The 70,447-nt window shown below is 46.7% G+C and overlaps 1 protein-coding gene and 1 long non-coding RNA gene across 9 annotated transcripts; one reads left to right on the top strand and one right to left on the bottom strand.

The window, feature by feature from the left end:
* Window positions 1-11,516: 11,516 nt before the first annotated feature.
* Window positions 11,517-35,890, bottom strand: LOC120230413. Of its 3 annotated transcripts, XR_005528008.1 has the most exons (5): window positions 35,840-35,890; window positions 31,400-31,495; window positions 30,561-30,650; window positions 14,875-15,054; window positions 11,517-11,651 (listed from the first exon to the last, which is right to left on the bottom strand). It is a non-coding gene; the product is annotated as an uncharacterized LOC120230413 (long non-coding RNA). The 3 variants fall into 3 exon arrangements; XR_005528007.1 differs by lacking the exon at window positions 11,517-11,651 and having other exon boundaries at window positions 14,488-15,054; XR_005528009.1 differs by lacking the exons at window positions 11,517-11,651; window positions 30,561-30,650; window positions 31,400-31,495 and having other exon boundaries at window positions 14,488-15,054; window positions 35,840-35,887.
* Window positions 20,376-59,092, top strand: ZNF217 (zinc finger protein 217). 6 transcript variants are annotated; one of them, XM_039229984.1, is made up of 8 exons: window positions 20,376-20,418; window positions 21,841-21,941; window positions 32,020-32,095; window positions 46,299-48,075; window positions 52,181-52,297; window positions 53,224-54,639; window positions 56,597-56,728; window positions 58,598-59,092. In XM_039229984.1, the coding sequence occupies exons 4-7, from the start codon at window positions 46,680-46,682 to the stop codon at window positions 56,704-56,706; spliced, it is 3,039 nt and encodes a 1,012-aa protein (XP_039085915.1). In that variant the 5' UTR covers window positions 20,376-20,418; window positions 21,841-21,941; window positions 32,020-32,095; window positions 46,299-46,679; the 3' UTR covers window positions 56,707-56,728; window positions 58,598-59,092. The 6 variants fall into 6 exon arrangements, with proteins under 6 accessions (XP_039085915.1, XP_039085917.1, XP_039085918.1 ...); XM_039229986.1 differs by lacking the exons at window positions 20,376-20,418; window positions 21,841-21,941 and adding an exon at window positions 24,300-24,325; XM_039229987.1 differs by lacking the exons at window positions 20,376-20,418; window positions 21,841-21,941; window positions 32,020-32,095 and adding an exon at window positions 34,928-35,117.
* The last annotated feature ends 11,355 nt before the right edge of the window (window positions 59,093-70,447 follow it).

Below are 70,447 nucleotides of genomic sequence, written 5' to 3' on the forward strand. Positions count from 1 at the left end.
AAAACAAAAGAAGAAGAATTCCACTAGATAAATCCCAGCAATTCTATCACTTTCCTGGTTCAACCCCTCATCACGTCTTACGTGGATCACTGGAGTGCTGTCTCAGCTGCATTCATGGGTTCTATTCTATCCCATCCTTTTTCAGTCTGCTCTCAAAATAGCAAAATCTGTTAAAAGCAGCCAGACCACATCGCCTCTCACCACACAACTGCCGTGGCTCCCGTCTCGCTCAGTCTTGTACAAGATTTTATTCCCTTTAAAATCTTTTATTCCAACAAGTTGGAAATGGAAAAACCATTCTTAGGCGGTGGGCTGGATTTGAGCTCTCGGCCCCTCGTGTGTGTCAACCCCTGCTTTAGGGAGAACTTTCCCGGCCATCAGCCAGGACGTCACATGTGCTACATGCATCCACACCTGCACACACACATCCACACCCGCACACACATCCACACCCTCACACACACACATATCCACACGGGCACACACACATCTGCACACGCATCCACACCCGCGCACACACATCCACACCCACCCACACACCCGCACATGCATCCACACCCGCCCACCCACGCATCCACACCCGCGCACACACACACATCCACACCCGCGCACACACATCCACACACTCCCCATTTTTCCTATCCCTTGTTACTAGTGTGTCGTGATCTGACTTTCTCTAGATTTAACTTACTGTCTGTATTTTTATCTCCCCTCCCGAACCCAAGTGTAGGCCCCAGGAGGACAGGCACTTCTGTCTGGTTTGGGTGCACAAACGTGTCCCGACGCTCCGCATGTGCCCGCATAGCCAGGACGCCCCACCCGAAGCTGCTGCGCGAGGGGAGGGTGCGGGGGGCGCCGGGGCGTCGAGTCTCAAATGCGGTCCCCGAGGTACCTTTTCGGAGCTCACGCTCTGTGCGGGCATCAGGCGTTATGCTCCGTACGCACCGGGTGTAGACGACTTTTGAGCCGCGAGCAGGCGTTGGCAGGGGACCCGACACCTTGGTGGACGAGGAGGCCTTGTGGTTGGGCGGGGATGCGGTTCGGATCCCGGACCCGGGTCGGCCTCAGAATAACCCGACGGGATGTTCCAGGAACGAAGTCATCACCAGCATCCCTCGAGAGTCAGGCAATTGGAGAGAGTAAATCCAGACCCCACCACATACTGACTACATGACCTTGGACAAGTTGCTTGATTTTTCTGAGTGTTTACTATAAAACGGTGATCACAGTGACCTCACAGAATTGTCACGAGGATTCCTTGAGCCAATGGAAGTGAAGGCTCCGCACAACGCTTGGCACATTGTTTTTGCATAAATAGCAGGTATTGCTTACTTTTCGTTAGGAAGACATGCACCCTGTGGAATAAATAATGAACTAGAGATCAGCAAAAATAAGGCAAAAAATAAGGTCGTTCTGGTTCCCCAAAATAAATACTGATAATGCCCAGGTGTACAGCCTTCCAGATTTTGATCTCTGTGCGCTCTTTTTCAACACGCTGCCCACAGTCGGGTTGCCTGTCGCCTTAAACCACCCCAGGGAATCCACCCTGAATTGGATCAAGATGGCAAGTCTCACTGCTGCCTTGTGGGGGACACAGAAAACAGAGAAGCGTCTTCATGGACATGACGACTTCCCATCGTGGGAGACCCAGCGTGGGTCAGGGGGCCAGAGAGAGAGGGAGACACGGAATCCCAAGCAGGCTCCAGGCTCCAGCTGCCAGCACAGCGGGGCTAGAACCCAGGAACCGGGGATCGTGACCTGAGCCAAAGCTGGATGCTTAAGTGGCTGAGCCGCCCAGGCGCCCCTCCATCAGTAGAGTTGAAAACCTGTGGCTGTCTTCATGACAGGCGCCCTCCGTTTCTTCAACAAATAAACCGCAAGGGGAAGAGGGCTCCCTAGAGCCACGCTGTCCCAGGGCTCGCGCAGTTCCGTGTGGTGGGTGCTCTTCCACAGCATAGGTGGCTGCCGAACACTTCAAATGTGGCTTGTGTGGCTGACTGAATTCTTTATTTAATGAAAATCAGTTTATCTGAATAGCCACGTGTGGCCGGTGCTGAACCGCACAGGTGGACCCTAAAGGTGCTTAGAGGCATGTCTGTCATCCAGCCACACAGTGAAGACCTTGTTGGTTTGTGACACAAGTGAACTTAAAAAAAAAAAAAAAAAAAGCTTGGAGACAATGAGGGAAATTTATTTTATTATTTTATTTTATTTTATTTTAGTGAGGGAAATTTAAACACTGGCAAAAAAAAAAAAATTGTCCATCATTGGGGTACTTGGGTGGCTCAGTCAGTTAAGCGTCCGACTTCGGCTCAGGTCATGATCTCACGGTTTGTGGGTTCGAGACCCTCGTCGGGCTCTGTGCTGACAGCTCGGAGCCTGGAGCCTGTTTCAGATTCTGTCTCCCTGTGTCTCTGACCCTCCCCTGCTCACACTGTCTCTCTCTCTCTTTCTCTCTCAGAAAAAAAAAATTGTCCATCATATTAAACACTTTCTGATGAGGCACCTGGGTGGCTCGGTCAGTTAGGTGACGAACTCTTTGATTTTGGCTCATGTCGTGATCTCACGGTCTATGAGATTGAGCCCCTTGTCAGACTCTGTGCTGACAGCATGGAGCTGCTTGGGATTCTCTCTCTCTCTCAAAATAAATAAACTTAAAAACAACAACAACTTCTTGCTAATTTTGTAAGGTGTGGTAATGATATTGTGATGATGCTTTTTTTTTAAAAAAAAATTCTTGTCTTTTAAGGATCCTAAAATATCAATAGATGAAATGATATGCTATCTAGAATTTGCATCAAAATCACATAGTCAAGGGCGTAGGGTATAGAGGACCCAGGAGGTTCATGAGCTGATAGCGTGAAGCTGTACAATGGGTGGATGGAGATTCATGACACACTTCTCTCTATTGTGCTTGAAATTGTCCAGATACAAGAAACATTTTGTAAAAATTATGCAATCATCTGGCTTTTCGCATGTCTTTCAGACATGCATCATTGCATCATTAGTGAACACGGACATTTATAAATGGAAAGCCATCAATCCTAAAAGTATTATTAGAGTTTGAAGGGGAAGATAAAACAGTGCTTTTATAAAAACCACAGGCAGGCCCAGTGTTACCTGCTTCCTTTGAAAGGGCTGGGACCATTCCCAGTGTCTGGAGTATTCATGCATCAAACTCAGTTGCCAGGACAGAGACCACAGTGGCCCCAATATCTGTCTCCCCTTCTCTGTCAGCAATAAAATCCCAACTTTTAGCTGGCACATGGCCACCCAGATAAAAGCGTTTCCTGAGCTTCCTTTGCTCTTGCGGGGGAAGGGGGTAGCTATGTGACTATATTCTAACCAATGGTCTATAAGGGGGAGTGGTATAGATGACTTCCTGGAATTGTCTCTAAAGAAACATGTTTCTTTTTCTGACCTCCCTGCATTCTTTCTGCTTTACTGGAATGTGGTCTGATGGCCGGTGCTTGAGCAGCAAGAGTGGGTCATGAGGCCGAAGCCACATGAAAGGTGAGCTAAGCAGTAAAATAGAAAGGGACCAGTTGTAACATGATGGAGTGCCACACAGCCTTAGACAGACTCAGATCAGTCTTTCGTGAGGGAGAAATAAACTCTTACCTTATGTTTTCCTGTTATTTACAACTGATTCTGATCCTGATTAATATCCTTGCTAAATTTTTATTTTTATCAGTTCCCTAATAGTTATTGATTATTTACTCCATGGGTTGTGCCATGCTAACTGCTTTGAGAGAAGCGAGGTGAAAGTCATAGAATCAGCACATAAAGGATTTTTAGATTTACTGAAAGATACACAAATATAAGTTAATTAAGATGTGATTAAATAATAAAACTAACTAGCATGTATTGAGTACTTATTATGTACTTAGTATATACATGTATTATGTACTTAGTGTGCCAGTGTTCTAAGCACTTTACACATATTAACTAAGATAGTCCTTACAGAGAGATTAAAGGTTATTTACAGGTGAATGTGAGTAAATAGAAGCAGCACAGAGAGGTTAAGTAACTTGCCCAAGGTCACACAGCTTACAAGCTATGAAGACAAAACAGATGGGGCGCCTGGGTGGCTCAGTCAGTTAAGTGTCCGACTTCAGCTCAGGTCATGATCTCACTGTTCGTGGGTTCAAGCCCCGTGTCGGACTCTGTGCTGACAGCTAGCTCAGAGCCTGGAGCTTGTTTCAGATTCTGTGTTTCCCTCTGTCTCTGACCTTCCCCTGCTCATACCGTCTCTCTCTCTCTCTCTCTCTCTCTCTCTCAGAAATAAAGAAAAACAGTAAAAAGTTTTTTTTTAAAAGAACGGAGAGATGATATTGATTAGGAAAGTTTCAGGAGAGAAAAAGCTAGGGTGGGCTGTCACACCCTATAAAAAAGACAAGGTCTTGATTCTTTCAACAATATTTATTGAATGTTTGTTGTGGGTCAGGCACCATTCAGGCTGAGAAATGAACAAGCATGGATCCTAAATTTCAGTGGATATTAAAAATGCTCCTCCCTACCTCAGGACCTTTGCACATTCTGTTCCCACTCCTTAGAAATCTCTTCTTTTTCTAACCTCCCCTGCTCCTTCCTCCCTATACTGCCTGTAGCATAGCTGGTTTCTCTTCTCCCTGAAGATATCAGCTCTACTATCCCTTCTTCCTGGAAGCCTTCTCCACCCTCCAGCACCTCCAGGATCAGATCCCTTAGCGCACAGCGCCAGGGCTAAACCATAACTATTGTGGACTCACAGTATTATTTAGCCTTTGTGACTCTCTTCCTCCAAAAAAAGATATTAAAAATTATATTTTGCTATGGCGTTGGTATAAAGATGAATATAATCTTGGCCAGATATTTATTATATATTCATTATTGTTATATTCATTTTTCTTCTGCCATTGGGAGAAATTAAAATACAAACATTTTTGTGGGCCCAGGTACTGACCCTTATTCCTCATGGAGAAGCGGGCCGCCGCTGTGCTGTGTAATTTTTCTGATCACTTATTCCAACTGTAGTTAAACACTTCCTGCAGGGTGCGGCTCAGTACTTCAGTATCTGACTCCCCTGGGGGAGCACTCAGAATGCGAGGGACCTCTCGTCTCCCAGGGAGGGCTTGGCCAATATGCAGTTTTAATCGAGCTGTTAGTAATCCTAATGATTACAAATGGTTGAGCTGCACTAGAATTAGCTGTTTAATGTCTGTTTACCCGGCTAAAGCTTTGCCTCTGGCTAGGGCAATTTTGTGTGTGTGCAATTTTGCATTTCGGCCCGGACACGGAGTCTGGGATACTGTAGGTGCTCAATAAATTTTCAATGAATAAGAAAAGAAAAGGAAGGTGCCGGGCCATATTTTGCAAGACTTCCATTTTGTCATGCTGTAAGAAAGTAACTATATTTTTAAGTACCTGTGAGTCTTTTTTTTATGTTTAGTTATTTGTTTTCACTATTATTTTTGAGAGAGAGAGAGAGAGCACACCCTTGCAAACAGAAAGAGAGGGGAGACAGAGGATCTGCAGCAGGCTCTGTGCTGACAGGAGTAAGCTCCATGTGGGGCTTGACCTCAGGAACCCTCAAGGTCATGACCTGAGCGGAAGCCAGTTGCTTAGGTGACTGAGCTGCCCAGGCTCCCCATGGACTGTCTTTTTTTTTTTTTTTTTTTAACATTTATTTATTTTTGAAAGACAAGAGGCAGAGGATGAGCAGGGGAGGGGCAGAGAGAGACGGAGACACAGAATCTGAAGCAAGTTCCAGGCTCTGAGCTGTCAGCCTAGAGCCTGATGCGGGGCTTAAACTTACAAACCGGGAGATCATGACCTGAGCCGAAGTCGGACTCTCAACCGACTGAGCCACCCAGGCGCCCCAGGACTGTGAGTCTTAAAGGAATCAACATACCCCTTTCCCCTAAAATACTGCCCAGTAGACTGGGTCTGCAATAGAAATATGTTGTTGACTGGCTGTCCATGAGTATACGATTTTCATATATTGCACATTATCACAATTTTACTCGGATTACAGATTAATTGGTTCGTAAATATTTGTATTTATTTGAATCCAAGATCTGTAATGCCAAAGACATAAAAAGTCCATGGATTTTACACAGATGACTTGTCTGGCTGTATCAGCTTGCTGTATTTTCCTTTGGTTAAGGTTTGGGCGAAGAGCAAACATTCTGTACGCGGCGGTGGGGGGCGGGGGGGCGGGTTGGAGGGGTTGGGGGGAGGCCACTTCGCTGTGAAGGGACCCGCACAGCATTCTGCATTCACGGTCTCTGGCTTATCGGCCTAAATCTATTTTCCTCGATACGAATGAAAAAGTTCACTGAATTCTTTCATTCGGTGAAATCATTTCCACTTTTTCTTGTGGGATTTGCACTGAGTTTACTTTAAGATGAGGGCCTTCAGGTCTTTTCAAAAAACACAGAATGGAAAGCTTAATTAAATTATACTTGTCACAGCATCTGCATGTGCCCCTTGGTGTTTAGCAACTTGATAATAAAGAAAATAATAAATAAATAAAGTCTTAATGACCTGTATAAGTTCTGCGTACTTCCCTTATGTTCCAGAAAGAGCTTTTCTTTCTCTTATTAAAACTGCCCTGTAGGGATGCGTGGGTGGCTTAGTTGGTTAAGTGTCCGACGTTGGCTCAGATCATGATCTCGCATTCATGAGTTTGAGCCCCATATCAGGCTCTGTGCTGACAGCTCAGAGCCTGGAGCCTGCTTCGGATTCTGTGTCTCCCTCTCTCTGTGTCCCTCCTCTGCTCACACTCTGTCTGTCTGTCTGTCTCTCTCTCTCTCAAAAATAAACATTAAAAAATTTGTTTTTAAACGGCACTGTAATATGTATAGAGTGTGTGCTGCATTTAAAAATTGTGTGTGTGTGTGTGTGTGTGTGTGTGTGTGTGTGTTTAAAAACTGAGTCCTTTATTTTCTCACTTTCTCTTTAGAGAAAGGAAGAGATAGCCATGAGAACAGAACTGATATTAGGAATTTGATCCAAGAAAAGAAGTTTCCAGGGAAAGTCGTACAGTCCCTGTAAGCACAATTTGACTTTCATTGTGGATGGTTATTCAGTACAGAATGAGGGCACTGAAAGAGTCTGAAGTATCCAGGAAAAATGATATTTTTTCGACTTGTGGTTTAGTTTATTGATATCCAAACCTGCTTCATAAAAGATGACATATTTGCCACATTCCATGTTTAAAGATTAAAAAGTATTTCGGGGGCGCCTGGCTGGCTCCGTTGGTGAAGTGTTTGACTCTTGATCTTGGATCATGAGTTCCAGCCCCACATTGGGCAAACTGGGTGTAGAGATTACTTAAAAATAAAATCTAAAAAAAAAATAAAATAAAATAAAAATACTTCTTGTATATTTAAAAATGTCCCTTGAATATTTAAAGATTTAAAAATATTTAAATTTTTAGTTTGCTTATTTTTTAAATTTAAAAATAAATATTTAAAAGTGTACAAGAAAAGGGTACCTGGGTGGTTCAGTTGGTTAAGCTCCCGACTTCCGCTCAGGTCATAATTTCGTGGTTCGTGGGTTCGAGCCCCGCGACGGGCTCTGTGCTGACAGCTCGGAGCCTGGAATCTGCTTCGGATTCTGTGTCTCCCTCTGTCTCTGCCCCTCCCGGGCTCGTGCTCTGTCTCTCTCTTTCTTAAAAATAAGCATTAAAAAAATAAAATTAATTAATTAATATGTATAAGACAGATTCATATATACATGTAAATATATTTTAAAATACCCAAAAGATGAAACAAGACTTATTTGTGGATGTCTGCATAACTAGAAAATATAATTAGGCAAAATAGATATTCTTGCAAGCATTATGGGCGGATCTAGTCTGTTGTTTGCTTGGTTGTGTATTTTTTCCCTTTTTTGTTCATTCCTAGTTTGCTTATTTTTTTTTAATGTTTATCTATTTTCAAGAGAGAGAGAAGGATAAAGTGCGAGTGGGGGAGGGTCAGAGAGAGAGGGAGACACAGAATCCAAAGCGGCTCCAGGTTCAGAGCTGTCAGCACAGAGCCCGACGCAGGGCTCGAACCCATGAACAGTGAGATCATGAGCTGAGCCGAAGTCAGACGCTTAACCGACGGAGCCTCCCCGGCGCCCCTGCTTACTGATTGCTGTTTTTTAAGATGGTAACAGTCCTTGTGCATAAAATCCTCCAAGTTTTAATGCCTTGTGACTTAAGTTTTACTGGTATTGGGAACGAATTGAAATGAGCCGGCCTGATGGTCGTCTGAAGGTACGCAGGCTGCGTTAATGCCTGGAGGCAGCAGAGACTAATGGGTCAGAGCTTGGCGCTTAGCTGTGTGGTCTTGGGTAGGTTGGTCAACATTTCTGTGCTTCAGGTTCTTCCTCTGTAAAATGGCATCTGCCCCTACCGACGAAGGCAGGGTTCAATGGGCTAAAGCATTCAGAAAGCCTACAAAAGGGGCGCCTGGGAGGCTCAGTCGGTTAAACAGCCGCCTCATGGTTTCAGGTCATGGTCATGGTCTTACGGTTTCGTGAGTTCAAGCCCCGTGTCGGGCTCTGTGCTGCCAGCACAGAGCTTGCTTGGGCTTCTCTGTCTCCCTCTCTCTGTGCCCTTCCTCCGCTCCCACTGTCTCTGCCTCCCTCAAAATAAATAGAAACACTTAAAACTCTTTCAATTAAAAAAAGAAAAAAGCAGACGGCGGTGCCCAGGTCATGGTGAACAGCATGTAAAAAGCGGTGCCAGCACGGTCACGGCCACGAGAGCCGGTGACAGGTCCCTCTCACCCAGTGGCTCTTGCTCAGCAAAGAAGAGAGGGGTGGTCCCTGCCCACTGGGGGAAAGTCATTGCTAAACGCACACGGTTTCCTTTTGCGGATTTTGCAAATGGAATCTCTTCTGCTTCGGAAAAGTGCCAGAAAGTGCTGCCTTCTCCCAGCCTCCCGCGACTCACGGGAGGAGGGACTTTTAGAGCCAAAGGGACTTTTAGCTGAGTAATAAAGCAATATCCCTCGTGAACACCACCTTCGGCCCTCCTCTCCGCGATCGTAAAGCTGTAACAGAATGTTCAAGGTCTCCTAGGTATTTTACAAAAATCACTTGAGAAAGCCTGCCCTGAATCATCAATTTTTAACCAGTGCTTACTGGGCATATTGTGAATAGGTGAGACCTATGTCAGCGCCCAATGGTTTGTCACGAAAGTCTCAAGTATCTTGTCTCCTGGTGGTGGTGACAACCACCCACTGTGTGAACTACACTGCGTGAGTGACACAAAAACAATAAGATAGCTTTTCGGGGCACCCGGGTAGCTCAGTCGGTTAAGTGTCCGACTTTGGCTCAGGTCATGATCTCACGGTTCGTGGGTTCAAGCCCCGCGTCGGGCTCTGTGCTGCCAGCTCAGAGCCTGGAGCTGCTCCTGATTCTGTGTCTCCCTCTCTCTCTGCCGCTCCCCTTCTCACGCTCTCTCTCTCTCTCTCTCTCAGAAATAAACAAAAGATTAAAAAAAGTAAGATCGCTTTTAAAAATGTGTTGGCTCCTAAATGTCCAGAAAAAAAATATCTTTGTAAAAAAAAAACAAACCATGTGAAAAAAAAACACACACACACACACACAAACGCACACACAGGAAATTTTAAATCACTGGTGATTGTTAGTAACATTTTAGTGGAGGAGAGTTTTTTTAAAAAAGTCCCTTGTATGTGGTGCAGAATCTGGGATTTTCTTTCTTAGGTGTTGGGATAAAATTAATACCATAATAAATTCAAGGAGAAAAAGAGGAAGTCATTCTACACTGACTCCAGAGCCTAGACCACTTCCTTTTCAAATAGGTACATCCCCTGTTGTGAAAAAGGGCCCAAAGCTTCAAGGAGGGGGTAGAAATAAGATTTGAATATTGCTCGGGAATCCTAGGAGTTGAGAAGCACAGGCTTCGTGTAAAAGCAACAGACGCAGAGGCTCAGAGAACCTGGACTCACAGAAGGGAAAGTTCAGACAGACCCTGGTTACAGGGGAGGGGGGTGGAGGGGAAGGAGGAGTGCTGCCATCAGGAGTCCTGGACCCAAGTCGGGGCTCTGCGGTTGCCTGAGTCTGTGACCTTAGAAAGGTCATGCTCTCTCTGGGCCGCGGTTTCCTAATCTGTAAAATGGGCAAGGGTGCTCCCCCCTTACCCCCTTGCAGAGTCGTGTGAAGATAATGTATCTGCAAAATCCTTTGAAAAGTACAAGGCAAACATAGGGTGCTGTGTGAAGGAGGCACAATGCCAGGCGCTTCCTGTGTTGTTTGGACCAAACCACTGCTTCCTTGTCCACATTATTTATTTACACGGACTTATAGGTGTTTGTAAAGATGAAAAAGGGAGCTTTCCCCTGTGCCTGCTCAGAAAGTTTGGCAGTATCATTGTTAAAGCTCTGTTATCTAAAGTTATGTTTTTATTTACTTATTTTTTAAATGTTTATTAAAAAAATTTTTTTATGTTTTATTTATTTCAGAGAGAGACAGCATGAGCAGGGGAGGGTCAGAGAGAGAGGGAGACACAGAATCTGAAGCAGGATCCAGGCTCTGAGCTGTCAGCACAGAGCCCGACGTGGGGCTCGAACCCACGAACTGTGAGATCATGACCTGAGCCGAAGTCGGCTGCCCAATTGACTGAGCCACCCAGGCTCCCCTTTAAGGTTTATTTGGAGAGCGAGAGAGAGAGAGAGAGAGAGAGAGAGAGAGAGAATCCCAAGTAGGATCCATGGTATCAGTGCAGAGCCCAACGTGGGGCTTGAACTCATGAACCATGACATCATGACCTGAGCCAAAACCAAGAGTCAGATGCTCAACCGACTGACCCCCCCCCCCCCCCCCCCGGTGCTCCTAAAGTCATGCTTTTAAAAATAAGTCTCCAGTATAAATGCCACTTGCGGGGCACCTGGGTGGCTCAGTTGGTTGAGCGTCTGACTCTAAATTTCTACTCAGGTCATAATCCCAGGGTCGGGAGGTCGAGTCCTGTAACAGGCTCTGCGCTGAGGATGGATCCTGCTTGGGATTCTCTCCCTGCCCCTCTTCCCTGCTTGTGCTCTCTCTCTCAAGAAATAAAAATGAAATAAATAAAATAAAATAAAATAAAATAGATAAAAATAAAATAAAATAATAAAGTGCCCGGAAACCCTCTTCCACAGAAGAGAGAGAGGAGGGATCAGAACCACGTCACTTGCACTTTATTCCTGACCCACACTTGACTGTCTTTGGACTCTACTTAGTGGCCTCCATGGAAACACTGTCAATAGGCGGATGGAGAAGTTGGTATGTCCTCACCAAACGCACACTCATCTGTATCCCGGCTCTGGCTGCACCGTGCAGGGCTCTGGCCCTGCGTTCGCTGTGCCTCCTTGGAACACGGGCCTGCCTATCTGGGCCCACGCCCATTTGTTGTTCCACACGAAACTTGGCGGCAGGCCAGGGTATGGCCAAATAACGATGGTGCCAGAACTGGCTAATCACGGGCTCCCTGGCGGGGGGGCGGGGAAGGAGGCCCCTCCACTCTGGACCCCGGGGAAGGCTAGCAGGCACTTTCTGGTGAGACAGGAACCCTCAGCGGCATCACAAGTCTTTGTCAAATCACTCCATTCTTCGCGAACTTGGCCTGCTCCCTGGATTCAGGCCACACTTACTGGTTGGCTTTTCTGAGCCTGCTTTTTGGCACAGGTAGGAAAGGAGGAGAGAGAGAGAAAAAAATGGTGTAAGCAAGTTTCGAAATCTTAGATCATTTCATGAATGACTCAGTGTTTCCTTTTGGAAAAGTGCAATAATTGGCTTTCATTAGTAACTTAGCTTTGAAAAAAGGTTCTAAATATCGAGAAAGGCTTTTTGTGCGACCTGAACACAGCCACCTTCCAATCTTCTTCTTTTTTTTTTTTTTATAGCTTCCAGGAGGATTTCATTCACTTGATAATGTGTGCTTGTTGAAAAATAAACTGTCACATACTTCCTCCTTCAGGCTTCCTGTTCTCTCTGAGAAAAGCAGTGGGGTTGTCTTTCTCTTTCTCTCTCTCTCTCCTTTTTTTTTTCCATTTAAAAAAATCTTTCAAAATATAATACGTCAGATCAGCAGGTTATGCACCTTAAACTTACACAATGTAACGTATCCATTATATCTCAATGGAGCTGGAAAAAAATAGTTAAAGTACCTCTTCTTTGAGAGGCTATAGTCACATAGGCTGCCATTTCTCTCCCCACAGAATGAGAGGTTCTCATTCATACAGAATAATGTGTTAGGGTATGAAGCATATAGCTAAATAGATCTCAAATATTATCTTTAATGTATTTGAGCACATTTCACTCTTTAAGTTGAACAAACAAAAACAAGACAGAAACGCTCTCTTTCCGTGTCTCTCTACACACAAACAGTCCTGAGGTTTTTAAGACAGAAGGCATCCATTCTTCCAGAGTTAGTGCTGTTGAATCCAGCTTCTGAGCCGTACACCCAGAAGATGTTCTCAAATGACTCATTACTGGAATAAATGTTTCTAATGTTAAAGGTATGCAAATAGCGAATAATGGGTGCAGGCAGGCTCTGCAATAAGAGAAATAAGGCTGAGAACCAGAAAGGTGGTGGTCGCAGTGAACTCTATTTGCATCCGGGCTTATCTTGTTTTTAAAGCAGGAGGGGGGCGGGGGAAGGGAAGAGGAGGAAGAGAAAAATCCCGACTTTCACCGCAGTTCAAAACACAACTTCATCACAAGGCACCAGGACAGTTCAAGCCAAAAGTGCTTAGTGTGAAAGAATCCCAAACCCATTAAAAACGATTTCTAGAACGTGGAAGGCGAACACGGGACTCGCCTCAGGTCATTCTTGGGCAATCAGACTTTTTGTCACTTGAGTCTGGTGTGTTGGCTGGTTGGGCTCTTCACGACCTGGGTCCCTGGCTGGTTCTCCAAGCCAGATAAACACAGTCTGATTAGAATAAGACAAAAAAAAAAAAAGAGAGAGAGAGAGAGAGAGAGATGCCTGCAGTAGAGTCTCAGGCTATGTATCAAATTACAAATCTTGCAATGTTTACTATAAGCCAGAAGAACCTGTGGTCCGTTTGGAAGAGAAGCTCAAATATGGTATGTGTGTGTGTGTGTGTGTGTGTGTGTGTGTGTGTGTGTGTTACATCTCTGTAAATACCTACTATCCACGGTGTGCTCTGGGAGAAGCTGTGCTCCCATGGAATTGCTCACCCATGTAAGGTGGAACTATTTCAAGGAAATGGGATGAGCAAAGTCCATACTGACTCAGGAGGAAATGCGTCTAAGTAAATACTTCAGAAAATGTCTCCATCAGCCCCCAACGGCGGGGTGGGGAGGAGTGGGGGGAGCACATCCGCAGGCAGGTGCCCGGAAGGAGCCTCAGGCGGCCCTCACCTGCATCTCACTCTGGGCTGCAGCAAATCGGACCCTGGTTCCTCCTCCAGGAGCCCATTCACCATCTTCGAGGGCGGGCGTGGCCCAAGAAGCCTGAAACAGGCTGGAAACAGACAAAGTACAAATGCCATGGAGATTCCTTTCATAAATCACCCTTCTCTATTTTATGTGGTGACGTAATCTGCTTTGGAAGGCACCGTGGAGGCTTCTCTGACGGTTTGCTCATGGTCCAAACGGAGCAGTGTTCTGTTTTTAGTGCAGTTTGATTCCAAAAAGTGGAAAGTGAGACAAGGAGGTGAGGAGCCTTGGGAGACAGAGGTGGGATCTTTCTACTTTAATGAGCTTGATCAGACTGCAAGTCAGACATCTGTACTTAAAGAATGTACGTCTGTATTTTTAAAAGAGGTTAATACCCTCCTCTGATACCAAATTCAGGAAGCACAAAGGGTACACAGAGAAACCCATCCTGCCTGGTTCTCTAGCCTCCCTGGGCCCTCCCTCCAAGTCACCAAGACCAGAGCTAAGATTTTTTTTTTTTTTTAAGGAGACAATTACCCTCTCAATTTGCTTTTCCTTTACAACGTGAATACCCCCTTTTGTTGTCTTTATTCCCAGACAATTTGCTCTGAAATATCTTAAGGTAAAGTGGGGGGGGTGGGGGAGGGAAGAGTTTCCTGGTATGAAAGTCTTTACCTGTTAGGGTTTGAATTCAACTGTGAGCGAAACCTTTTTTTTTTTTTTTTTTTTTAATCTGTTTCACTTTTCAGAGAGATTCTGCACCATCCTGCCTGGCCAGGAGGAGTTGTGTGCGGAAGGCGGGTGGGTGAGCAGGATGGGGGTCTGTACAGCATTCGTATTTTGTAGACTTCAAAAGAGAAAGAAAACAAGACGTGATTGGAGAATCTGACGTTATTTTTAACACGTGAGAAAAAACCATTACTGTGAACCATCAGATGAAGAAAAGCAGGATACTACCAAATAGTATGCCATTTAAAAAAAAAATGGCACATTTTTAAAAAATGATGCACTTAAAAAAAAGGTGCAAGGAAAATAAAGGAAGGAATGAATGAATGAATAAAAATAACAAGGTGCAGGGACACACATCAACACAGGATATGTGGCTGTTTCTGAGCGTTTGGTGTTAGCATTAGGGGTATTTCCTACAGTTTTCAAATTTTCTACAATAAACAGATATTTTTAAGGACTTGTCTACTGCATAGTAGAGTATATACCCTGTAATCTTTCCTAAGAGATATTGTAAACTTTGAAAGGGATCGTATTTAAAATAAGGCAGGTGCATAGACCTAAGGATCTTCTTCTAGCTCATTGTGGAGGTATCTTGAAGAACTCTGATTCATCTCCTGTGGCTTCTACTATATTCTGTTTACATGTGTTCAACCCACATTTATATAGAGTTTAATCATAGACCTCTTTTTAGTGTCTTTCCCCACAGTTTGGAAGATGGTACAGGATGTTCAGTGTCAGGTCAATAAATAGAAATTTGAATACCAGGGAGGTGATCAGTTTTTCTTAAAGGGCCGGTCTTGACCCCTCAATAAACTTAAACGTGAACGATTGACATTCCATCCAATAGTCCATAAAGACCTCTGGCAGTTGCTTCTTGGCTTGATCGTCTTGATAATTCATTTATACTTGTCATGTTATTTTTCAGCTGTATGCCTCTGTGTGCTGAAAGTAAAAAGGACAAAAAGAAATTTGAGGGGAAAAAAACTCCCATTTTAATTGCTTTCAAATGTTCCAATAGGCTCAAACCCATATAGTCTTGCTCAAGAATGTCCTTGCCAGATTATTATACACTTGTTTGCCAACTCTCTAGCTTTCTCTTATTTTCCCAATCTTAAGAACTATAGAAGATATAGATTGTTTTGCTAGCTGGTTGGAAAATGTAAATATTTTCAAAAGACTTAAACATTCGAATGTCACAGGAAAGCTTAAAAAAGAAATCATGGGGCGCCGGGGTGGCTCAGTTGGCTGAACGTCCAACTTCGGCTCTGGTCATGATCTCACAGTTGGGGAGTTCAAGCCTCGCATCGGACTCTGTGCTGACAGTTCAGAGCCAGGAGCCTGCTTCTGATTCTGTGTCTCCCTCTCTCTCTGGCCCTCCCCTGCTCACGCTGCCTCTCTCTCTCTCTGTCTCTCTCTCTCAGAAATATATAAAACATTAAAAAATAAATCAGATATCTGCTCTTAAGAAGCACGAAAAGTTCAAGAATCAGAGAATAACGAAACAAGCTTGAGCCCCCAAGAAGAAAGAGGTGGATTTTTTCTCCACATTCATGTCTAAATAACCATTCTGTTATCTTCAACCGTAGTTCCTACTGACAACATCCCGACCAACAGCCAGTCTCTATGACTAAGGAAATATTCCAACTAATGATCCACTGATAGGCCAAGAAATATCAAGAAGGCCAGCAGGGCTTGAAGGTCCTATCTAACAGACCGTGGCCCCAGCAGTGGCCCCAGCTAGATGATGAGGTCGCAGTGGCTGTACCCAAACCATTACACGTTTTCTAAGATTATTGTCAGTCCATTGAGCAGCTCCAGGTGGGCGCCATTTATCTGGATTCTATGTAAACAGAATACAATAGAATATACTGTCGATGGTGCGTGCCTTGTAGTCAAAGTAGAAACTTTAAATGATTACAGGTTAAAATTCCAGTGTTTCTCTGATATATTTAGAATGTTTTGTACCATACTTGGAAACTAAGAAAGCCATAAAAATCTTTGATAGTTTGGAAAAATGAGGAGGGGATAGAGATTATTTTCTAAGGCATGGAAATGGAAGTAGACAAAATTTTTTAGAGTGAATTCACATCATTTTTTTTTCATGAGCAAAATTCTCACTTCCATATGAATACTGTCTCCCAAATATGAATAAAAATAATTTTTATTTCAATCTCAACTTCTTTGAAAGTGAAAGAAGACTCAGCTTCTTGGGTTCAGGGTCATGTTTTACGAGGTACTGTTTGTATCAGCTTTGTTTTCTTTTTTCTTTTGTTAGAGATTTCGTTTTTAAGTGATCTCTACACCCAATATGGGGCTCAGACTCACAACCCTGAGATCAAGAGTTTCCTGTCTTTCCAACTGAGCCAGCCAGGTGCCCCTAGAAAATTTATTTTCAAGAAAAAAAATGTATGTCACATCTTTAGGTCTCCAAAAAGACAATACCACAGTCACGGGGCACTTTTTATGTCCCTTACAATGTCCTGTGATATAAGCAGGGAGTGGGGAAACTGAGTCAGGGATAAAGTCAAACCCAGCTCTCACATGACCCAAGAACACCAAAAGGCCAAAGTCGATTTAATTTGGCTCTGGATTCAACTTGACATAATTGTTATTTAAAGTGCATTAATTTTAAACTGTATTTCTCATCATAATTATCATGTAGTATTACAAGGAATTCATTACTCTCTGGGATCAGAAGGGAAGGCTTTCGTTCCTGAGAGATCTAATCAGGGATCGGTCTGCTCCACAAAACAGCATCAGATGTTCTCAAATGCCAGAAGATGCCTTTAGAAGAACTTTAGTGGAACTTCTTTGCTCCCTCTTAGATACCTGAGGGATCTCCACTGAGGCAAACATTTCCTCTCTCCTGGGGTATAAGACTATGGGCTTTTCTTATCTATTCTCTTACAGGTAAGGTACTTAATTAGAAAGCAAATATAAATCTATCAACCTGGTGGTCAAAGAGGAGAAGAATTCTTTGAAAAGACATAGGTTAAGAAAGAGAAGACTGGGGGCACCTGGGTGGCTCAGTTGGTTAAGCGTCCGACTTTGGCTCAGGTCATGATCTCACAGTTCGTGGGTTCGAGCCCCGCGCCGGGCTCTGTGCTGACTGCCAGCTCAGAGCCTGGAGCCTGTTTCAGTCTGTGACTCCCTCTCTCTCTGACCCTCCCCTGCTCACGCTGTCTCTCTCTCTCTCTCTCTCCTAGAAATAAATAAAACATTTTTAAATTTTTTTTAAAAAGGAAAAGACTGAAAGGGAAAAATGGAAAACTGCATCATAGAACAGCCTTTTAGGATCCCTCAAAGGGCAAAAATAATGTTTTCCAAATAGTATTTTTTTCCTCCCAAATAGTATTTTTTTTTTTTAAAGTATCTGTCAGATCTGTCAGTCACCTGCTTAGGGTTATTGTACATTTCTTCAAAACCTCTGAAGTTCAAAGTACATAATTGTTACAATAGTTAAATCCAATGTTTACAAGGAGAATGTTTCCTGAGAATTTTGACATTTCAATTAAGGTTGCAACCATGCTGCCTTTTCAAAGATGATAAATGTATCACATTGGAAAACCGTGTAATCTTGTTTGGAAATCTTCCTCATGCTCTTGTGTCCTGTATGGTTGTGCAGGAGAAGTTTAATACAAATCAGAAACTTAATTTAAGTAATTAGTACTAAAAAAGAAACTTTTGGTCCAGTACTTTGAATCTTTTGGCTCTTAATAACCAAGAGAACTGTATTTTCAAGCGGGTGAAGTGTTCATGCATTTTTATTTTTTAATGTTTTATTTACTTTTGAGAGAGAGAGAGACAGAGTGAGCAGGGGAGGGTCAGAGAGAGAGGGAGTCACAGAATCTGAAGCAGGCTCCAGGCTCTGAGCTGTCAGCACAGAGCCCGATGCGGGGCTCGAACCCACGAACCGTGAGATCACGACCTGAGCTGAAGTTGGATGCTTAACCAACTGAGCCACCCAGGCGCCCCGAAGTGTTCATGCATTCTGTTCCCAACTGGGATCTCAGCATCTTCAGCATGTCCATGAAGTCTGGAGACAAAGAAGGACGTGCATAATGCTACCAGGGACCCTTGCAATCTGCCAAAATTAGGATCCAAGAGATGAAGAGTGTGAGGAATAAAGTAGAATAAAGCAGAGCAAAAGAAATGGCTAAGATAAATTAGAGAATGCTGTTTCCAGACTTCATGGCACTCCTCTGTGAGAACCCGTGGGGTATATTGAGCCCGTGAGTAGCTGGATGAAATGGGAAACTCCAGTGCAGGAAGTACTACTTTTCTGATGCTGCTAATTAAGGAATGTGGAACCTTCCTTCTAAGTCAGCTTGGCGGTATGTGGAACTCTGTGCTGCTTGATGCTTACATGATTATTGCATGAAACTTTGGAAGTAAAACCGGCGTCTCTTGCCACTTAACATTGAAGAGGCAAGAAGTGATGTGTGTGTGTGTGTGTGTGTGTTATGTGTGTGTATTTAAATGGTTCCTAATCTTTAAAATGGTCTCTGGCAGCTGGGCTTTTTATCAGTCAATCATATTTCAGCACAGTCTTAGATGAAAGGGTGTTATCCCAGAGAGAGAATTTGGGCCGTTTATGAGCTCGGTTAAGGTACACAGGCATACCACAGCCTTCTGGGGACTCACTACTATTACACAGCAATAACAACATCTCTGTGGGAGTGCCAGCTCATCCTATTTTTACAGAAAAGTCATTTCAGAAAAATAGGAGGTAAGGAAAAAAGGTCATACATAGCCTGTTATGGAAAAACAACCCCCTGAAATTGTTTTAAAGACTTTTTTTTTAATGTTTATATATTTATTTTGAGAGAGAGGCAGAATGCGAGTGGGGGAGGGGCAGAGAGAGACACACAGAATCAGAAGCCGACTCCAGGCTCTGAGCCGTCGGCACAGAGCCTGATGCAGGGCTCGAACCCATGAACCATGAGATCATGACCCGAGCTGAAGTCAGACGCTTAACTGAATGAGCTCCCCCACTTAAACATTTTTAATAAAAATTTTGTGGTGTATGTAAAGGTAGAGAGAATAGTAAAATGATACCCCTCACCCAGCTTTGCAGGTTTAAGTTAACTACATTGCTTCAATTCTCCTGTTTTAAAAATTTGTTTAGGGGCGCCTGGGTGGCTCAGTCGGTTAAGCGTCCGACTTTCGCTTAGGTCACGATCTCACAGTTCATGGGTTCGAGCCCCGCGTCGGGCTCTGTGCCGACTGCCAGCTCAGAGCCTGGATCCTGTTTCAGATTCTGTGTCTCCTTCTCTCTCTGACCCTCTCCTGATCACGCTGTCTCTCTCTCTCTCTCTCTGTCCTAGAAATAAATAAAACATTAAAAAAAATGTTTAAAAAAAATTTGTTTAAGTATTACACGTTCTAACATGTCGTTCTCTTCCTGTGTTTCATATATGCCTCTAAGGATATATACACAATTTTTTTTCAAATAACCCATTATGTCTTTATCACAGTTAGTGAATTAACGTTAAGTTCCTGGTATCACATAATACCCAGTCCATACTAAAGTGTCCCTGATAAGAAAACCAATTTAAACCATTTTACATATACCTGTATCTTCCTCTTTTGCTTACTAATAAGATTCCTATTTTATTAAAAATGTGATTTTGCATCTTGATTTTCCCACTCACTATTAGAACTTTTCCCAGTGGCATATTTTCACAGCTTTTCAATGTCGAAATGGCTGTTGGCAAGAGCCGGGGATAACTTGGAAGATGAACCGTTTCTTTATTTGTGTGTTTCCCCACACGCATGGAGGGACTATGTGTGTATTTTTCTTCCCCTTATAGTAAACCTTGTGGCCATGAACATCTTTGGTCGCAACTCCCCTTTCCTCTATTAGGGCTGTTTCCTTAGGACTGATTCCAGGAGTGTTCTTGCCGAACCCGAATGTATGAACATTTGTAAGGCCCTTGACTTGTCTCACGGAGTTGTTTACAAAAAGACTGTACCAATTTACACTTCCACTTACAAAGGCTGAGAGCGCCTCTATTAAAATGCTTCAAGACCGTGCCTTTCTGAGCGCTTATAAATCACTGGCTAAGGCGGGCTTCTGCTTGTCATACGGTCATCGCAAAATAAATAAATACACATCTTCTATAGCTCTAACAACACGGCATGCGCAGACTGCCAAACAACCACAGACTAACTCTGATTACACGAGGAAACTGGGGCTACTTGTTGAAAATGTGGTAATGAGATAGTTTCCACCCAGACGGGAAGCCTCGTTCTGGCGGGGGAGGGGCGCCTGCATTGCTTCTGCTGTCTACCCACCCCAGGAAGGTAGGAATGATCCGGTCAGCATGCTCGTTTCTTCTACTTTACCTTTATTTACTTGTTTATTGATTTTAAAAGCTGGGCATCTTACTTGTTTCTATGCGGCCGAGCGGATGCTGCAGAAATACTGTTGAGAACGAGCAGACTTCGGACGGCATATGCGCTTCCTCTCCAGGCAGCCTCACAGCACTTGGGGAACCGAGGATTAGGGGCAGAGCCATTTTATCGTCCAAATTCTACTTTGTTTCCTTGGGGACACGTTGTCCTTATTTGTGGACTTCAAATAAAAACTGCTTCAGAAACAGCTCGTTTCTGTTCAGAGCACTCTTATTTTCTTTAAAGAAGAGAGCATGGCAGTTACAAATCCTTGTAGAAAATTCATTTATATGGGTTTGGAGAAATTTATGGGATAGATTTTTTTTTTTGGAGAAAGAAATGATCTCATTACTGTGTGTTTATGGCCGGGGGGGGGGGGGGGGGGGGGGGGGGGGGGGGAGGAACAAGAAGGAACTTGATAAGAAAATACTTAGCAAAGCTGGTTCTTAAAAGCCCAGAATCTGAATCATTACATTCTTGTTTTGTTTGTTTTTTGGGAAAAAGTTCAGGAAAGAGGTTTTATTATCCTCCTTTGCTTTCTTGCTGTTTTTGTCGCACTCAGTGACTCCGAAGTAGTTCCTCAAAGCGAGTGGGAACAGAATATAATCTCTTAAAATATTTATAAGAGGACCAGCGGGCTTGGTATTTGTAAAAATATGTCAACAAAATGTGCTAACCACATTTTTTTTTTTTTTAAAGTTGTCAAAGAAGCCAAAGGGATTCGTTAAGCGGAAGGGCTGTTTTAGAACAGGGAGACACTTGGAGGCAATAATGACTAAGGTCGTTTAGGCTGATGTTTACTGAGCTGATGGCCGCGTGCCAGGCACCGTTTTAAGGTTGGGTTGTGATTAGCTCCTGCAGCCTTCCGAAGCGGCCCCGTGCAGTGGGAGGCGAAGTCATTCCCATTGTACAGGTGAGGCAGGCAAGTCGAGTCAGGAGGCTGAGGTTTCCCAGCAGCTGAGCGGGGAGCCGGGGTTTGGGTCTACGTTGGCTCTGAGGACCGTGTTTGATTCAGTTCCGGTTTCTGAGAAAACCTGCATGTTCATTTCGGGGAGCTGCTGGGCCGAAGCAGCCCACCCCCTGGAAGTGAAGTGGGGGCGTAGCTGGCTTTGGGTCCCCCGCACTAGGAAGCACCAGGTCAGGCGTCTAATCTTCAGTCTAGACTCCTTTGACTTCTTGGTCACCCTGTACCTACCGAGGATGTGGCTCTGACCTGAATCTCCTCTCCCGCATTTTCCCCAGCTTGCACATCCTGTTTGAGGGTGTGGCTGGAGAGGGCTCATGCGCTCACACACCTCCCTGTCGCCGCTCACCTCGGACTCTCTCCTTCAGGTGCCTCTCCGGTCTCGCTTGATCTCCGGTTCAGAGAAGATGTCCGAGGAGCCCTGAAGGGCAGGTGGCTCCCAGCTTCCTCGAGAATCACCTGGATCGAGGTATCTTTCTTCCAGAGTTCTGCTTGCTGTGTCTACATTGGGCCTCCTTGCTGACATGAGCTGAGCTGCTCAGCTCCTAACGTGGACAGACTTGGGTCCAGCTCTGACTCTTATTTCATAGAATCACTCTTGCTTCTCGGCTCCAACCCAGAATAAGGACCCGCCGGGGCAGGGCCCTGCACCGGCCGAGAACGGACCTGGTCTGGAGTGCGGGCGAGCTCCCGTGTGGCCACGGGCAATGGTCTTTTGATACTAGCCTGTCCTAACTGAATGCCCACTGTGTGCCAGGTTCTCCCCAAAGCATCTTACTAGTGAGGACTTATTTATTCCTCCACATACACCTGCCAGAGATTACTCTCACCTCCATCTGTAAAAGGGCAGCAGGCAGGGGTGAGGGGTGGGGGGTGGGAAAAGTTCTCCAGGGAGATGGCAAAGGCAATACTGGGGTAGCCCGGGGTCTTGGTTTGAACCCGGACACCAGTTTCAAGAGCTCAGCCCTTTAACTCGCTCCTCGTCTCACCACTCGGAGGTGTGGCTTCTAATCTGGGCGATCCGGGTACCAACTCCGTCTGGGTATCCAGAAATGGTGCAGCTAATGTACTTGGCCCATAGGAAGTACTTATCAATGGTCACTATTATTATTCTCTTGTCTCCTGAGGCCAAAGTCAACCGCTTAGTACCAAATAGAAGGGCATGAGTCAGCATGGGCTTTGGAATTTGCTCGGGCTAGAATTCTACTTCATTCTTGTTGTAGAATCTCAAGCAAGTTAAAGAAGTTAGCAAGGCAGAGAGTGAGTTAACCTCTGACGGCTACGATTTCCTTATCTGCCAGATGAATTTCGGTATACAGGTTATCAGGAGAATGAGAAACACTATGGTCAGGTAGATGAGGTGTGGAGTTAAGACTCTGGCTCATAGCAGGGGCTCAATAAATTGTTTTATTTTTCCCTTTTTGTTACACTTCGTCTTAGCTCTTCTTACTGTTACTACGATCGTTGCTGTTGTACTGAAAATACGGACACGCTTACATATCTGAGTGATTTCAGCAAAGGGGACTATCTGGATTATTATTTTAAGAGGACTCTTGGTTTTAGCAGTGTGTTTAATAAGACTCTTCACACCTCCTCCGGATTGTTATTCCTCTGTTCATACTATTCACGGCCTCTCAGGTTCATTCAGAGTAACAGCCTGTCTGTACAACACCCAAATGGTGTGAACCTCCTCCATTCTAATTTTACGACTTGTGTCTTCTCACTGCTCCATGCCAGCCACAACATCACGCCAGCTTCCTTGCTTTTCCTTGAACCACGGGGCATATTGCTTCAAGGTCTTTGCATGCCGATCCCTCACCTGGGACTGCTCTCCCCCCAGAACTCTACATGGCTCCCACTGTCACCCTTTCAGATCTTTACTCAGATGTCTGCACCTGGGAAGTCTTCCAGGCCTAGCCTATTGGACATTACCCCCACCGACTCCCTCTACTCTCTGGCCCGTTTACCCGTTCCTCTTTTCCCCTCCATAACACTAATCATTTAATTCTTTTCTAAACATTTTATTAAAATTTTTTTAAAGTTCATTTATTTATTTTGAAACAGGGGAGAGGGGCAGAGAGAGGTAGAGAGAGAGAGAGAGAGAAAGAGAGAGTCTCCAGCAGGCTCTGTACTGCTTCAGCACAAAGCCGGATGCAGGGCTCGATCCCACCAACCATGAGATCATGACATGAGCCAAAATCACGAGTCAGATGCTTAACCAACTGAGCCATCCAGGAGCCCTAAGATTTTATTTTAAAGTAATCTGAATACCCAATGTGGGGCTCGAACTCATAACCCTGAAATCAAGAGTCCCATTCTCCACTGACAGAGCCAGCTAGGTGCCCCGTAGCACTGATCACTTAATTCACTACAATATTAAGTGTTAACTCAGTGAGGATCAGCATTTTGCTGGGTTTGCTTTCCTGCTATATTCCCAGCACCTAAAACAGTGTCTGGTACACAGTCGGTCTTAATATTTGCCGACTGAGACAGTAAGTGAATGAGTGAATGGAAGAACCAGGGAGCATATTTACTTCATGAAATTGAAGAGCTGAATGAATATTGGGGGTGCTTCCCCGAGGGCTGTGGTTTGGAGGAAACTGGCCTTACCTTTCTTTGAGAAGACTGTAGTCCATTCGGACAACATCCAGGGCCAGGCATAGCCCGGCTCATGTCATAAAGGAGGCGTTGAACAAAGAGAGTGACTGAACAAAGAGCATGGGGGCATTTGGAGTGGGTTCTGGGGGATGGGTAGGATGGCTACAGATTGACGTTTGGACATAGGTGGCATGTGGGTTTAGGGAGATTCAAAATGAAGGTGGGACAGGTCGTGGGCACAGAGCAAGGAGAAAGGTAAGTAGAGAATAGTTCATTAAAAAGCAGTATATGGGGGCGCCTGGGTGGCTCCTTCGGTTAAGCGTCCGACTTCGGCTCAGGTCATGATCTCGCAGTTCGTGGGTTCGAGCCCCGTGTCGGGCTCTGCGCTGACAGCTCAGAGCCTGGAGCCTGCTTCAGTTTCTGTGTCTCCCTCTCTCTCTGACCCTCCCCTGCTCACTCTGTCTCTCTCTCTCTCAAAAAAAGAAATTTTTAAAAAATTTAAAAAACTTAAAAATAAAAAAATAAATAGCAGTATATGAAAATACTAAGTATTTTATTCTCCATTTTTAATTTCTCAGGTACTTAGTATAATTTGGAATTCTATGTTAATAGACAGCTAATTTTTAGTTATATAAGTCACATATGAATGTGTTTTACATGTTAAAAGATTAAAATATTTAGTTGCTAGCAAGGTCCTGGATCTTTGCCCATATTTGAGAATTAACCAACTTTTATTCGTGCATTTGCATATGTATTTCTTTCTTATTGACTTATTGAAACATGATTGGCACATAACTTATTAGTTTCAGTTGTACAATATAATGATTCAATATTTGCATATATTGTGAAATGATCAGCCTATATATTTCTGATCTGTGTACAGTATAAATGTGTGTATATTATAGATAGTATACATATATACACATATGTAATATGTATATATGTATTTCCTTTAGAAAATATATTATTGTGTTACTTTTGTGGTTTCATTTATTTATTTTCTCCACAATGTCTTGGTGATTTAGCCACATGAGCACATGGAGCACTACTTCATTCTTTCTAACTGCTGTCTCTATTCTTTTTTTTTTATCAAGAAAAATTTCCTTTAGTGTTTATTTACTTTTGAGAGAGACAGACAGAGCACAAGCAGGGGAGGGGCAGAGAGAGAGAGAGACCCAGAATCCGAAGCAGCTCCAGGCTCCGAGCTGTCAGCATAGAGCCTGACGCGGGGCTCAAACTCACAAACTGTGAGATCATGACCTGAGGTGAACTCAGACGCTTAACCGACGGAGCCACCCAGGCGCCCCTGTCTATGTTCTTAAATTTGGATATATCATAGTCTCTGTGATCATTTTCCTCTTGATGAATTTATAGGTTGTTTCTTATTTGTCACGATTATAAGCAAGGCCGCAATGACAATCGGTATGTACGCTTCTTTGAGCCCCTGAGTGATCATTTCTTCAGGGTAGTTACTATAATTATACGCTTATCTATTTTTTGTTTGTTTTAATTTGTTTAATGTCTGTTTCTCCGATGGAAATATAAACTCCACGAGGACAGCAATCCAATTTGTTTTGTACCTCGCTCTTTAATTACTACCTAGCCAGTGCCCGGGACAAAGGAGTGGTCAATAAATATTTATGGAATGAATCCAGCTGAAAGATTGGCTGGGGCCATGGTGTAGTTTTGCATCCTAAGAGAGGCGACTAGGGTTTATTTGAGTAAATTGGAGCTTTATGTGCAGGGCAGTAGAAGGGTGTTTTATTTGTGGTGTTGAAGAAAATGGTTCTAGGCTGGGAAGAAGACAGGTACTCGAGGCCAGGTTAAGACATTATTATGCAGATCACGAGGGAAAGACGGGTGGAGGAATGAAAGGCTGAAAGGCGAGGGTGTGTTGGAGAGCTGCTGGGTGATAGGATCCATAAAGCTGACTGATAGCTCTGAGGGGCCGTGTAAGGAAGGCATAGAAAGTTGAGATCCAGTCTAGGACATTTTCTTTTTTCTTTTCTTTCTTTCTTTCTTTCTTTCTTTCTTTCTTTCTTTCTTTCTTTCTTTCTTTCTTTCTTTCTTCCTTCCTTCCTTCCTTCCTTCCTTCCTTCCTTCCTTCCTTCCTTCCTTCCTTCCTTCCTTCCTTCCTTCCTTCCTTCCTTCCTTCCTTCCTTCCTTTCTTTTTCAATTACTTTAGAGAGAGAGAGTTCAAGTGGGGCAGAGGGAGAGAGAGAATCTTTGTATTATATTTTAATTTTTTTAACGCTTATTTATTTTTGAGAGAGAGCGAGCTGGGAGGGGGAAGGGCAGAGAGAGAGGGAGACACAGAATCTGAAGCAGGCTCCAGGCTCTGAGCTTGTCAGCACAGAGCCTGATGCAGGGCTCGAACTCATGAAGCGTGAGATCATGACCTGAGCCGAAGCCGAAGTTGGATGCCTAACCAACTGAACCACCGAGGTGAGAGGGGGAGGGAGGGGGAGGGAGAGAGAGAGAGAGAGAGAGAGAGAGAGAATCTTAAGCAGGTTCCATGCCAAGCATGGGGCCCAATATGGGGCTCAATCCCACGACCCTGGGATCATGACCTGAGCCAAAATCAAGAGCCAGACGCTCAACCTCAACCGACTGAGCCAGTCGGGCATCCCTAGGACATTTATCATTTTCACAAATGTTTATTGCCTCCCAGCTGTGTGCAAAAAAGCACTCGGCTAATTGCCTTTGGGACGTACATTTGCATGACCTTTCTTCCCTACCTTCAAAGGCGATCCGGAGTGCACTGGGGAGGCTGGAAGACTTGGAGCAAGAGTAAGCAGGTACATCAAGAACGACAGGGAGGGACCGAGGTGGGAGGGGCTCGCCCCGGGGCAACCGAGTGAAATATTGTTGTTCCAGGATTGGGGGTGGGGAGGAAGGCTGGGTGAGGATGTTTCAACCCTGCCCCAGAGACACGCGCGGCTGACTGGTGAACGTGGAGGAAATAGGATGTCGAGAAATGTGCATCAGTGGAGATTTTTAGAAGTGAGATTTCTGTTGGTGACCGAGCTGGGGTTTGACGTAGGGTTCAAATGGCCCGTTGGCCTCAGTGCGGTCTGGAGGGAGGGGGAACCAATTGTTAGCTGGGTGGCCTCAGGCGGGCTACTTAACCACCCTGAGCCTCGGTTTCCTCTTGTTAAAGAAAAGGCAGTGATAACTTAAAGGGGTGAAGATTGGTTAGAGTATGGCTAATACCGGGACAACTCTGATTCTCCGAGCGTGCCCTCCACACAGGAGAGAAAGTAAATGGACTGTGGTGTCCCCCAATTTGCCACGTTTTCTTGTTTTACCAGGATGCCACCTTTTCAGGGGATAATCTCCCCAGGAAGAAACACTTTACTCGAAGTTCAGTGGGTCAGGTTTTCTTGTGTTTCTTTCTAGTCACATCCCCGTGTTGGTGGGATAAAATCCAATGTTGTCGTGGACCTCTCCGCCCCACCCTGCCCCAAATCCTGCCTGCCACATTATCAGGGATTTTGTTTTTATTCTAAGAGACATGGGAGTTTTAGGCAGGGCCCTGATGTAATCAGACTTGACTTCTGAAAAGATCAGTGTGACTTCTGAGAAGATGGATGTGACAGAGAGGGGACTGTCTGTGCTTCTGCTGGATTGGTAGCTCTGTCGTAGAGCTTACTTTCCTCGTAGTTGTATCCCAGGCTTGTGGCAAACAACGCTGGGCACATTCTATCGGTTGAACACATCTTTGACCTCTCTGCGTTGAAAGCAAGATTAAAAGTAGCCATCGTGTTACTAGGATGAGGCCATGAAATGATGGATGGAAAGTGCCTGGCACACAGTTATTTATTTACTTATTTCTTGTCCAGTATTTAATGAGCATCTACTATGTACTAGGCATGGTTCAAGGTCCTGGGGCTGCACCAGGAGGGTGTGGGGGTAAGACTTGGCCAGAGTCTGCACAGGAAAGGAGGCAGCTGCTTTTATTGCCTGTGGGTCTCGGAGAGCTACTTAATCCCTCTCTGCCCGGGATCTTTGTCTAATAAATGGACAGTATAAACCCTACCTCACAGGGTCAGGAGAGGGGTTAGATGAGTTACAAAGTGTAAAAACACACATTAAGAATTCAATAAACGTTAGCGCTTCTCAGCTAGCCTCTCGGCCTGCTCGCACTGCTTTTGGCATAGGATCTCTTTGAAACATGGGTGCCCTGGTCCGCAAGGCCCATCCCAAGGCAGAGAAATGCAGGAGGCATTGCTGGGTGGGGGTCTGGACAGGTCCCTGCTCTTAGTGGAGGTCACAGTCTGATTCAGACAAAAAAAAAAAAAAAAAAAGAAAAAGAAAAAGAAAAAGAAAAAAGAAAAGAAAAGGAAATGCAATCTCTAACCAAGTACACAGACAACCGCTAGACCATTAACTCACCCAGGAGGGAGAGACAGGAGGGAACGGAGAAAAGGGAAGACAAGGATTCTGGATGCCCTTCCCAGCAAACCGCGGAAGTATGGGCCTCAGGACTCACACAAGTATTGTTGGGAGGCTGAGGCTAAGGGTCCCAGGTAGATTCAGGGAGAGGAGAGCCCTTTGTGGAGTGGATACTCAGGATCCACGAGAATGCTGTTGCCGGTGGACAGCACAGAGCTCGCCTGTGGTTGGACCCGAACAACCCAACCACCCAATGAGGCAGGCAGGGAGGAGGTTAGAATCCCCAGGGCCCCCTGGGGGGTGGGGGAGCTCAGTCGGTTAAGTGTCTGACTTCAGCTCAGGTCATGATCTCACGGTTCGTGGGTTCGAGCCCCGCGTCGGGCTCTGTGCTGACAGCTCAGAGCCTGGATCCTGCTTTGGATTCTGTGTCTCCCTCTCTCTCTGACCCTCCCCTGCTCACGCTGTCTCTCTCTTTCTCTCTCAGAAATAAATTAAAAAACAAACAAACAAAAAAAACCAAAAAAACATTAGAATCCCCATTTTACAGATGAAGAAACGGAGCCAAGATCCTAGTGACTGACCTAAAGACCCCAGTCTCACTCCCCTTCCCACTGGACTTCCTGGCAGCTGAGTGCCATGTTTAACGACGTTCGTCAGTGTGCATTTGTTGTGAGCACATCTACTGATCGCTGCTATGGGCAGATGTCTAAGAGGAGGTGGAGTAGGCAGTTGGACATAGGTTTTTTTTTTTTTAAAGATTTTATTTATTTCTAGGAGAGAGAGAGAGACAGCGTGAGCAGGGGAGGGTCAGAGAGAGAGGGAGTCACAGACTGAAACAGGCTCCAGGCTCTGAGTTGGCGGTCAGCACAGAGCCCGACGCGGGGCTCGAACCAACGAACCGCGAGACCATGACCTAAGCGAAAGTCGGACGCTTAACCAACTAAGCCACCCAGGAGCCCCTGGACATAGGTTTTAAGAGTTGAGGGGAGGGGGCGCTTGGGAGGCTCAGTTGGTTAAGCATCTGACTCTCGGCTTTGGGTCCCGTCATGAGCTCGCGGTTCATGGATCCAAGCCCTGCATCGGGCTCCAGAGACATGACACTGCGGAACCTGCTTGGGATCCTCCCTTCCTCTCTCTCTGTGCCCCTCCCTATCTCATTCTCTCAAAATAAATAAATAAACTTAAAAAAAAAAGGGTTGAGGGAAGAGGTCTGGGTGGAAAATATATGTTTAGGAGCCTTAAACATCTACATGGCCTTTTGAGCCATTGGACTATGGATGGAATCATCTAGGGAATGAACAGGGAGAGAGAAGACAAGGCACCAGCAATGGGCCTTGGGTACTTCCAAGTGTGGAGGTCAGGGAGCGGGGAGGATCAGGAAGGGGACCAGGAAGGAGCCTCCAGTGAGGACCTGGGGGGGGGGGGGGGGGGGGGGGGGCGGCGGAAATCGATAGGATGTAGGGTTCCAAAGCAAGGGAAAACGTATTTCAAGGACGCGGAAGGGGTCAGCTCTATCAGTATATGTGGCGGACATGATATCTGCTGTCTATGTGTTTGTTTGTCTCCTTCTAAAGAGGGGTAAGCACCTGGGTGGCTCAGTCGGTTGAGTGTCCGACTTCAGCTCAGGTCATGATCTCACAGCCTGTGTGGGGCTCTGTGCTGATAGCTTGGAACCGGGAGCCTGCTTCGGATTGTGTCTCCCTTTCTCTCTGCCCCTCCTCAGCTTGTGCTCTGATTCTCAGAAATAAACACTAAAAAAGATTAAAAATAAATAAATAAATAAAAAGGGGCAAATGCTTTGTTTTGCTTCCTGCCAGGCCGTGTCTCCTGTGTCTAGAGGAATGCCAGGCCTCCCCACTGACCCCTGCAAAACTCTGGGTTTACAGCTCTGTAGCGGGTCTCATTTGATTCTCCAGGGTCTTCTAGAAAAATATGTATTTACATAATTAATAATTTTATATACTTCCTTTTCCAGTTTTACTCAGATATAATTGACATATCTATATGTCATACCCTGTAGAAGGGTAAGGTGTCCGACATCATGATTTGATATGGGCATATATTGCAAAATGATTACTTAACATCCATCACTCACTATAGTTATAATCCTTTTCCTTGTGATGAGAACTTTTAAGGCCTTCCTCCTCCGCCTCTTCATCATCACCGCATTTGGTGGATAAGAAAACTGCAACCAGAGAGATTAAATAATATTCTAAGGCTAATGTGGGTCTCAGAAGGTGGACTGGAAAAGTGGAGACAGGACCCTTGGGGAGAAGACATCCCGTAACCTTGTCAGAAGGAAGCCACCCCCTCCCCGCTGTAGGCACAGAGTTTAAACCATTTTCAGGAGGAGCAGAAGCTGCCATCTTGAAAGAAGGGGAAGGGGGTGGCAGGCAAAGGGAGCCAGAGGTCTGAAGGCCGTGGGTTGGAGGGAAGGCTTGATGGCTGAAGCTTAGAATCCCAGGGGAGGGGCTGCCAAAATCTGAGGCTGCAGAGTTAGGCAGTGGGCAGGTCTACAGAATTGGGGAAGCCAGCTCTTGGAGTTTATTCTTTAACTCCCCCCCTCCCACCCCCAGGCTTTAGGAAGCCATTAAGCAGGGCGGTGACAGGATCCGATTTACCCTGTAAAAGATCTCCTGGACGTAGGGTGGAGCTTGGATTAAGGCGAATTTAAGAAGGAAGAAGCTGGCAGAAACCTTACGCAGTCCATATATTTGGAGGAGAGAGTGAGAGGTGATGGTGCTGTGTTAGAGACGGAGGTAAGTGGACAAAGTCAAGATGTACTAAGATAGCAATTAATAGATTCAAGGGGCATGTGGGGGGCGTGGAGCTAGGAAGTACAGTTTGACTTCTGGGTTTTGGCTTGAGTGAGTGGGCGGATCCATTTATTGAGATGAGAATGGGAATCAAATTTCAATAAACTTTGTTAGTCACCTTCCTCTTCCACCACCTCTTACGCCAGAGCTCCCATCTGGGATATCAGGTGAGTGCAAAAAACTTCAAAGAGGTGCTCTGAAAGTTATGTGACACCTGTAATGAATACATACGTATATATTATATGCTTATTTATTTATTTTCATGTTTGTTTATTTTTGAGAGAGAGAGAGAGAGAGAAAGCACAAGTCGGGGAGGGGCGCAAAGAGGGAGAGGCTCAGAGGATCCATAGCGGGCCCTCTTCTGAGAGCCTGCGATGTGGGGCCCCTACTCGGAAACCCTGAGATCAAGACCCGAGCCCAAGTCAGGCGCTTAACCGACTGAGCCACCCAGACGGCCCGAGCCGTGTCCTTTTAAAAGAAAGTTTACATTTACATCGTGAGTGAAGTCAGCCTTGAAAACCTTCCAGAATATTGGCGGAAGACAAAAGTCGAGCCCGAAGAGTGGATGGGCAATGGGACAGATACAGTTAAAAATCAACTGTGCTCTTTGCACATCATCAAGGTCGATTAATTCAGTCAAGTCGTGATTGCATCTAAACCTCGATTTAAATTGAGCCTTATGCTCGGCCCCTCCCTTTTCGGTTTGCTTGGAAAAACCAGTAATCTCATCTCTTGCAGTACTGTTCCGAGCCAGGTGGACTGGCAAACTCCAGAGACGTCTCCAGGCTGCAGACGCTGCCTCCACTTCTGAAAGGTGATCTCTGCAATTTATTTTTTATCATATATTATTGGCGATGTTTTATAGAAGGCTTACAATTTCGAGAGAGGACTTGAGTGGGATCAAGAAACTTACTCGAAAAGAGAGCAGTGTGGCTTTGCCTGGAGTTGTTGGGTGATCCGTACTTAATTTAGTGCATTCAGTCGTGTGAATAGGGCTGCCCTGGCTTCCTTCTCAGATGTCCTTTGTAGTTACGAAGAGCTGGCAGGGTCTGCCTTAACTTTTTCATTTTCTTTCCCTACTGACTCCTCACTGCAGTTTTTCAGGTTTTCCTGCTCTGAACACTGAATTGTTTTAAGTCGAGTGTCTATGTTGGCTCCATTTCAGCCCCCAAGGATTTAGGTACAGTTTCCCCAACTGTTTTTCTATAATAGTTCCACCGTAAAATAAATACTCGTGAAACAGGAAGATCATATCGCATTGTTCTTCTAATGAAGGTGAAATCTCCCAGGATGATTCTCATGAACGTTAAATGTGGCAAATTAGAGGGGTTTGGGGTGTTGCTGTTAGATCCGAGAAGGCTGCGTGGCAGGCAGCATCTGGAGAGAAAACCAGAAGTTAGCGAAATGAAGAGGTCTCCTATCACGAGGATTCAATCGGAGATAATGGTGCAATTTTCTAAGCGTACGCCGGGAAATACATCTTAAGGAGGGCCGGTCTGTTTGGATAATTGTGAAAAACGAGGTGTAGCTGATGTTTGTCACATTAAGGAGAGGTGAAGTGGGGGCTTTTTCCACCGTTCTCCGGGTAACATGTGCAGAGCATCAGCTTCTCCGGGAAGGGACGTTTCTGGTTCTAGCCTTTGTTTGTGTTGCCTGCCTCTCCCACAGCACCTGACTCCTTTAGAGATAGTCTAGCTGGGGATGATGGCAAAACTGGATTACCCGTGGGTGGAGCTAAGTGTGTGCAGACCGTCCCTTGGTTTTCTATTTTCATTTCATAGAATAATAATGAGTTCTTCCGCTTCTATTACAAAAACCAAATGTTCCTCGTGTTCTCCTTTACTTTTGGAGTTTCCATTTTTAATTGTTTTAACTACACATGCTTTCCAAGTAAATCTTAAGTACGAGTCTTCCTGTTTCACGGGGGAGAGGGTGTCTCACGGATGCCCTTACAGCAAATGCAGCTCATTCTGTGTCCATTTAAAAACACAGTACGTGTTTGCAACCCAGCACTCAGTCACTGGCAGAATTTTTGCAACCATTTCCCAGTTTTATTGGCACGTCTCCAGGAATGAGGTTCTTTGTAATTCTTTGCGCAAACAGAAGGATCTCATACAAAACTCTTAGGTAGATCAGTGAAGACAATTATCTTTCAGCTTTAAAAGCTACAACATTTAAGGTTTTGGGGTGGGGTGGGGAGGAGGAGATAGAAACAGTAACTAACAAACCATAGGATGCTATTATGCTAACACAAGTGGTAGCTTTGTCAGGGCACAGAGAAAAAGCACAACCGTTTTTTGCTCAGAAAATAATTCAGTAGCAACAAGGTCTGAGAGCCAGAAGCCTCATTGTTCTTAGTGAAACCATGATTTGTCAAAACATTTGATTGTTTCCCTATCCCTTCTGAAAAGTTTGGACTTTTCTTTTGGCTCAATTTTGACACTAGAATTTTAACTATCAGTGCTATTGTGTTTACAGCATTCAAGGTTTCAGAGTTCAGAGGTTACCCATTAACATGTAGAGTGAGGCTACACTTAATGTGGAGACTCAACCAGGTTCCACTTGCTCACAGTTTGTTTTTGTAGCAGTGCTGCAAGCCGGCTGTTTTGATAAGTTAAATGAAGTTTCTTGTTTATGAAGAGTGTCCTTGAGCTGCATTTTAGGATGTGACTACTTACAAGAGTTTAAAAAATATTTGAAAGACAGGTATTTATCTCCCCTGAGAAAAGGAACCCTAGAACTAACGATGATCAACGTCAGTGTGCTTGGGGGGGGGGGGAATACACAGTTCTGGCCGAAGAACTTACTTCTGGCACTGCTAATTGTAAGTCATTGGTTCACTTCCTTTTTAAAAAAGACTAACCAGACCATATGTGGGGTTAGTAGTTATATATAAAATGACAGCAAAACATCACACTTGGCAAATTCTTCCCCTCTGCTAGGAAGCGGTCTCTCGCAATCCCATTTTCTATTAAGGACTCTCTTGCTCAGCGGCAGAGCCTTGAGATAGGCCCCCTCCCCCATTTATTAAATATATACTTTAAGCGCCTTTCTAGATAGGTTTTAAGTTTTTCCATTTTGGATACACCCATATCGCATTAAAAAAAATATTTGGCTGTTTTGTTTTTGGGGAGTTGCCTAGCTCTGTTTACATTTGAATTCGTTTGCGTTTTGGGGGCAGAAAACTTGGTGGTTGTGATTGTTGCTTCTGTGATTCCTCCTCGGGGCGAACCTAAAAGGAGGGAACACGGGCCTTTGGAATCGTAACCTTTTTCCTTCTTTTGTGAGCAGGGAAGGGTAGGAAACGTTCTAAATACGTTGCTTGTGGGAAGGAGGGGGGGGGCAAGGCTAGTTTGCCCCCCCCCGGTCCCAGTTTGAGGCCGGTGTCATCCACGTGGGTTTCTATCAAAGCCAAGGGGATTCTTGGAACCCAGGCCAAGTTTAGAAATCTCAACTTATAATAGCGGCGCAAGTCGAGCCCCTTTAGAAAACAATTACAGGACAGCTTTATGAAGATACTCATTAAACCGTTTTAATAGTGTCACCTCCTCGGCTCTGCTCACACTCGACGGAAACCTGAAGATCTGTTTTCGCCCCCCAGCTTTCTAACCTGCTCAAATGGGTGCAGAGGCTTTTGCTGGGCAACTCGGGAGGACCCGGGAGTTCGGCCACCGGCCCCTCCCTCGCCCGGGCACACCTTGCGAGGGAGGGGGAGGCGGCGAGGCTGCGGCCTGGATCTGCGCCTGCGCGCTGCCCCCGGGGCCCCCTCCCCGCGTACCTGTCACTGGAACCGCCGGAGCGCGCGCGGGCCACGTTTAGCCGGATGGCGGGAGGCGGTGTGTGTGTGGGGCGGGGGGCGGGGGGTGCTGTGTGTGGGGGTGGTGAAAGGCGCGCGCGTGCGCGGGAATCGCAGGCGAGAACGGCGGCGCGCGCGCTCGTCCGCTCGCTCGCGTCCGGGAGGCGGAGTCGGCGGCGGTGGGCGGGGCAGGGGCGCGCCTGCGCGGACCCACGTGGCTTGGGGGCGGGGCCCCGGGGCGGGGCCGCGCGGCCGGTGAAGGCAGGGGGCGGGGCATCTCCGGACGCCGGGGCCGAGGGAGGGCGCAACAGCTGCTCCCAGAGCACTTTCTGACCCAACAGTCCCCCTGCGCCGGACGCGCCGCGCCCCGGCGGCTCTAGGGACCCCCCGCGCCTGCACTGTCCCCGCGCGGACGAGTAGGGGGCGCCCGCGCCTTTGCCCCCCGTGCGCACCCCCGCCCCGCTCACCTTAGCCCCGCGCCCGAGGTGAGCCCGGCCCCCAAATCCCCCGGGCGGGGGAGGGGTGGGGGCGGGGGGGGCTCTCCCTTGTGTGTGGGGGTCTTCAAGGCGCGGGGTTCTGAGGCGCCCGGGGAGATGGTTTCGCCCCGCGCCCGGTGGCCCCCCGTCTCTTTCGGGGGGCCGGTGCGGGCGCGGAAGCCGGGAGGTGTCCGCACAAAAGGCCGAGAGAAACTCCCCGTCGCCTCCCCTCCCTCCTGCCTTCCCCGCCCCCTCCCCTCCTCGCCTGCTCCCTCCTCATTCAAACCTCGGCTGGCTCGTGTGGTGTCAGTTCAGTCCCGGCCGCCGCCGAGCGAGGAAATGGCCGAGGAGCCGGAGCCGCAGGTAAAGGGGGCGCGCCCCCCGCCCGCGCCGGGCCTCGGGGCGCCGCGCCGCGCCCTCCGGAGTCCCCCCGAGCCGCCCTCGAGTCTCCCGTGCTCGTTAGCTCGCCCCCCTCCCCGGATGACCCCCCGCTCCTGCTCTCGGTTCCGCTCCTCTAGGGCGCCCCCTCCCCACCCGGCTACGGAGCGAACCCAGCAGTGAGGAGGTGCCGGGCGAGCCCCCGGCGTGTACAGTGTTTTACCATCACACTCACTCTCGGGGACAGACGGGGTGGCTTGGGGGCGGGGGAGTCCCCCTTCTCCCGCCCGGGCCGGGGGGCAGGCGGGAGAGAGCCGGGGGCTGCGTGCGTGCGTGGGTGGGTGGGGGGCTGTTCCGGAAAAGTTGGGTGGCTCCGCCGGGCGGCTCTCCGGGTTTGCAGGCTTGGCTGTGGGGGGCGGGCGGAGGTGAGGGGGCCGGCGCAGGGTCCCCCGCGATGGCCCCGGGGGGGGGCCGGGGCAACTTGGGAACAGCCAAAACAATGCGTCCTAACAGGCGTCCCCCGCAAACAATGGCCGGGACAGTCCACACGGGCCGGGCGGAGGGCGCGTCTACAGGGGCCGAGGGAGGGGCTTGGCGTCGCCGCTGACCCCGACGAGCACCCCAGCGAGTCCCCGGGCGCCCCCCAAATCCGTCCCCGGGATTCCCGGGCTCCTGCCCATCCCTGAGTAGGCGGTGCACGGGCTGCGATTCCTGGATGTGTGTGATAAGGTGTTGTTTTTTTTTTTCCTCCTTAATCTTAAAGATTTTTTGAAACTTTTTAAATAGCTCTTAAACGCTTAAAGAATATCTTTATAACTTTTAATTCTGCTTGGAGTCCCCAAGCCAGCTGGAAGCAGAACTAGTAACTCTAAAGGGCAGGAAGGATTGAAATGTTCGCCTATAAGTGTTTCTTTCTTTCTTTTTTTTTTTTTAAAAGGGAAGTTTCTGCCAGGAGGCGCTGAGTGGCGAAACCGCGCAGTTTCAGATGTAGAGCCCTCTTCTCTTTAGCTTTGGCCCCAAAATGCGAGCGGCACGGGATGGGGAGGGCCGAGGGGGCGCGCTGCTGGGGGCCCCTGGAGGCGGGATTTGGGGCGGCCTGGGCGGTCCCGCTACGATGGGGGCCAGACTTGCAGGCCGGTACCTGCGCCCGGGGATCCGGACAGACGTCCAGGCCCCAGGTTGGAAGCCGGGTTTTGGGATTCAGGGAAGGGCCACCGAGGACGGGAAGCCGCATTCTTGAGCGGGTGGGATGGGGGTGGGGTGGGCAGGCAGGCGGGGACTTTTCCTAAAGGTTTAGTTTACAGGAACAGGAAAGAGCCACCAGTGGCCACTTCTGGGATCCCAGTGGCCTGCTTACCCAGGGAGTAGCAGACACTTTATTTCTTCTCTTTTTTTTTTTTGTTTCCCCGAGTAAAGAATAGTCACTTTAGAGTTTTAAGACTTTGGTGCGGTGTGTTCCTCTTTGAAATTCCTGGAGCCTCAGTTTATCTTTCTGAATCAGCCTATAGGGCTTGGAGCGTTGGCACGAACATTCCTGAACGTGTGCTAAATGCAGGGCTGTTGCAGTGGTCCTTTGGCCAGTGTGGGGTGTGGGGTATGGACCCCTGCATGCTCCATACATACTAGCTGGTCTTCTCGCTTTCTAGATCGTTTGGAACCATTAAGCTGTATGTTTTAAGAAGCCTAGGTCTGATTTAGTTCAGGTTGATTCAATTATGTCTTCATCGCTTTTGAGTTGGTTGAATGAGTTGACATGAGATTAAGCCCAACAAAAGAAAAGGCAGGGTAACAGCAGCTGCCGGCCAGGCCTGGCGACTAGGTAGGGGACTTGGGAGGCCTCGCACCTTCTCTTTCGTATGTGTTGAGAAGTACATTTAAAAATGTTACTGTAACCCCCTCACCCCCCCATGGATGGATGCCTTGATTGATTTCAGATAAGACTTAAAATACTAAGTTTGATAATACTCTGAGAATGAATAATCTAGAGTTTCTAAAAAGGCCTGTCGTGTCTGGAGGGAGAAGTGCAGAGAAATAACCTAATTGCTTTTTGTCTGAAAACTACAGCAGTCAAGGCACTGGTTTGTGCTTAGTTAATGTGTCTAAGAACTTTTAAGGATACTGTTTTGTTCAGTATCCCAAAGACTTGTAGTCGTGTGTGTTTTTAATCCTGGTGTTCTAGTGAAGGGAAACCACCCCGCCACCCCAAATTGCTGCCATTTTTTAATCAGTTCTAGAAGTCTTCAAGAGGCAGTGTGACTTCTTTAAAAATCCGGTTGTCAGTAGCTACAAGACACACCATTTATTTGGCTTGTTTGGTAGAATAGGGTTAATAATCTGATTGTTTGGAATGTTAATTATTTAGTGTGAAGAAGAGGAAGGCTGCCCCTTTTAGACTCCACGTTGGTTTGCGTTGCTGGGGGAGGAAGCGGGGCAGGATTATGACTTTTCCAGGGGACGGACACACTTTTCCTTAGCGTCCACCTTCGTTCAGACTGTTTATCTTCCCAGCACCTTCCAGCGCTTGGCAGTTTGACCTTTGCTGTTTTTTAATAACTTGTTAAGATCGAAGTTTAGCAGTGGTCTGGGGTTCATATCATTCCCTTTCACTTCCTGATCAAAAAAAAGGAACTAATACACCACTTTGATGAAATTTGTAGAAAATATTTTCCCCCTTCACCCTGAAGAATCTATGTAGATAACAGCTTACCCCCTCCTCCCTCCAGGTAGTAGAAGGGAAGGGGAGAGGGGAGTGCTCGGCTTTGCGTTTACTCTTTAAGGTGGAGGTTCATTTGCATTCTCTTTGTAAGCCTCCATTTTTGGCAGCAGAACTTCTGGAAGGAAAGCAGCCCGGGTCCCTTCCATCGGACCTTCAGAGAGGAAATCAGAAAATAAGACTTCATCATCCAGTCACTTACAAACTGATGAAATCATTAAGGAATATAATGGCCTGGCGACGGCAGAGGCCCTCTCTCCTCATTTCAGATAATCACTTTTCTCTCTTTTAACAACATTTATGATGAAATGCCATGTTTTTGCCACAGCAGGGATGCCTTTCCCCAACCCTGGAGCACTCTTAATTCCGAGACGCTTGATTAGAGCCTCAGGGGTCCCCAAAGATGTGTTTTCCCACTTCATAAAATTACATTCTTTTCTTCCCGTTGTCACAAACATGATAGTGGTTGATAAGAACTTTTGAGTAGTCCTAACGACTCTTGACTGCCTACTATCTACTACTTGATAAAAAAAAAAAAAAAACTTTATCTGACTTTTTTAGGACTGTGAAATGATTGGACCTGTGTTTTAGGTTTTTTTGAGGTTGCTGGGGATGACTTATTTTAAATGGTTCAGTGCTAATTTCTTATTTCAGTTGAACCCCCTGGCAGTATGTTTAGTAAATGAATTGGAAAGTTGAAGCCAAAGTCCTGAACAATGGCTATATATGTTCAAGCTTTAGAACTGTACACAGGGACCAGAAACCTGAGAGCGCTGTAGAAGCTGATGAGTATTGGACTAGAATAAAATAAGTACAGTGAGATTTTTAATTTAAATGACTACATCTGGAATGTCCTGAATAGTTTGCGAGTTCCTGAGGTGTGGTACAAGTTAAAACCTGGAAGGTGTTTACAGAACAGCTACTGAGCTGAAATGAAAGAAATCCTAATCATATTAAATGCTCCAAGTAGGGAAAGGTTTAGTTACAGCATGTAAACTAAACTTGGGCTGGAAGAGTCTCGATTGGTACACCTCGCCTCCAGATTTGGTGGGGGTGGGGTGGGTGGGAGAGGGGGGTTAACCAGATTAAAATGCACGTGGAAGAAAGAATGAGTTACACAAAGACAGCAAGAAATTTCTGAAATTCAGGAGAGGGAAGCTTGCTTGATCGTTTATCACCGAATGGCCTCCTTGTGGGGGCAGTAGAAAGTTCTTAAGTGCTAGCTGTTAGGAAGGAGGTGATCTGCATGATTTCTCTCCCACCGATAAGGTAGTTAGGCCAATTTGTAGTGGTGCGTGGGGCAGAGGATTTTGAATCGAGACCATGAGGGCAGCTGGAAATCTGATTTTGAGGAAGTGCGACCAGGACCATCCTGTCCTAAAATCTGCTGTTCATGATGAGGAAGCTCAATTCTTGTTAGAGCTAGCTAGCTTCCAAATAAATAGTGGGGCGCGCTCCCCCCCCCCCCCCCCCCCCCCGCAGCCAGCTGCCGCCACAAACCGCCCCTTTATGCTTCACGTTGGAATGTTCATTAAACGACCTCACATTTGAACATTTGTTGACTGACTGTTCTTAATATCCCCATTACTTCCTGCCCAGGGTAACTACATAACTGAGTTACTGGAAATTAGGGGCCAGTTTGGTAATTTTATGATCAGGTTGAGAAATAAAATTACTAAACCTGAAAAGACAGCTGGGCGAGTTAAATGAGAGAATTCAGTTTGAATTCCTTGGCTTTTGTTCTTAAGCTGTACCTAAGTTGTTTTTGACCTCCACATTCCTTCAGTTCGGGCAGCAGAGCTACTACTACTACCCTGGAGTCAGAGCCCAGGTTTTCTAATGGATTCGCTTATGTTCTGTGTATCGTTCATTAGTCGCTAGCGTGTCAGGAACAGGTTTTTTTGAATTTAAACTACGGTTCTGTGGACTGGAGATAAGAGAGTCTGTATCTGTTTTGTTCTCGAACCAGCACTGGGAGAGCTGCTCCTGTTTATTTCTCCTACCTGGTCAATCAGGGTAACTTCCGCACAGTCCAGTTCTACCAGAAGAATGTTTTTGGGTTGTTGTTTGTTTTCTTTTTTTTTTTTAAATCTGTGGATAAGTTTTTTTTTTTCCTGGTCCAGTATACAGATCCACTCGTTCTATGTATTCATTGAGTATGATTGTATGTATTAATTGAAAAGAGAGTTTTTCCCTTAATTTTGAAAGCAAACAGGTGACTGAAAAGAGCCAGACCTACAACTTGAGTATTTACTCGACAGAGATAGGGAGGGGAGTCTTTACATGTTGGCTAAAAGGGCGCCTGCCTTAAAAGGCAGTGCCCATGTTTATATTTAATCTGGTTAGTTAAATTGGGTATAATTAAGAACACTCACCATTTAGCCTTGTGGAAAGAGTGGTGTAGGTGTGTGGGGTGGTGTTGTAGTAAGTACTATAGTCCTGATTCCTTGTATATCTGTGTGTGTATGTATATATATATGTGTGTGTGTGTGTGTGTGTGTATATTCTGTGTGTGTATATGTACATATATACAGTTAGCTGCACGTGTGCCCAAAACACAAGCGTTTGTTGTGGAGAGCAAGAGAATACAGGTAAAGATAGGTTTGCTTTTTTGTGTTGAAATCTTTTTGGTGCAGTTCTATCTACAATCTTTTCCAAAGTATTTAAAGTACTACTCCTGTTAAAGTAGCAATAATAGAATCTCTCAGATCGCAGTGCTTCATCTGATGGCTTATTTAAAATTCTTGTTTTGTTCATTTCCCTTAGAGTCTCTTTTTCCCATCAGGATGGAATTTGTAAAAGCCAGTTTACAGACCACAGATCTGTTAATATTGATAATACCGAAACTAAAACTAACGTGTGGCCTCAAGTTCACATTAAGCTCCTTTAACTGACCTTAATTGATTTGGAATGAATTAATCCTGACAGTCAAATACACGAATATGATGATATATATATATTTATATTTTATAGTACTCTGGTCTCTAATTGTATTTAGAACTGTACCCTTACTACAGTCTCAGGAAAATGAGAGTGGAGGAGCTTCCCAGCCTTTGCCTTTGAACAGCTATTGGCTTTTTTTTCTTTTCTTTTTCTTAACCATTTGCTTTTGACTAGTTTTAGATTGTGATGCTGAATATAATCTTTTGAATATTTTAATCTTTTTCTTTCACTGAACTTTTAAACATCTTTTCACAGCTATATTAGGAAAGTTGGGCTGACCATTCAGCTCATGGGTGTGACCTTGGTGCTTTCCTTGAAATAGTGTTGAAGGATTTAAAGTTACAGGTTTGGATTGTCTCTGTGGCTTAACGATGTACGGTTCTCCTCACTTGGTGGATTAAGGAAAAAAAACCCAAATGTGTAACCTACAGAACCATCTATAGAAACCCTAGGTTTCCTGACCAGATCTTGGAGATAATTTTGCCCTTTACAGGCTACAAAGGAAATAGGCCAGAGGCTAGCAGTTTGCTTGGGTCAAATATTTTAATAATCATATATTTGGACACTCAAGTGACTCCGAGGGAAAAAGTAGACTTGCAGGAATACCGCACGTTACTTGGTTATAAGCCGAATTCTTGTGTGTTTTGGACCGATTTTGAGGACTTTGAATTTCTCTTGCTGCACAATAGGGTAATAAATACCCCATCTCAAAAAACGTAAGGTAACCTGTTGAGCTGAGGGGGAGGCAGGCACGCCGGCGGTAGAGGTTAACAGGGCGAGTCCGTTTGTACAATAAGGACTGTTGCCAAGTCACAGCAGTTGTCGGCAAGGTGGCCTCTCCTTCTAATTTGTTGTGCTCGAAGCACAAATTATTATTTCATTAAGCATTGTATGAGGTGTAATATTTGCTAATTTCAAAATCTGTAGGTAGTGGCAGAATTCACGGGAGCTTTGCTCTCCAAGGAGCATCTGCTTTTAAAAAAAACAATAGGAGACATGGCCTAAAGAGCATTAGATTTCTGTTCCTTCCATTTCAGGCGGTTCTAGCAATATGGTTCCTACTTTGTTTTCAAAGATTCTATTGTTGTGATAAGTCTTATTTCTTAAGGTATCCTATCTCAACACGGTGTAAAGTAATCACGGGTACTCTTGCAGACCGGGAGCCTGTACCCGAGAACCGCTTGCCTCGGGTGCCCGTGGGGGGTGGGGGTGGGCCTTGTGGCTGAAGGGGAATTACTGTCATCTCCCGGAGCAAAGGTTTAAGCATTTCTTTTTTTTTTTTTAAACATGGAAAAACATTTTTGCAAACTGCCTTTCAGGAAGTCTCGTGTGTTCAGAACGGTCACTTTTCTGCGAACTAAAAGCATTTAGATTCTAGGGGTTGGGTCAAGATCCTCCCCCTCTTTCCTCCAGTTCTTTGTGAAGACAGACAACTTCCGGGGCCGGCAGAGCTGTTGGCCTCTGCGCCTTCCACCTGGGGAAGGCCGCCGAGGCTCCAGGAAGGCCCTGTGTGGGTGTGCGTTTCACTCCACAGGAATGGCTGTCATTAACCGTAATTAGATTAGAATGTGTCTTTTTGGGTAAGTTTTGTTGTTGGTGAAGTATTATTGCAGTCACTGTTAAAGATTTCAGATTTCGTTCAGCAGATTGGTTTTAAGTGATATAGGTCATTGGTTTATAGTAGAAAGAAGTGTTTAGTCTGCAAACGGTGCCTTGAGTCAAGAGAGGAAGGCGTTTGTTGTCAGAGACCTTCCTAGCTTGTGCTGCTTTACTGTTTTGGTGGGACAGTAAGGAGACTAGTTTTAAGTCTAAATGATAAGGTTTTGCTTATGCTGGTCAACTTCGTGGTAGGATTAATTAGGATTCTTTTTTTTTTTTTTTTTAATGACACCCTTGAAACTGCAGAGAATGGTAAAGTAGATGGGAGCCATAGAGAGCCGTGTAGAAAGAGGTTCTGATGAACGTTCGGGTTAATTTTACTATCAGATCAGTTCAGGTTGGTGACTGGGGCCAGAGATGTGCACTACTGATTCCACACCTGTACTGATTAGGTTAGCGTTTGCTAATTTATTCACCGAGTGTTTATTGAGGGCCTGACCGCATGCCAGGCATCCCTTCTGGGCATGGGGACATAATGGTGAACAAGATCACCGGGGTCTCTGCCCCTAGGATCTTGAAAACAGATGGCCCAGGGTTTTCAGATCTTGGGTGAGTAGTAAGGATTGCCATGGCTCAACGGAGTCTAGAGCCTAGGACTGTTGGGCACAGTTAATGACTATCAGAATCCGTGCCAGAAACTTCCTTTGAGGAGGAAGTGCTTCTGTTTTTGCCTGGGAGGGTCTCCTTCCCCATCAGACCCTCCTGGGAGACTCATGTGGGCAGGCCTAGGACCACCTTCCCTCATCTCCGGGCCTCCATCCTGCCCCCACCTTGGGCAAAACTGAAGCTCTCCTTTCTCCTAAGTTTTTTTTTTGGACTGTGCCTCCTTTAATCCTCTAGGTCTTGTGTTAGAAGCTGATGACAACTCACTTAACCCAGGTATTTGAACATTTCAGAGATAAAAATTGAAACTAAACGAAGGCATTTCCTTCCAGTCATGCCATTCCCTGGGACTGGAAATACAGGGATATACCCCCATCATGTTTCTAATGGAGAAGATTGAGTTTAGGAGTGGTTGGTGTCTTTTTGGGAAAGATATTTGTAGGAAACTGTGGAGTTCCCCCCAATTTAAAATATCACAGAGGAGTAAAACTTCTTACATACACACACACACACACACACACACACAGAGGTCTGATATAGAGGACTAACTTTGATTTTGGCAAATTAGGACATTAAAAAAAGACTGCTATTGCCACTCTTTCATTTAAAAAAAAAAAAAAAAGCTATTTTGCAACCAAAAAGTAGAAAGGACCTCAAATAGAGGACAGCCTCTATTCAAATTGAAATTACTCTGTGTGGTTTGTGTAGGGCTCCTTGAGTTGTTTCTGTTTTTCATCCAGATGTCATCAGTGAAAACAAGATCATCAGTTTAATAACTGCTTTTCTAGAGTGTGTACTGTTTTTTCTTCAGTTAAAACATTATCCGGTACACTAGCATTCAGTACATATTGACTACATAGAAAGAACCCTAAATTATCCGTTACATTTCTCAAAGATCATTTAATATCTTGATTAGGAAAGCATTAAATATTCTTTGGAGTCTGTCCATAAATGTAGATCTGCCCCGAGAACCATAGAAATTGGGAACTCTTAAGGGTGATCCTGTAATTTAATGGCCTATAGAAAGTAGATGAAGGTGAGGTAGGTGGTGGTGACAACTTTAAGGTTGTGACTTGGCCAGGCCTGGAACGCAGGAGTGTTCTGTTAAAGCCCGCCAAGCTGGTAGCCAGCACGAGTTTTATCCTCCATTGAGATCACAACAAAAGACTCAGAAATTAAGATAAAACACTTCAGTCCCTTCTTTCTTTTCCCTAATCTTTGATCTGCAGCCTTATTTAGAAAAGCTTAATGTTAAAGATCTAGCGTATTCAAAACCAAAGATAGCGAGGAGCATGAGAATTTTCTTCTATTATGAGGATACAGAAGGGGAAGAAATGTTTCCTTGTCTTCTCTGAGCCGAGAAGCCCTTGCTCTTTGAGGAAGTGGAGAGAAGGAAAGTCAAGTCAAGGTGGTGGGAGTAGTTTGCAAGTCTTTTTGTTCTCTTGGGTGGAGTGAACAGACTTCAGTTAAAGTAGTTGAGTCTATTTAGAAACAATTCTCTGCTTGCCAGAAAGGCGCAGGGTATTGGGCTTGGAAGTTCATTCTTCTCCAAGAATGAAGATTGGCTTCTAGCTCAGAGCCTGCAGAGTGAAACAAAAGTAATCATCCATTTTTTCACCTGGCCAGCGCCTGATGTGAAGGGTGGGTTACAAATGGGAGGGCCTGTTTTCTGATGAAGGACTGAGCCGTGCGGAAGATTTGCAAGCGTGCTCTCACAAAGTAGCCTTGTGCGTGTGTTTCCTTATTTGTTGTGTGGACAAGGAAGCCCTACCCTGATGTTTGTTGAAGGCAGAAAGAAAAAGTGGCTGGGATTTGGGTGGTGGGTTGAAGGCTAGAATATCCTGTGGACCAAGATGATTGAGGTTCCCCTTGGCCAAGATGAGCCTCATTCTTTCTGAGGTGTTCTGGAGGGTTTGAATGTGGCTTTTAGGAAAGGTTCCTGTTTTCCTGTGTGTGTATGTTGTTGGCCTGTGTGAGTGTGATCTTCGAGGGTGCCGTTAGGCGTTTGTATCTCTTGAATGTACAGAAGACAGTTTGAAGTTCTGGCTTTAACATTTTTACTTAGAGTGCCTCACTTGGCATTCTTCACAGTGGGTAAAGTCTCTAGATTTGTAAGGGCTGTTTGTAAGGGTCCACATCGTCTTGCAGGGACCTTTAAAACGCATTCAGCTGCAGTCAATAGCCTCTGTCCCAAGTCTTAAAAGTTTAATTTAAATCATTAGAGCACCACGTTTTTAGTTTCTTACCTGGATGGAAATCCAGCGATTTGCTAGGTGTCCTGATTGGGTAAAATGCTAACGATTTCATTAATGAGCGTGTTTCCCGGGATGCGCGGTTATTTGAACTAGGCGCCTCTTCTGCTGTGGGTGAACCAGCTGGGAACCGCCCACCCTAGGCTCCTCTCTCCTCTGGCCGCAGCTAACCATTTCTGTGGTTTCCCCCCCTCTAGGTTTTGGGAATCCCTTGTCTCCAGGTTGCTGGGATTGACTTCTCACTCAATTGAATCACTCACTCAGTGGAGACAAAGAATTAATGCTCTGTGCTGACTCATATTTGAATCAAAGCGCTTGGGGAGTCTGTCTGCCTTGTTTGTGGAAAGAACCAGTGACATAGGCTCTGTCACCGAGCTTCCTAAGACTTGTGAAATTAAGAAGTTACAGGAATATATACTTTGCTTTTGAACTTTTATAACAAATATTTGTTCTCGTTTTAAGTCCACGGCTGCTGGGGGTGTGAGTGACAAACAAGTCTTACAAGTGGCCTTATTCCAATTCCAGAAACTCCTCCACTGGATTCTTATTTTGTATACAGTCCTAAAGTGCCAGGAAACATGCCGACCCAGTCCCTGCTAGTGTATATGGATGGACCGGAAGTTATTGGCAACTCGCTTGGTACCCAGATGGAGATGGACGATGCTGTGTCCATAAAAGGGACCACCACTGCTCCTTTCCGAGCGACGCAGGAGAAAAACATAATCCAAATCGAAGGATACATGCCTTTGGACTGCATGTTCTGCAATCAGACCTTCACGCATTCGGAAGACCTTAACAAACATGTCCTGATGCAGCATCGGCCCACCCTCTGCGAGCCGGCCGTCTTGCGCGTGGAAGCAGAGTACCTGAGCCCTCTGGACAAGAGTCAGGTGAGAACGGAGCCTCCAAAGGACAAGAGTGGCAAAGACAATGAAGAATTTAGCTGTGAGGTGTGTGGGCAGACGTTCCGAGTGGCTTTCGATGTCGAGACCCACATGAAGAAGCATAAGGACTCTTTCACGTACGGCTGCCACGTGTGCGGACGGAGGTTCAAGGAGCCCTGGTTCCTTAAAAACCACATGCGGACACACACCGGCAAAGCGGGGGCCAAGGGCAAGCTGCAGCCTGGCTCCGAGAGCCCCGCCACCATCAACGAGGTGGTGCAGGAACACGCGGCCGAGAGCATCTCGTCTCCTTACAAAATCTGCATGGTTTGTGGCTTCCTCTTTCCAAATAAGGAAAGTCTGATCGATCACAGGAAGATGCACAGCAAAGACAGCGCTTCCGGTGGTGGAGGCGCACAGACAGCCTCTCCGCAGGGGGGGATGCCCGCTCCGGGGGAAGAGTTCCTGCAGTTCTTGAACTTGAGGCCCACGTCGCACCCTGAAACCGGGAAGAAGCCCACCAAATGGATACCTCAGCTCGATCCCTTCACCACCTACCAGGCCTGGCAGCTGGCCACCAAAGGCAAAGTCGCCGTCTGCCGCGAAGTGAAGGAGCAGCCCGGCCAGGAGGGCAGCACCGACAACGATGACTCGTGTTCCGAAAAAGAGGAGCTTGGAGAGATCTGGAGCGCCGGTAAAAGCCATTCCGAAGGTTCTGGAAAGTCCAGGCCAAGCAAGAGCGGCTGTGCGGGCCTCTCGCAAGAGAAGGAGAAGCCCAGACCTTCCAGCGGCGGCGAAGTGCCCTCTGCGGACGCCGACCCGAAGCTGCCCGGGAGCAAAGAGAAGCCGACGCACTGCTCTGAGTGCGGCAAAGCCTTCCGGACCTACCACCAGCTGGTCTTGCACTCGAGGGTCCACAAGAAGGATCGGAGGGCCGACGCCGAGTCGCCGACCATGTCCGTGGACGGAAGGCAGCCTAGGACGTGTTCCCCGGACCTAGCCACCGCCCTGGAGGAGAACGGAGCCGTCGATCGAGAAGGCGGTTCTGAGGACGGGTCTGAGGATGGACTTCCGGAAGGGCTCCATCTGGGTAAGTGCGGCGCTCCGCTGCGCGCTGTCCGTCCTCTGGTTCTGGCCCGGACGGCGCAGGCCGGGCGCGGGCCGGCGGGCAGGCATTGAGTCCCGGCTCTCCTGGCACCAGCCTTGTTTAAGTCAACCTGACCTCTCAGGGCCGTGATTTTTCTCAGGGTTTCTTCCTGTTTGGAAAATTGCGTGATTTTTTTTTTTTTTAATGTTGATAACAGAGGACGTGCATTATCTTCACTGGGGCAGTTTTGCCCACCGTGGAATCAGGCAGTGTTTAGACATATTTTTAGGTGTCACAACTGTGTTAGTGTGTGTGTGCTGGCGCTCGGTGGGTAGAGGCCAGGGATGCTGCTGAGTAGCAGCCTCCAGCGCACAGGATGGCCCACCAGCGAGGCATTATGTGTCCAGCGATGTCAAGGTTGAGGGACCCTGGGCTTCACCTTGGTTTTTCCGGCAGACCTGATCTCACCTATAAAAACAAGTTATCCTTAGATGCAACAAACTTCCCTTTCCTTCAGGACTCCGCTCTCTCGCATTTATTCCGGATGGTTTTTTAGTGGTCATGGAAGGTGCTGGGAATGGTGGTCCGCCAGAGCCAGAGTTTGGCGCTTCCTGGTCCCCTGTCCCCTTGTGTCTGGGGGGCTAGTGTTGGTTAATGGTCAGCTCGGGAACTAAATCATTTGTGTGTAAAATAGAGGGACCATGAACACACCCAAGATGTTTTCAAGGAATCTCACTTCCTCCGGTTTTTAACTATGCTAATGGCTTTTATAGGAAGCATAAGCCGTCACTGACACATTGTGTCTTTTTTAAAAATTTTAAATTCTTGAGAGAGAGAGAGCATGAGCAGAGGAGAGGTAGAGAGAGGGAGACACAGAATCTGTAGCAGGCTCCAGGCTCTGAGCTGTCAGCACAGAGCCCGACGCGGGGCTCGAACCCCCAAGCCGTGAGATCATGACCTGAGCTGAGGTCAGAGGCCCAATGGACATTATTTAAGGCAGAGAGATCGCACCTGTGTGGTAAAGGTCTTGCCCATCTGCACTTAAACCAGAGACTTCTCACATCCCTTGAGTAATTCTTAGGTTGACTAAAGGATTCTCCTGCTTGAAGACTTAAGTTAAAAGAATCCCTGCATCCTCTTTTTTTTTTTAATTCAAAAAAAATTTTTTTAATGTTTTATTTATTTCTGAGAGAGAGAGAGAGACAGCGTGAACAGGGGAGGGTCAGAGAGAGAGCGGGACACAGACTCTGAAGCAGGCTCCAGGCTCTGAGCAGTCAGCACAGAGCCCGACACGGGGCTCGAACCCACACACTGGGAGATCGTGACCTGAGCCGAAGTCGGAGGCTTAACCGACTAAGCCACCCAGGTGCCCCAGAACCCCTGCATCTTCAACAGTCAAGTAATGGGGATGTGAATTAGCTTTCGAGAAACATGATCATTCACAAAAGTGGTCTTTGGTTTCAGCCAAGGCTGCTGCCTTCTTTTGCTGTAACTTGATGGTGTAACTTGATGGCTGGCTAGTCAGACTTGCGTGAGGCCCAAGGTGCGCTTGACCAGATGATACACTGGACGCTTCATCCTCCAGACCAGCGCCCTGCTGCTTTTTCTGACTCCATCACGGATGGGAAAGCGAGTTGTTCGTTCATAGGGAGTATTCAGAATGGTTGGAGTTTCGTGGGACCCATAGGAAACCGAGCACTTAGCGTGCTACAGTCTTCAGGAATCTAGAAGGCACATTATGGTGTCTTAATGACATCATAAAGGTGGTCCTGAGCGCAGACCTCTAGTCTTTATAGTGGTCCCTGTTCGTGTCAGTGTCGTTCGAGGGCATGCAGTAATGGGGACATAATTAGCTCCTCGAGCTGCTGCCCTGAAAGAAACGACAGGGCCAGTCACATTCTGCCAGCAGGTGGTGTGGGCAGAAGAATCGGGTGGAAATCTTGGTCGTTGTCGTCATAGTCGGGCGGATAGAAAGCCCAGTAAACGCTGGGAGCGCCGTGACTTGCCCAGAGTCGGGTTCTACCACTGTGTTGTTTCTGTGGCCGATCGAAGGCTGCTTAACGTTTCTTTGCCCTGATTTGTCTGTTTGCAAAATTGGTTCATCAACCCCTGTCTTCCACCTCCCAAGGATAATTTCAACAGCCATTGGTAAAAAGTTTGCAGTTCTTTAAAAAGAACAGCGCTGTACAAGCAGAGGTGACGCCCAAGGAGCAGAAACCAGGTACATGTGGGCGTTTCATGTCCTTTCTGTTAAAAGAGAGGCATTTCATAACTTTTTGGGTGTGATGCAACATAACATAAATCCTGACGCATACTTGGGACTAGGAAATTGCAGTAAGGTTCAAACTCGGCGAGTTGGGTGTGATTGAAAGACGAAGCGGGGCAGTCTGTGTCGAGAGAATTGATTTTCCTGAGTTTATATTAGGACCGGTGGTCTCGATTTGTCCTACTGTCATTTACCATCCATCTGGCTTCCTTGAGATTGACTTTTAAGAAGATCAAAAGGCGAAGTAAACATTTAGTTTTTATGTTTGTTCTACTTGGAAAATAGGTCTTACGGTGGTTATTCATGTAATTTTTTTTTTTTAGTCTTCATGAATGATACCTTTTTAAGATCAATGCTTGGCGCTGCTGTTTTAGGGATGTTTAGAGGTGGATTCGTGTTCCTCAGGGAAGTTGAAGGGGAATCACGCAATCTTGCCTCTGTGGTGCTGGAGGCTACCCAAGGTTTGTTTATACGCTGCTTTTTAAAATCTGTAAACCAAATGTATATAATCTAAAATGCAAAGTGAGGAATGGGGCAGGGAAAGGAGGCCTTTCAAAGATTGGAGTTTGGTTTTTCAAGGCAAAACGGCCAGTTTCGTGATGCTCAATTTTTAAAGAAAAATTTTCTTGAAATATATGTTTTTAATGTTTATTTTTGAGAGAGAGAATCAGAGACAGTGTGAGTGGGGTAGGGTCAGAGGGAGACGCAGAATCTGAAGCAGGTTCCAGGCTCTGAGCTGTCAGCACAGAGCCCGACGCGGGCCCTGAACTCCCATTCCCGGAGTATGAGATCATGACCTGAGCTGAAGTCGGATACCCAACCGACTGGGCCACCCAGGCGCCCCATGATGCTCGTTTTTTTTTTTTTTTCTTTTTTCATTTTTTTTTTTTTTTTTTTACAAATAGTTTATTGTCAAATTCGTTTCCACATAACACCCAGTGCTCATCCCCCATGATGCTCAGTTTTAAGAGCTGAATCCACCTCTCTCCACCTCATTTTGTATAGTGCACGGAATGTCTTCAGTCAAAGGAGTTTTATCTGGAACTTTTACACTCATTTTTGGGGGAGTGGACATTTTTAACAGCAGCACATGGAACTATCTTTTGGAGGCCTGGAGTTTAAAATACAATCTCCCTTTAAATAGCGTCCCTGGTCAGTGCAGAGATTGAAGTTTCAAGTTTATCCGGTTGTCATTTGGAGGCAGATTTTGATTGGTCTCAGATCAATTTCGTCCACGTGCGTGCTGGCGAATGTTACGGTTTGCTTTCCACAACATGCTAAATTGTGACAAACAAGGTGTCTGACCCAGTGCCAAACCTTTTATTTTCTGTAAAGATTAGGTTGTGCTTGCTACCCTCTAGTGGTAGCTGACCTGAGCTTAGGACCCACTTCCCTCCGGTTGGGAACGCTGGCGATCTGTATTGGCTCGGTTTTCGAAGTCAGTCCCTCTGAAGCCGGGCTGCTGGCGCGCATGGGTCCGGCAGGCGCGCTGCAGACATGTCGGGAGAACGGAAAGCTGCCCGTGCATGTCAGTCTGTTACACGATCTCTCCTGGGATTGAGGCAAATGAGGAACTGAATCTCCAAACGCCCAGCCAGCCCGGCTACACTCAAATCAAAAACAAAACCAGAGACACACGGCACACACGTTTAAAAAGCTCCCAAGCCACCAGAGCAGCGTTTGGTGTGTCCCCGCCCCTTGCGGGTTTTACCCCGGCACCAATCCGTAAAAGTCATTTTCTGCTCTCCCCAAACACTTCCGGCAAGAATCCTTAAAGCCAGCTCGTCTTACTCATGCACTTGAGCTGTCTTCTTACATAAATATTTTTGTTTCTGCTTCAAGATAAAAATGATGATGGAGGAAAAATCAAGCATCTTACGTCCTCAAGAGAATGTAGTTACTGTGGGAAGTTTTTCCGTTCAAATTATTACCTCAATATTCATCTCAGAACGCACACAGGTAAGGAGCTTCCTAGACCACCTTTAACTCTTATTAGTTTAAACAGTTAAGATGTAGTTCTTTGTGTTTCTTTTTTAAATATTGTTCAGATATTCTTAGATCCTTGGAGAATGGTGTAAGCGGAGTGTGCTGCTGGCAGTCTCTTAGTGTCATTGTAACGTGCACTGTTCCTCTTGTGCACTTAGTTTCTTTACTTTCTGACTACTGTAGCCTCTCATCTTACTGCAGCTTACTCTTTAGTATTTTTTAATGCCACAGCTTTTTTTTTTTTTTATGTATTGATTTTCGTGACTGAGGACGAAATGAGAATACATGTAGAATTCCCTTGAGATTGTAGAAGCAGCTGTAACAGAATTTCATCTCTCCCACTCAACTAGCTGGGCGACCTTGGGCGAGTTATTTAAAACATTTTTTTTTTTTTACAATGTTTGTTTATTTGGTGGGGGGTGGGGAGGGCGGGGCAGAGACATAGGGAGACAGAGAATCTGAAGCAGGCTCCGGGCTCCGAGCTAGCTGTCTGCACACATGGGGCTCGAACCCACGAGCCGTGAGGTCACGACCCGAGCTGAAGTCGGATGTTTAACCATCTGAGCCCCCCAGGCACCCCTTGGGCGAGTTACTTAGCCTTCCTGTGCCCCAGTGTTCCTAGCTGCAAAAGCAGGATAATAATGTTGTTTCCTAGACTGTTAGGAAGATTAAATAAGTTCAAGGGGTGCTATATTTTTGAAGACACTCTTCACGTTTTCAAATACTCAGTGGAGTGAGGGTGATAAAGCAGGCAAGTGGTGCAAACCCCGGAAATGAAGGTCAGTAGAAAGAAGGGAAGACGAAAGACTTGTATTCTCTCTTAGGTGATTCTAGTTTCCAGAGATCTAGTTTGACGCTTTTCATAAACTCGTGTAATTCGGTGACCTTTGTTGTTTTAGGTGAGAAACCGTACAAATGTGAATTCTGTGACTATGCTGCAGCCCAGAAGACCTCTCTGCGGTACCACCTGGAGAGGCATCACAAGGACAAGCAGATCGATGTTGCCGCCGAGGTCAAGAACGACGGGAAAACCCAGGAGACCGAAGATGCACTACTCACCGCCGACAGTGCGCAAACCAAAAATTTGAAAAGATTTTTTGATGGTGCCAAAGATGTTAAAGGCAGCCCGCCTGCAAAGCAACTGAAGGGGATGGCCTCTGCCTTTCCGAATGTTCTGGGCAGCACTGTCCTCTCACCAGTTCACAAAGATACTCAGGATTTCAACAGAAATACAACCGGTGACAGTACCGATAGAGTCTGCAAAACTCCTGCCCCCGCCTGTTCGGACGCCTTACCCAAGAGAGCGGCGGGTGACCCTCAGGGGCAGGACCCCGCGTGCAGAACGGAGGCGGGGGTCCCCGCCCGCGCGGCCGAGGTCGGCCCCCGGGAGAAGCGCGCGGGCGCCCCGACGGCGGCCGAGGGCAAGCACAGGGCGGGCGCCGACTGCCAGGAGAAGCCTCTGAACCTGTCCCTCGGGGCGCTGCACGGCTGCCCGGCCATTTCTCTGAGCAAAAGTTTAATCCCAGGGAGCACCTGCCCGTTTTGTACCTTCAAGACCTTCTATCCCGAGGTTCTGATGATGCACCAGCGACTGGAGCACAAGTACAACCCCGACATCCACAAGAACTGCAGGAACAAGTCCCTTCTGCGAAGCCGGCGCACCGGCTGCCCGCCCGCGCTGCTGGGCAAGGACGTGGCCCCGCTGGCGCACTTCCCCAAGCCCAAGGCCAGGCCCGCGCCCGCGCCGCCCGCCAAGGCCGCGCCGGCCGACCGCGACCGCGGGAAGCCGGGCCCCGCCGCGCCCGCCAGGCCCCCGCCGCCCGCGGGGCTCGACCCCAGCACTTTAGCGCCCAGCAACCTGAAGGCGCCGCGGCCGCCGCACCAGCAGCACCAGCCGCAGCCGCAGCCGCAGCCCGGCGGGGCGCAGGGGGCCGCCCGGCCACCGCTCGCCGAGCCCGCCCACCACCCGGAGAGGGCCCGGAGGCCCGAGGCCAAGCCCAGGGCGCCCGCCGGCCCCGCCGCGCCCGGCCCCGCCGCCGCCAATGGCTGCGCCGAGCGGCCCTGGGCGCCGCGGGGCCGCGACCCCCCGGGCGGCCGCCCCGCCGAGCCCGGGGAGCCGCTGCCCAAGCGGCCGCGGCCCGACGCCGAGCCGCCCGCGCCCGCCTTCCGCCGGGCCTTCGAGCTGCCCAAGTACCACGTGGTGCGCGGCCTGCAGTCGCTGCTGCCCGCCGAGTGCGCGTGCCCGCCGCCCGCCGCGCTGCCGCCCAAGCCCCGCGCCGCGCCCGCGCTCTTCGCCTGCGGGCCCGCCGCCGAAGGTGAGGCTGGGGGGCTGCGAGGGGACCCTGGGGCCCCGGGAAGGTGAGCTGGGGCAGACGGCCGGGTGGTGGACCCTGGGCCTGGGGCTGCGGAGGGTCGGGGATGGACAGACCCTGGCCCCGGGGCCCCAGTGCCCTCCAGGCCGAAGGGCACGCTCACTGCCCGCAGCCAGCTCGCGGTGCTGGTCAGGCCCTGGGGCGCCCTGGGCAGTGCTGGCTGAAGCCCTTCGGAGCCTGGCCCCGCCTGGCCCTTTGCCTGAGGGCGCGGTCAGTCAGCGGGCAGTGTCCCCACAAGCCGGTGGCAGGTGCGCAGTGAGCCGCTAGAAGCCCGGGTCTCCTCCCTGCCAGGAGCAGCAAGTATGAGAACCCGGGTGGACATTCCTTTGATGCCAGCGCTCTAGAATCATAGTCTTTGTTACACGCTCAGTGTGTTTAAAGCATCACCCTCTTTGCATGTGGACAGTTTTTGTTTTTAATGATTAAGTGTTTTGTTTAGATTTGGTATTTTTTCATCTTTTTGAAATTCTGAATCCTGCAAGGTTAGCAAGTCGTTATATTCCTGCATCTTGTAATCCCTTCACACACCAGGCGCGCATATACAGCATCGTGCGTCTGAATGTTGTCATCAGCACAGCGTAAACATTTAAGCAGCAGATACATTTCACATCAAAGAGGCTCTGTGCATCCCATGACCCAGGGGAAAGCAAACATGGGAACGCCATTTCAGCAGTTACTGTTGATCGGATCAATGTAGTTAATTTGTTTCAGACCCGTCATAGATTTCCCTAAGACATCCCTGAAGAGACAAAGGACAAAAACCGTTTTTCCCATATGGACCAAGTGTTAAAGTCGAAGATTAGTTTGGAGCTCTCCCCATGGAAAAATGTAAAACCCCTACTTCCTTTTGGCCTCTTCCCCTTGGAGGCGTGTGTTACCTGGACAGGCAAAGAGGCCGATGACCGAGTACCGGGGAGGCAGCCCTAGTTATGCCACTTGTTTTTGTCGGTTATCAGCCCCGCTGGTTTGTGCAGCCCCAGAGAGAGAGCCATTTTCAAACCTCGCAGTTTGGGGGCGCCTGGGTGGCTCAGTCGGTTAAGCGTCTGACTTTTGCTCAGGTGTTGATCTCGCGATTCCTGGGTTCGAGCCCCACGTCGGGCTCTGTGCTGACAGCTCAGAGCCTGGAACCTGCTTCATATTCTGTGTCTCCCTCTCTCTGACCCTCCCCGTCTCGCGCTCTCTTTCTGTCTTTCAAAAAAAAAAAAAAAAAAAAAAAACCATAAAAAATTGAAAACCTCTCAGTTTGTATTAATTTTAAATTAAGGGGTCTGTGTGGTAACAGTACTCTTATCAAGGGTGGGTTGATGCCAATTGATACGGTAGGGAGAGCTAATTTTAAAACCATTGCTTTCACGCACTCCACTGAATTTTATAAATCTTGTGATGAAATACTAATTTTTACAGCCTTTTGATTGAAAGTGTCTATTTTTCTCCCCTATCGGCTGTTAAAATGGACGCGAGTCAAAACTTTGCCTTTACTTGAAGAGTAAGAGCTCTGTGTTGCAAGTAAAAGCCTTTTTTCATAAAAATCAGAATTTTTCCCCCTCTTCCCCACAGGTTTGGTTCACGATGCACATAGGTTTAAGATAGCTTATGCCACCGTTCCCCCCCACCGTGCTGAAACTCGAGATTGTAGCTTACTTACAGTTACTAATGTCATTCTTACTAGTGGCAGCATGGTACTCAGATAGTTTCAGCTTTCGTGATTTAAAATTCTCTGCTAGCAAGTGTCCTCAAGGCACTTAAAACATTCCAGTTTTAACTTTGCCACGCTGTATGCTCCTGGTCTGTTCTGATCACACCACCCGTCAGGGAATTGTGAAAGTTCACCTCTGACAACCCATATACATCTTAGTAATTTTAAACCTCTTTTTATGTTTTCTTTCTCTTTTTCAATCAGGAAAAAGGCCTGTGTCTTATCAACACTTACCTAGCAGCATGCTACAAAAGAGAAACTATGAGAATTTTATTGGGAATGCACATTATCGACCAAATGATAAAAAAACTTGATTTCCTGTTTTGGGTAAGAAAGGTAAGCATCGATGATGCATTGATTTTAGTTACTTAATCATAAGGCATCTAGCTCGTTCAGTAGGATATAAAATAAAATTGTTTTTGATTTGAAAGGTTTTTAAACACCTTCGAGTGCTCAGGGTGTCTGGGTACCCGCGATAATGGTGACAGTAATAACAATAGTGCCAGCTGGAATTTACTAAGCACTTATTTCTTGCTCAGCCTGGAAGTGTTTTTATAATCATGACCTCATTTAATCCCTCCCACAGCGGGGGGCATTAGACCAGGGATTAGCAAACCCTCCACCTGCTTTTGTCTGTAAGGTTCTCCTGGCACACAGCCATGTCTATGCCTTTCCGTGCTGTTGATGGCTTCCTCTGAGTCACGTCAGCAGAGTGGGTACTTGTGACAGAGAGCATATGGCCCGCGAGGCTGAAAATACTTATATTCTGGCTCGGGGTCGCGAGGTCCATGCGCCCTTTACGGGTGAGGGTGCTGGCACTTGGGTTAGGCCACTTGCCCAGCACCCCGCTCTTCTGGGCCTGTAGGAAGCGAAGCCTGCGCCCCAGCCCTCCTGCTTACGAGCTTGTTTGAAACTCTGTGCATCCGTGTCTGTTGGGGGAGGGGAGTGGAACGAGAGCACGTGGGTGCGTTTTGACGTTTGTGGGTTACATGGCGCGTATCTAACTAGACACTGGAAGGCTCCAGCAGTATCCTCAGTGTGTGTTAATTCCAAGTTTGGCCATAGAGCCTGATGTCCGCACAAGAGTTACTCTAGACCTCGTTTACCAGTAAACTGAATGAAAAGATCAGGGTTTATGGACAGATTAGAGTCCTCTCCCGGAAACTCTTTTCTTGTCCGACCCACCACGCACTCCCGTCCCGCAGGACGTCTCTCTCGCTTGCAGTGACACACATGGGGCCCATCGGGCTGCGCAGGTCCACGCGCCTCTCTCCCTTCACTCAGTGATAGTGGGATGACAGGGACGTGTGGTCACGGGAGTGGGACGCAGCCCGATCTCCACGAAAACAGAACAAATAAGGAACAGATAACATAACAGGTTACATGCTCTATAGGCCACAGTCCGTCCGAAACGGCAGATGCCACTCACTGTCCTGTGGGTCCAGCCCTGGCCTCACTTTGTAACCTCTGAGCGTCTCTGCTCGCATGTCCTCTGCCTGGAGCCGCCTCCCGCGTTCTCTGCGCCCGGTCACTCTGATCTGCAGCACCGGCTCGCATCATTTCCGCAGGCTGTTTGCCGGGAACTGGGGGCTTCCCTAGTCCTGCCCCTGGCTTGTGCAGTTCGCCCCCGTTTCTGCCCCTCTTCCCTCTGCGCCCCACTTCGCCGCGAGCTACGCTCCAGAGGAGGAAAGGAACGAATTCCTTTGTTGCCTAGCCCACCGCCGGGACTGTCCCTGATCAGACTCCTTAGATGCTGGCTGAGCACATAATGTTACTGCCTTTTCAGTTTCTCGTGCCCTTTGCCAGGCTTCATGTAACTGATCAGATCCTGATTCTCGGTGACGTCATCTTCGTGGAATCACCATTCAGGGTGAGGTAGTGTCCCTGAGGCGGCACAGCAGTAGTAGAGTCCGAATATTTTCATTGCAACAATTTTTTTTTTTTTTACAATTTTATTTTTTAATCTCCACCCCTATCATGAGGCTCGAACTCGCCACCCGGGGATCAAGGGTCACGTGCTCCACCCACTGAGCCAGTGAGGCGCCCCTGCATTGCAACACTGGAGCCTAAGGGGGGCTCCTTGCCTGCAGAGATCCCTTTGGTTCTGTTCGTTATTCTTTTTTATTAAAAAAAAAAAAAAAAGGATTTTCCCAAGCTGTTTTCCGTTTTATCTTGATCACTTCTTGAACCCCGTTTCCCCCGTAGGTCCTGACGGATGTGTGTGCCGTCCATGGAACTGAGTTAGTCCAGCCTTTGAGAAAGCAGGTGGCGGAAGCTCGTGGAATAAGCTGTGACCGCACCATGCATGCGACGCACCAGGAACACTACGGTTTTGTAACGTTGTTCTGTTGACTTTTGTACCAAATAGCAATAAAAACTATTAGATGGAACAGTTGGGTTGTACACAAATGGAGACCGGAAATCTCTATTTTGTCCCTGAATATTTTTTTTAGGATTGACCAAATAGGAAGAGGAGTCTTTTGCCTACGTGAGCGCTGCTGAATGGAAGCCGCCCGGGTGGGGGGCGGGGGGGAGAGTCTATAACGCTTGCACCTCAGGTAACTCTGTACATATGTAAGTTCGAAACCTGCTTGTTCACATACTGTGCTCCCTCTTGCCCTCATGGAGCCCGTCCCCTTGCCCAGTTCCTGCTATTTGTGCTCTTTCATTGAAAATGTATGTTTAAAAAAAAAAAAAATTGCTCAATGATCTGTATTATGTTAAATCCTCCTCGGTCTATTGTCTTAACGAGATTGTTAACGGAAGCATCGACCCTCTGTGGACATGCGCTGCGTACACTGAGGTCAGCCGTTCCGAATTTGGTGCCCTTTTATTGCAAAATTTCAGTCTGTCAGCTGAGGAAGAGTCCAGATCCGCCAGCCCCTGCTGAGAGCGGCGTGTGCTCTGTTGGGGTTTTTAAGAGGGTTCGTCCTCCGCAGGGGAGCCCCGTATCCGGCAAACGGATCAAATTCTGTGTGGAGTTACTTGAATTTATTTCCTATCAAGTTCATCATTTTTTTGTTGGAAAATTCAGGTGTTTTTTTGTTTTTTTGTTTTTTTTGGCTTTCGCTTAATTTAGTATGTAAAAACCGAAATGCTGAGTTATACATGTGAATTACATATATTGGGAGCAGTTTTAAAGGACATGAAAGTGTTGGGGTAAATTTTAGGTTTGTGTCTGGAAGGCCTGGGGCGCCTGGCATTTGGGTTCACTGTGGGCATCTCCCAGTTCGTTACAGACCCGTTGATTCTGAATAGGGAACTGCCGGCTGAGCCTTCTGGTAAATGGGGAAGATGCGAGCTGGCCCTTGACCTCGGCTGTCTTCCCACTCTGGGTTGTTTCCAGCAACCAGATGCAGTGTGGGTTTTTAGAGGGAGGATGGCCACCAGCTGGCTAACTACTAGATGTTTTAGACTTTCGTTCCCTTTCAAATGCTGTCCGCGGCTGAATTTATTCAGCAGTCAGTGGGGTTCGCGACCACCAAATGTTTTATTAAGAAAACTGTTTCGAAAAGAAATTTGCACTGTTGAGTTTTCTTGCCTCCCCCCCTACCCCGCCCTTCTGTGTTAGAGCGAGAGTAAAGTCCTGAAAGAGTCCTGATTCTTTTTGCGTGTGGTGGTGTTTCGTTTTCGTTATGCAACGTGAAGCGTACTTGACAGAGAAGTCTTAAGTCCCGCGGTCCAGGGAGGCCTGATGGGACACGGTCTGTTGGCATCGCAGGGAACGCTTTGTATCAGGAAGAGTGTGCCCCATTCACCTGATTTCCTGTTCACAAGCTGAGCCATGTGGACATAATCTAGATGTTTGTTTCCATAGTTTTGCACTTTTATAGCCTATTTTTGAAGATTAACACATTTGCAAGATGATTGACTTGATCTTTGCCTAATCCAATGAGTGTTACAGGAAGCTTGCTGTGACTCTAAATGTAAATCTTTAAAAGGGGATGCGAGATAATAGAGGGCTGAGATTTAAACCTGTATTTAAAAAAAAATCACCAAATCTATTTGAAAACAAGTCAATTCATGTCATGCTGAAATTTTGGGGGGCTTTCAGATTTCTCTTTTCTAGCCACATTTCTCACTTTCTGAATACATAAAAATGTCCTTTTTTCCACAGCCCTTGTCCTCCAAATTTTTTTTTTTTTTTGGTCCATCAGTATTAACTATTGGGATACTACTGGTTTTGTATGTTTTTTTTTTCCTTTGAGACAACAGTACATATAATAGAGGTACAATCCGTTGGATTTTTGTTTATGTATTTATTTCATTCCAGTTTGATTTATTTTAATTGTTGATACTTAACTTGTCAAACAGTAGACATTACTTGTTTTATTTATGATGTATTTCAGCTTAAAGTTATGTTATTATATGTGGATGTAAATATAGATTTGGTGTTTTGCAGCCTTGCTTTTGGTCTTTATTGTGTCCCTCGTTTCTGCTTTTGTTTTAACTTTTTGCAAATACAATTTTAAGCCTGCAGTTTAGTAGAGAGGGTCATGTGATGAATCCTCAATGCTCCCCAGCAGCATGAGGCGAGCTCCTCACTCTTCTCCCCCGAGTATTTTAAAGCGAGTCTCGGACAGGATTTAGTTTCATCCCCAAGACCCTTCACTCTGAACCCCTAATGGATCGAGGCTTTCACGATCACACACAGCTCTGTGAACGAGGATTCCTCATCACCAACCACCATGTCCCCATAACCTTGCAAAAGGGTCGCCTTACATTTGGTAAGTTGAGTTGCGATCAAGACCCACACAAGTCTTACCCACTTAATTAGTTTAGAAGATTTTTAAGCCTATTTTAATCCAACCCCTCCCCCCCGCCCCCCATCGCATACACCTTAGAGGACATTTTACTTCGTGAAGAGGGTGGGTCATTCGTCCTATAGAAGTTGGCACATTCTTCTCAGGGTTTGTTGCACATTTGTGGTTTCACCTGACCTGTCCCTGCAAATCTCTGTGTGTCCTATAAACTGGTGAGTTAAATCCAGGGGTTTAAAGTAGCTTTGAGCTCAGTTTTGGGGAGCGGGGTGCTCCTGATTGCAGCACCTCCGGACACACACAGTCCTTGGTTTTCCAACCTGTGGTGACGTTTGATCAGTGGGTTTAGGTGTCAGAGTAACCAGCTGTCATCAAGTTCCCCATTTCTCCCTTGGGTTTTTTGCAGCCACCGACGAACGTTAGGAAGGTTGTATAAGGTGATTTTTTTTTTAATGTTTATTTTTTTAAAATATTTTTATTTATTTCTAGGAGAGAGAGCGTGAGCAGGGGAGGGTCAGAGAGAGAGGGAGATACAGACTCTGAAACAGGCTCCAGGCTCTGAGCTGGCAGACAGCACAGAGCCCGACGCGGGGCTTGAACCCACGAACCGCGAGATCATGACCTAAGCGAAAGTCGGACGCTCCACCGACTAAGCCACCCAGGTGCCCCTAATGTTTGTTTATTTTTGAGAGACAGAGACAGAGTGCGAGCAGGGGAGGGACAGAGAGAGAGGGAGACATGAGTCTGAAGCAGCCTCCAGGCTCCGAACTGTCAGCACAGAGCCCGACATGGGCTCGAACCCACAAACCGCAAGATTGTGACCTGAGCTGAAGTCAGATGCTTAACTGACTGAGCCGCCCAGGCGCCCCAAAAGGTGATTTTTTTTTAAAGTTCTGTCATTTCCTCTGCATTTATTATTGGACAGAAGACCTCATGTGATTATTTGATTACCTTGAAATAACAACTTCAACAAAAAAGTGTGTATAAAACTTGATTCTCTCCCTTGATTAACCAGCTTAGAATAATGTCTGGTGCCCAGTATCCTGTCTGGTCCCAGACATGACTGGTGAATGAACTTTTGAATTTTTTGTTAGGAACTCGTACATTTGACACGTTGTAAGCAAATTGCAGGCGTCGTTTTGATGCTCAGTCTCCTGAGTCCCTGGCCGACGGGCTCCTTCTGGTCGACTCAGTGTGTTTTGGTAAGTGTGCTCATTACTCCTAGGCTGCTTCAACCCCTGGGCCTTCTTAACATAGACAACAATGATATATATGCTTTTTAACGAAAAAAAAAACTTCAATGACTTAATTGCTGTTTTTTGTTTTTTTTTTTGAGAGAGTGAGTGGGGGAGGGACAGAAGAGAGAATGTCACGCAGGCTCTTCACTGTCAGCACGGAGTCCGATGTGGGGCTCGAACTCACCAACCATGAGATCATGACCTGAGCAGAAACCAAGAGTCAGATGCTTAACTGACCCGAACCACCCAGGTTCCCCAATTTTTAAGCAATCTCTAAGCCAAAGATGGGCCTTGAACTACAACCCTGAGATCAAGAGTCACATGTTCTATTCCCTGAGCCAGCCAGGCGCCTCTATATGGCCGTTTCTGTCTCAAAATGAAAACAGCACTTTTATTTCTTTGACTTTATATTTAACTCTCTGAAAAGTTGGGTTCCTGATATCATCATGACTTGCTTTATGTACCCTGCTACATACAGCAGTGAAGTCATGATGCCAGTTTTCTTACCAACATTCTCAGGGAGGACTTCAAATTTGTTAAGTTTCACTTGTTTATAACTGGTTCTCAAGTTGTGGTCCCGGACTAGCAAAATCCTCATCCCTGGGGGTGGGGGTCCGGCCGTCAGGTCTCTCATGGTCACTGCTCTCTACTGCGTAAATTCCACTCCAGGGATGCAAGCATGGGTTAGGGAGCTCCAAATTCCTTAGCTGTGGGCTTGCCAACAATTTAACGTACTGTTAGGTTCATTGTTTTCCATCTTTAGATACTACTTTGCTTTTTTCCCCTTTTAAACATAGTTTTGTTATGTAAAGCAGTTTCTTAATCAAAACTATAAAACCAGGTATATTCAGAGCTCATTAGTTTTTTTATCCCTTTCACCTTGCTGCCTCCCCTCTATAAGTAACCATTTTATAAAATTAGTTTTTGATTTATCCTTCCGTTGTTTGTTTCTGCAAAGATAGAGGTGCATAAGCATTTCTATTCATATGCCCTTATATGCAAACGAGCATGTAGTAACACTAGTGCAGGCTGACTTGAGTGGTTTTATTAATTTTTTCTTAAGAAAGCACGCTTTTCTCCTGAAAACCTAATGACTCCCAAGGTGGGGAAAAAACTACGTTTGGAGAGGCGAAAGTTGGTGGCCTCTCTACCTGCTTTTATTATTTTTTTAAATGTTTATTTATTTTTGAGAGAGACAGAGCCTGAGTGGGGAAGGGTCAGAGAGAGAGAAACGCAGAATCGGAAGCAGGCTCCAGGCTCTGAGCTGTCAGCACAGAGCCTGACGCGGGGCTCGAACCCACAAACGGCGAGATCATGCTCTGAGCTGAAGTCGGACACTTAACCGACTGTGCCCCCCAGGCGCCCCCTCTGCCTATTTTTATTTATTCGGCATGTGTGTGTTTACCAAGTGTTCCGCGCTGGTGCTGGGCACTGGGGATCTGTGTCCATGAACCAAAGTGCCTCTTCTGCCTTCATAGAGCTCCCGTTCTCCAGGCGGGGGCCGAAGATGGGCTGAAAACCGGTGAACAGACCCAAATGTGAGCTGTTGCAGAAACAGAAGGAAGCCAGCAGGAGGCAGAAGACTGGAGAGCAGAGCTGAGCGGTGAGGCCAGCTGCTAAGTGGAAAACTATAAAGGATGAAGGGTGTTGGCCTTTTATTCTTTGCTGGGCGTCTTCTATGCAATGGACCCTGTTTGGCAATGACTCTGGCCCCGCCCACTGGAGGCCAGCAGCACCCCTTCCCGTTTCAGGGGCACAGACGGGGCTTCAGGCAATCCAAAATGTCCCTAGGGTGCAAAGTGTCCCCAGTGGAGAACCACGGCTCCAGGATGAATTTGGAGCCCAGGCAAGGGTCCGAGGTATTAAATCTCAAGGATCTGGGGCGGTGACGTGAGTGCAAGGGAAGCCTTTGAAGGTATTCAGGAAGACATCAGATTTTTGTTCTGGGAGGACTCTGGAAAAAACAGACCAGGGAAGCAGGATGACAGAATGTCCACTCTGTGAGCTTGTGAAAAGTCTTACCAAAGAAGAAGAAAAAAGTCAAAAATTTTCCTGCCCTTTACCCTTATTCACCCAGCGAGATTTCATAATCACGTTTGCACACACATCAAACTCCCGAATTCCTGTGGCTGCTCTAGCCTGTTTCCCGTGTTCTCGCACCCCCTTTCCAAGCCCTGACGTCCCCCAGACACGTCTGACAGGCACCTCGGACTCTTACTCACTCTGGAGTGAGAGATTACCCAAACTTCCTAGATTTTCCATTTGGAATTCTAAGTGACTTCAAATAGCTTCAAACTGGCAACTGCAGTCTCATTAGAATGATAATTAAAATGTCCTTGAGCTACATGCCTGCCAGCCATCATCTCTGTCTGTCAGTGGACTAATTGCCACCCTCATTCCCTGGGGATTTTCCCTTTAACCCCCAGCAGCCCCGGGTTGGGATTTTGGGAACAGATGAATCCTTTCCTTCCCCCCACCTCTGACAAGACAGGACCCTGGGGTTCAGAGGTCTGAGCACACCTGTTGGCATCAGGACTGCCTCCAGCCCCGCCCCCCAGGCCAGCTCTGTCTCATGCAGTCACCTCCTCCGTGCAGCCAGCCAGGGGGCGCTGGCATGTGAACTCAACATGGGAAGGATTAAAGCACCAGCCACAGCGCTTCCCCCGCTCCATCGAAGGCTCGGGACCCTTCCGCCCTCTGAGAAGCCTTCTCATTTCCTCATCGGAGCGGAGCGCAAACCTGGGCCTCTATTCTTGCAAAACCTCTGGGCACATGGACGATCTCCTGTCGCCTCCACTGCTCTTACCCTCAGCCAAGCCCTTCCCCTGGAGGGCAGCCGTCGCCTCCTGTCTCCCTTCCTCCCTGTTTAACCCTCTCTCCCCCAGCGGAATCTCCACCTGCCTGTTGGAACTGTTTTAACATAGAGATCATTTTACCCACATCCTTGTTCAAACCCCCCACGGACTTTCAGTCGTAGGGAAAACCCCCAAATCCTCGCCTGACCTCTGGCCCCACTTAGCCTTCTTCCCTCATTTATTATGGCAGCCACAGAGGACTTGGTTTTCCTTCTGGAAACATCTGGGCACCTTCCTCTCTCAGCAGGGGTGTATCCCTGTTATTTTGAGACCTGGCAACACTTTTATCTCTGGTACCTGCCCTGCTCCCTGACTTCACCCTATAGTGTGCTCGTAAGTCACCTGCCCCGAAGCCTTTCCAGCCTCCTTACATCTGTATCTGGTGTTATTTTTCCCCCATAGCACTCAGTACCACCTGCTGTTAGGGTGTGCACTTGAAGGCGGGCTCCCCAGGGGAAGGAATGTATTAATGCTTAATTAGCGCAAAGCCCAGCTCTCCTTCGTAGGTGTTGGGTGGATGGATGGATGGATGGATGGATGGATGGATGGATGAATATGATTTATTCCAGCCTAGCAATTCTTTAATGACAGAGAGATGGTCTTCTAGAATTATCTCCAAATAGCCTCCTCCCTGTGAGATGATCTGCTGAGTCACTGCGCATTTCCATCTGTGGCAAGAAAGTAAAGCACACTCAACGCTTGTTAGTTTCTATCCCTTATACGTCATTGTATCAAGTGAAAGGATTTCACAGGCCAAGCACACGTGGCTGGGGAGGTATTGAGAAGAATAAAAGGTAATTAGTATCAAGAGAGTTTTGGTCTGGAGTATTTGAATGGCTCTTCCAGGGCATGTGTGCGTAGAGTGAGTGGTGAAGACGGCTGGTGGGCACAGTTTGATAATCCGATTATGGGATGTTGGGGACAGTGCTGGAAACAAGTGTTACTCATACCTGAGACGTTTACACTTTGACAGGTCACCTAAACAGAGAAAAACTTCCCGTGGTCCACAGCCATGCAAGCACCATTCAGCAGAAGAAAGGTTAACATAACGTGGCCATTTATTATTATTAATGTTTATTTATTTTTGAGAGAGAGAGAGAGAGAGTAGGGGAGGGGCAGAGAGAGAGGGAGACACAGACTCTGAAGCAGCTCCAGGCTCTGAGCTGTCAGCACAGAGCCTGACGCGGGACTCGAACTCACAGACTGTGAGATCATGACCTGAGCCAAAGTCAGACCCTGAAACTACTGAGCCACCGAGGTGCGCCTCTTTTATTTTTTTCAAATGTTTGTTTATTTATTTGAGAGAGAGAGAGAGAGAGAGGGTCTCGAATGGTCAGTGCAGAGTCAGATGCGAGGCTTGTCCCAAAAACCGAGATTGTGACCTGAGCTAAAATCAAGAGTCAGATGCTTACCTGACTGAACCACCCAGACATCCCATGTGGCCATTCTTAAAACTTTTGGGGGCGTCTGGGTGGCTCAGTCGGTTGAGCAACAGACTTCGCCTCAGGTCATGATCTCACAGTTAGTGAGTTCTTGCCCCACATCAGGCTCTGTGCTGACAGCTCAGAGCCTGGAGCTGCTTCGGATTGTGTCTCCCTCTCTCTCTGCCCCTCCCCTACTTGTGCTCTGTCTCTGTCTCTCTCTCAAAAATAAATAAAAACATTAAAAAAACAACTTTTGGCTTCAGAATCATTTTACACTTTTACAAAATTATTCAGGGGCCTCAAAAGTTTTTGTTTATGTGGGTTATGCCTATAGAAATTTACCATAGGGTTTTAAACAATTAAGACACCTATTAATTCAAGAGGAAAAATAATAAACCCACTACATGTTAATATGAAAAACATATTTTTTCATGGTAAATAATAAAATTCCCAAAGCAAAAGAAATTTTCTGAAGAGTGGCAATGTTTTACTTTGTTGTAACTCGTTAGTGCCTTACGTAATGAAAGAGAGCAGGACAGTCATCTCTGCCGTTCATCTAGTCTTGACATCACACGTCAGGTGGCCTGAGGAAAGCAAGTAGCTTCATAATTCTTTGTTTTGACCCTGTGGACCCCCTGAGGGGGCTTGGGGCCCAGAGCTTCTGGAACACTACAGTGATCAGGGGCTTTACACAGGACAGAGACAATGCTTTAGCGTCTCTATTTTCTCCATTAAAAGTCACATTTTGGGCACCTGAGTGGCTCAGTCAGTCAAGCATCCAACTTCAGCTCAGGTCATGATATCTTGGTTTGAGAGTTTGAGCCCCATGTTGGGCTGTCTGCTGTCAGCACAGAACCTCAGGTCCTCTGTTCCCCTCTCTCTCTGCCCCACCCCTGCTCACGTGAGCTCTCTCTCTCAAAAATAAATAAGCATTAACCTACCCCCCCCCCCAGATATTTGGGGCGCCTGAGTGTCTCAGTTGATTAAATAGCGCGTTAAATAGCCAACTTCGGCTCAGGTCATAACCTCATGGCTTGTGAGTTTGAGCCCTGCGTTGGGCTCTGTGCTGACAACTCAGAGCCTGGACCTGCTTCAGATTCTGTGTCTCCCCCACTCACTCTGCCCCTCCCTGGCCCACGCTCTGTCTCTCTCAAAAATAAACAGACATTAAAAAAAAAAACCATTAAAAAACTCCCACATTTTGCACAAAAGCAGATAGTATATGATTCCACTTATGTGAGGTTCCCAGAATAGTCCAAGCCACGAGACAGAAATTAGAACGGCTGTTGCCTGGGGTGGGGGTGGGGTAGGGAGGAGGGTGGAGAGTTTGATGGGGACAGAATTTCAGTTTGGGAAGATAAAAAAGTTCTGGAGGTGGATAGTGGTAATGGCTGCATAGCAAAGTGAATGTATTTAACACCGCTGAATTGTAACTTAAAAAAGGTTAAAATGGGAAATTTTAGGTTATACATATTTTACCACAACATAAAAAACCTCCTGATTTTAAAATTACAAGTGCATGATATCTCTATCAAAAGGCAAGCCTTGTGTAAATCTAGAGTAAAGAGAGTGAAACTCCATCCTCCAGAGAGAAACACCTTTAATAATTCAGAATCTGTGTCTTCTGATTTTCCTCTATGCCCATACTGTTACTTATTACTGTTACCAGAAATGGGATTATTCTATAGCGTTCTTTTTGTTTTTTAAAGTTCATTTATTTATTTTGAGAGCGAGCGAGCGAGAGAGAGAGAGAGAGAGAGCGCATGAGGAGGAGAGGGGCAGAGAGATGGAGGGAGGGGGAGAGAGGAAGGAGACGGAATCCCAAGCAGGCTCCATGCTGTCAGTGCAGAGCTGGACACGGGGCTCAACTCACAAACCATGAGATCATGACTTGAGCCGAAATTAAGAGTCGGATGCTCAGCCCACTGAGGCACCAGGAGCCCCACACGAGTTTTGTAAAAGGTGGATATTTCTGTGAATTTAGCTGAAGCCGTAACTGGGATTTGATTCCATTTGGAACCAAACTGTTCTCCAATTACGATGAAGGTGATGAGCACAAAATCCTTCTGCCAAATTGTATGTGAGAAGTGCGTTCTTAAAGACAATTCATAATGGAAAAGTTTGAATGATTCAAAGCTATTTTTCCCATAGAACTAACTTACGGAAGCACCCCAGGCATTTTAGTTCACACTGGAAAGTGTTCAATAAACTTCACCACCAGGTGGCGCTGTTGTAAACCAACTTCCCTTACCGGTCCCAGCAGCTTTGACATTCAACTATTTGGGACAATTTTTCAAAGACAGAATATCTGTGTTATTTTAAATGTTGAAGAGGAGGGAGCCTGGGGGCTCAGGACTCTTGATTTTGGCTCAGGTCATGATCTCGGGGTCATAGGATCGAGCCCCACATCGGACCTTGCTGAGTGTGGAACCTGCTTGGGATTATCTCTCTCTCTCCTTCTGCTCTCCCCTCCTCGCTCTCTCTCTAAGTTAAAAAAAAAAATTAAAATTAAATGCTGCAGGAAATATGAGACTCTACTGTGGTTTTACTGAAATATCTAAAATTTTTATAGTTCAACATTCCACGAGCTAGCCTAACCAGTTTATCCCTCGCCCTTAGCGACTGTAACCTGGAAGCAGAATGACAACACTCTCAGGTATTCAATTTCCAGGAATGTCCAAAACTCAGTTTAATATATATATTTTTAAGAAAGGAGCTCTGGTTTTCGTTGTCTTCTTCACTGTGTCGTCAGATGCCGGTTTGTCACAGAGCCCAGGCGGGAAGGAGGTGCTTGTGGCTTTTGGCTTGCGGGGGGCATGTAAGGCAACTAGGTGCCAGTTCGAATCAATGATCCCGAAACGGGGTGATGTCCTAAAAGGAAAGGAAGTCCAGGGGCGCCTGGGTGGCTCGGTCGGTTAAGCGTCTGACTTCAGCTCAGGTCATGATCTTATAGTTCATGAGTTCGAGTCCTGCGGCTCCAGGCTCTGTCTCCCCCTCTCTCTCTGCCCCTCCCCTGCTCGTGCTCTGTCTGTCTCTCTCTCTCAAAAATAAATAAACATTTATTTTTAAATAATGTCCTGGGAGAGCAGACTGAGCCAGTAATCTTCCTCTTTCTTCTTTCTCCATGGCCCCTCTCCTTATCTCCACACTCCTCATCCGACTACCCCCTGCTAATATGACATCGTCAAGGGCTTCCGGAAGTGGATCAGGCTTAGTGTGGCTCATGGGACCTCAGGAAAACAAAGGTAGATAAATGCTCAAACTCACCAGTCACCCCCAAAGGGGAATTAAAATAACAGATCGTGAGATTTCTAGAACTTCTATTCAGATACAACTTTAATACAACGAATATCCCCATGGCTGTGCCACGTGATGTAAATAATTCTGATTTCAGATTTTTAAAAGCACAGAAATGATGGCATTACATGACCAAATATACCAATGTTTTGGTACGTTAAAACAGCACAGGTGCAGATACTTACCAAGAATAGAAAAGACAGAGGTGCCTGGCGGCTCAGTCAGTTGAGTGTCTAACTCTTGGTTTTGGCTCAAGTCATGAACCCACGGTCCTGGGATCGAGCCCTGAGCTGGGCTCTGTGCTGAGTGTGCAGCCTGCTTGAGCGTCTCTCTCTCTCTCTCTCTCTCTCTCTGCCCCCCCTCACGTAAATAAAATCAATTAAAAAATAAAAAAGAGTAGAATGGGTAAGTAAGCTGTGTATGCTTACAGTAGAACACTATGGTGACAGTGAATGATCTACAGTTAACAGAGTGACACGGA

Source organism: Hyaena hyaena, unplaced genomic scaffold (assembly GCF_003009895.1).
Source record: "Hyaena hyaena isolate Hyena2069 unplaced genomic scaffold, ASM300989v1 scaffold_42, whole genome shotgun sequence".
Lineage (NCBI taxonomy): Eukaryota > Metazoa > Chordata > Mammalia > Carnivora > Hyaenidae > Hyaena > Hyaena hyaena.

What these genes read in the sequence shown, in the direction of transcription:
- ZNF217 (XM_039229984.1), top strand. Translation starts at nt 46,680, where the DNA reads ATGCCGACCCAGTCCCTGCTAGTGTATATGGATGGACCGGAAGTTATT. An exon ending in TCATCTCAGAACGCACACAG is followed by an intron (nt 52,298 to 53,223) that starts GTAAGGAGCTTC and finishes TTGTTGTTTTAG; the next exon opens with GTGAGAAACCGTACAAATGT. An exon ending in CTGCGGGCCCGCCGCCGAAG is followed by an intron (nt 54,640 to 56,596) that starts GTGAGGCTGGGG and finishes TTTTTCAATCAG; the next exon opens with GAAAAAGGCCTGTGTCTTAT.